Source organism: Myxocyprinus asiaticus, chromosome 47 (genome assembly GCF_019703515.2).
Source record: "Myxocyprinus asiaticus isolate MX2 ecotype Aquarium Trade chromosome 47, UBuf_Myxa_2, whole genome shotgun sequence".
NCBI lineage: Eukaryota > Metazoa > Chordata > Actinopteri > Cypriniformes > Catostomidae > Myxocyprinus > Myxocyprinus asiaticus.
The window spans coordinates 11,149,544-11,210,491 of record NC_059390.1 but is presented as its reverse complement, the minus strand read 5'-3'; the positions used below and the strand labels follow the sequence as shown (position 1 = coordinate 11,210,491).

General features: G+C 37.6%; 4 protein-coding genes and 1 non-coding gene across 8 annotated transcripts in view; 3 read left to right on the top strand and 2 right to left on the bottom strand.

Moving 5' to 3' along the window:
- The first annotated feature begins 626 nt into the window (after positions 1 to 626).
- Positions 627 to 28,218, top strand: LOC127436383 (serine/threonine-protein kinase B-raf-like). Of its 2 annotated transcripts, XM_051690481.1 has the most exons (20): positions 627 to 824; positions 4,699 to 4,800; positions 5,405 to 5,668; positions 7,218 to 7,321; positions 7,490 to 7,592; positions 8,996 to 9,144; positions 11,506 to 11,619; positions 13,362 to 13,521; positions 14,194 to 14,233; positions 18,691 to 18,810; positions 20,516 to 20,649; positions 20,777 to 20,894; positions 20,981 to 21,065; positions 21,387 to 21,563; positions 21,758 to 21,804; positions 22,569 to 22,687; positions 23,719 to 23,850; positions 24,079 to 24,213; positions 24,564 to 24,717; positions 25,100 to 28,218. In XM_051690481.1, the coding sequence occupies exons 1-20, from the start codon at positions 657 to 659 to the stop codon at positions 25,120 to 25,122; spliced, it is 2,448 nt and encodes an 815-aa protein (XP_051546441.1). In that variant the 5' UTR covers positions 627 to 656; the 3' UTR covers positions 25,123 to 28,218. The 2 variants fall into 2 exon arrangements, with proteins under 2 accessions (XP_051546441.1, XP_051546442.1); XM_051690482.1 differs by lacking the exon at positions 18,691 to 18,810.
- Positions 28,219 to 32,954: 4,736 nt separating this feature from the next.
- LOC127436388 (uridylate-specific endoribonuclease C-like) lies at positions 32,955 to 40,148 on the top strand. The gene is made up of 7 exons (XM_051690492.1): positions 32,955 to 33,090; positions 35,398 to 35,497; positions 35,684 to 35,795; positions 35,978 to 36,099; positions 37,677 to 37,789; positions 38,115 to 38,268; positions 38,751 to 40,148. The coding sequence occupies exons 1-7, from the start codon at positions 33,080 to 33,082 to the stop codon at positions 39,009 to 39,011; spliced, it is 873 nt and encodes a 290-aa protein (XP_051546452.1). The 5' UTR covers positions 32,955 to 33,079; the 3' UTR covers positions 39,012 to 40,148.
- LOC127436389 (troponin T, cardiac muscle isoforms-like) lies at positions 39,214 to 42,315 on the bottom strand. Its single transcript, XM_051690493.1, has one exon. It carries the CDS (start codon positions 41,256 to 41,258, stop codon positions 40,425 to 40,427), a length of 834 nt encoding a protein of 277 aa, XP_051546453.1. The 5' UTR covers positions 41,259 to 42,315; the 3' UTR covers positions 39,214 to 40,424.
- Positions 42,316 to 44,592: 2,277 nt separating this feature from the next.
- Positions 44,593 to 44,680, top strand: trnay-gua (transfer RNA tyrosine (anticodon GUA)). The gene is given in 2 exon segments: positions 44,593 to 44,629; positions 44,645 to 44,680. It is a non-coding gene; the product is annotated as a tRNA-Tyr (tRNA).
- A 2,291-nt stretch (positions 44,681 to 46,971) lies between these two features.
- The window catches only part of LOC127436384 (cryptochrome-1-like), a 19,248-nt gene continuing 5,271 nt past the window's right edge, over positions 46,972 to 60,948 (bottom strand). The window contains exons 2-14 of one of the 3 annotated variants that reach the window (XM_051690483.1): positions 54,279 to 54,387; positions 53,719 to 53,861; positions 53,263 to 53,447; positions 52,939 to 53,027; positions 52,633 to 52,773; positions 51,983 to 52,294; positions 51,367 to 51,518; positions 50,811 to 51,013; positions 48,845 to 48,952; positions 48,568 to 48,666; positions 48,221 to 48,289; positions 47,806 to 47,916; positions 46,972 to 47,701 (exon numbers count right to left, since the gene is read on the bottom strand). In XM_051690483.1, coding sequence (XP_051546443.1) covers positions 47,813 to 47,916; positions 48,221 to 48,289; positions 48,568 to 48,666; positions 48,845 to 48,952; positions 50,811 to 51,013; positions 51,367 to 51,518; positions 51,983 to 52,294; positions 52,633 to 52,773; positions 52,939 to 53,027; positions 53,263 to 53,447; positions 53,719 to 53,861; positions 54,279 to 54,387 — 1,714 coding nt within the window. In that variant the 3' untranslated portion in view covers positions 46,972 to 47,701; positions 47,806 to 47,812. The remainder of the gene's footprint in view (positions 47,702 to 47,805; positions 47,917 to 48,220; positions 48,290 to 48,567; positions 48,667 to 48,844; positions 48,953 to 50,810; positions 51,014 to 51,366; positions 51,519 to 51,982; positions 52,295 to 52,632; positions 52,774 to 52,938; positions 53,028 to 53,262; positions 53,448 to 53,718; positions 53,862 to 54,278; positions 54,388 to 60,948) is intronic. The other 2 variants (XM_051690484.1, XM_051690485.1) reach the window with 2 other exon arrangements.

Below are 60,948 nucleotides of genomic sequence, written 5' to 3'. Positions count from 1 at the left end.
TTTAACGCAAGTCCGTTCTCTGCGTTTTTAGCATTGAGAAACACCCAATGACTGTTTCCAAACAGGTTTCTCAAACTTTTTTCCCAAACCTGTTTTTCATTGGTTGGAAAGCACATAGTCCCGCCCCTAACTCACGCCATTGGTTGATCCAATGTTGCTACGTTGGGATGCTGAAACATGTTAAAAGCACCCCAATGTTTACTTTTTCAGCATAATCAACCGCATTCAGATGTATTATTGTTGTCTTTGCATGTTAATAGAAAAATATGTTAACATCCATAAAATTACATGCTTCACCTATAGGTATAGAAAGAAAGAAAAAAAAGCTTCCTGGACCTGAAAATAATTTTTCCCTTTCACTCGACTTAATTGAAAGTTACATCCAATTTCTGTGATCTAATATGTATTGGAATAAAATCACTATTATATGGGAACATTACTACTGACTAAGCAGACAAAGTACATATGCAATGAGTTATTAATTTTTGTAATATATACAATGGCGTTCTCAAGGTTGCAACTTAATCTTAGTGAATTGGTCGCTGTCCAGTCTCCCCATTTACCCCTTTACGGGTTTGCATTGGGTGAATCTGTCTCCCCCTCCTGTCTCGTTCTCTTTCCTCTATTATTTTCCACTCAGTTTCTCGCGGTTTAAAATGGCGGCGTTGAGCAGCGCCGAGTCCCCACCGGCCGTCTTCAACGGAGACATCATGAACCGCAATCCGGCGCGGGACCCGGGACTGGACGATCTGGGTGCGGGGCTCGAAGCCGCCTGTCCCGGAGGAGCGGCGATGCCCGAATGTCAACAAGACATTCCCGAGGAGGTACAATGGGGAAGTCGGGGTTGAAGGAGAGGGCTCGGCTGTTGAGCGGAGCTGGGCTGGATGGAGATCTTTTAGAAACACCGGCTGTAATGCGGATCGTGGGGGATGCAGTGCATTGCAGGGGGCGAGATGATGCACAAATATATAGTCGAGCAAATGCGGATACATATGCATATTCGCAAGGTGCATTTCCGAATGACGCCATTTATAATTCTCTCCCGTTTTCAATGCAGTTCTCTGAGCCTATGTTTATCAGAAGGCCTGTCCGTTTTTCATTGGCTTTATTGGTTTCATTTAGCTCAGGCAGGCCAACTCGATAGCTCGATAACGAGCAAACTACAGATCAAACCACGTTGCATTGTTTTATATCCTTTGTGTCACTAGCTGGCGCGAGCTGTGAATCTGCTTTCAAATGCATTTGAATTTAAATCTCCTGTGATGTCATTGTGCTCGTGCACGATCCCTGCGTTGCACCGAAAATAAATTCGCTATATATATATATATATATATATATATATATATATATATATATATATATATATATATATATATATACTTAAAGGTTTTGACACCCAGCAAGGTGCCTGTGTGCACAAATCACCTGTTCTACTATAACGGGCCTTTTCTGTTACAGAAACACACTGTATTTATCTATGCATCTATTAATCTCATTTAATTAAAAGAGTTTACACCGTCACGGAGCAGGCCACAGACGTGTTAATTTAGGAAACAGCTCACCTGTTTTGCTGGTAGACTAGTAGGATTAAAGAGTAGATTGTGCAAGTTATCATTATAGGAATGCTTAGTGGTCATTAGATTAATTTTACTGGTGGCTGCTCTTACAGTGTTATACTGTCTTATTATGCACCAGGCTGATTTTGCTTGTGCTTCTCATAATATTAATTGTATATTTATGTTAAATTAGGTAGTTTTTTTTTTCTTCATGTTTTTCATGCACTTTTGGTGAATATTGGTGTATGGTTTGATAATGAAACACAGTCCATAAAACTCATTCCCTTTGATTTATTGTATTGTCAGCTATATATATTTGTTTGATGTCAGGGATTGTAAGCATGACTGTTTTAAGCAATGCATTGTGTATTTAAGGTATACATTTTATCAGCATGTGTTCTCTGGGATTAGAACCCACATCCCTGTTGTTGCTAGTTTTGCTACAGGAACACTGCAGTATGAAGACTAAGGAGAAGTTATGGATAGCTGCAAGTATTTCACATGCATTGTGCTAATTTAAACTGTCTTGTTTTGTTGCATCATGTTGAAAACATGCGGTCTATTACTGCATGGGGTTTGCATTAAAAGTGAGGCCTCTAATAAATATATGTTAAAGAAACTGTCAGGAGAGAGTCGCAACAGTTTCACCCTTGTCACGGGTACCTTTTGAACAGGATGCTGTAAATCCTTGCACTAATTTGACTAGAAAAGCCAGTTTATCTGTGCCGTTGATTAAAATCAAGTGCCAGCTTGATTTTCGGAATGTAGGGTTTTTAATCAGAACTTAAGTTAGATGCACTTAAAATGCTATTTCAAGATGGCCGTAGAGGCATTCCAAGTTTCTTGTCAGTCTCCTGGAAAATTATTTCTCTCAATAGTGATTATAATGAACTGTACCTGTAAAGTTTTGCAGCATCAAATTGTATTTACTTGGCTGGGACTTTTCCAGTGAACTTCGAGAATGATTAGCCTACATTTTATGATGCTTCTTGAATTGCATAGCAAAATTGAAAAATGTTTATTGGCTTTTTGGATCAAGTGCATTGCTTGTGCATTTGCACGAACGAATGCTTGCAGCAGAAATGCATTGCAAAATAGGCTGTGAGCCACCCAGCATTTAGACTAATTTTGTCCAGTCATTTGAGTTCTGTTGACATCGTCAGGTTTATATAGTTGCGTACTGAGATGCTAGTTAACATCTGAAGTCTGTAGTATTGGAATGATTGAAATTGCAGTTGCGAACAGTCATCATCTCAGGCCCGGCAGAAGTTTTAAAAGTGTTTCTGGCATGAACTGAAATGAAAAATGTAAAAAACATTTCAACAGCCCTAAAAAAATTTTATCATCTCCTGAAAGACAATATCTGAAAGACGATTATTTCAATCTGAATTTTTTTTATCAGAATTTATTATGCAGAAACTACATAGAAACTGTACTTACAGAAACTAAACTATAAGTAAGCTGTTTGTAGGTCAGTTCGCCTGAAAATTGTTAACACGGTGGCTTGGTGACACTGTCAAAACAGCTTTGTTTGAGCATCCGACCAGCCTGACATAGCATCATTGCAACCAATGGTGTGAGTTTGTGGCTGAACTATCTGTTTGTTCAATGGAAGACTGTAGTGACCTCCTGATTGGGAGTGACTTTTTTTGCAATTCTGTTTTTCGATGCAAGTGTCGCAGAAATTTTACACTTCACCTTTAGTATTGGAGTTGCACAAGTGGTGGGAAAATTGGAAGATTTTTTTAAGGTTGCAGAAATGGCACTTATTTTAAATTGTACATTAGGTTAATGGATCCAGCTAAGTTTGTTTTAAAGCTGATACATTTTCAGATATTTTCATCTGGGCTGAGAAACTAAATTTGAATTTTTACCTTAAATATTACCAAAATATGAATTCATTTGAAATGTTTAAAGTCATCAGATTTTTTAAATTGATGTTGTTTCCTTAGTCCACAAGAGTGCATATATACATATATATAAACCATACAGCACTTTGTTAAATTATTGCAAATAACATTCTTGGCTGTTAAAAAAAGAGCGTACCATTTTAAACATATCTGCATAGAAAAAAACAAGTTTTAGTTGTTTCATATTCACAAATGTTAAGTAAAAAGTAAAACGAGGGGGGAAACCACTTCAATAGACAGTTCTATGTTAACATGGTGTTACCCTAGACTCAAGCAAGCTTAATAAAAATGGCAGTACAACTGTGTTTTTCCTTCCTCACAGTTGTATTTATGGTAGTAATCTTCCCAGATTGCAGTGCAATTTAGCTGAATTCGGTGGTAAATGGAGCACAACAAAATGGAACATGGAAATGGAACAGAACGTGATTTTGAGACACACATTTCCAAATTGAACTCCTTTCCTGACAAAGTGTTTAAAAAACCCCATTGCTTAATCTGACAAACGCTGACAAGGGAGAAGGACGCAACAGCCAAAGACCTCTACCTAAGGGGTTGTTCACACCAAACGCTTTTGCAACCATCCAGTTTACCAATTGTTTTCTGTGTAAACACACGCTAGATGAACGTCTTTGATTGTTTCACTGCGTTTTGTTGTTTATTAAGTGTCCCGTGCAGGAGCACTGTTTTATAGATGCCATGTCAAGTTAAGAAGAACTTCTTCAACCTTTAAAATGTGGTTTGAGACACCTGCTTTCTGTTAAACTGTATTTGCTGCGCTGCATCTAGCCTTCTGTAGCAGCGCAAGAATGCAATTGTGCTGGAGTTATCGTCAGTGCTTGGCACACATCCAAAATTTTAATGCACAGTTTTAGTTTTCAAATGTGTCCCCACCCCCCCCCCTTAAATTCAATGAATATTCGCAATATTGTCAGAGCTAGATCTAAAAGGCCAAGTCTATATTTTGCATATGTTTGTATGCAGTAACTTTTACACATTTTCTTTGGGCAGGGCCAGAGACAGGGCATACAGTGTTAGTTTTTACAGCTTGGTGAAGAAGACAACTATCAATCACTGTTTATCAGATTTAGCGCAAGCATGGGTCCCTCACTATGCTGTGGTGCAGTTCAAATGTCTCTGCTCAAATGCTTGCCCAATCAAAGGAGTGTTATCGAAAAAAGGAAGCTAGGGAAATTTTGGTTTGCTAACGCCTAAATAATTTATTTTCTTTGCAGATATGGAACATCAAACAGATGATTAAGCTAACTCAAGAGCACATAGAAGCCCTTTTAGATAAGTTTGGGGGAGAACACAATCCACCATCTATATACCTGGAGGTGAGTTGGCTAGAGAAAGAGCTGCTCTCATTAGTTGTGGTGTAACATGTTTAATAAGGCTTTGGCAATGAAAATATGGTGTGTTTTAAAATTTCAAAGGTACCTGATGTTATAAATAGAGAATATCATAAATGATAAGTGACCAGAAATTGACACCATGGCATGGCTCTTGGCATAAACATTTGTAGTAGGCTTGGATGCAGACACTTTTCTCAAGGTTTTTGTTTTGTTTTTGTTTTGCTCCTGTTTAGCTTTCAGACCGAAATTTATTGCAACATAGTTAGTTGCAGTCGCTCTGTGATTATCATCAGTGTAATCAAGATTCTGGCAAATGAGCTCACTAGTGTTTGAAATTTTAGAGCAATTGCATATGCTTTTATCTTGCTTTGAATTCAAAGGACGAAGAGATCTGATGAAGCCTTCTTTTTGAGCAATATCCAACACACCCAGTGTAAAATTGCCCCTCTTGTGTATGCTATAACAGCTAATAATGCATTTCTGCATACATAACCTCAAATCTGTATCATTTCTGAACATTCAAAACAGATGATCATTTACGTGAAACGTGTTTATAAAGTATTGATGATTGATTTATATGTCACAGGCCTATGAGGAATACACAAGTAAGCTGGATGCATTACAACAGCGGGAACAGCAGCTTTTGGAGGCCATAGGGAATGGGACAGATTTTTGCTCCTCGCCAACCCCCACCCTGATGGATGTGAAGGGGCAGTGCTTCCAGAGCATTCCCTCTGCTCCAAACAACTTGGCTGTCCTGCAGACCCCCACTGACGCAACACGAGGCAATCCCCGCTCACCCCAAAAACCCATTGTAAGGGTTTTCCTGCCCAACAAACAGAGGACGGTGGTGAGTTGAAGTTTGTTGTTACTAGTTGCAGGATACTTGGTCCTGTTTTGCTTTTACATGTACAAAAAGCTGTTGTTTGAGCTGCAGTATTCAGCATTTCCACGGTCAAGAAAAACCTGGAAATATCAGGGAATTTTTTAAATTGCGATTTCAAGGCCTGTGGAAAGGTCAGTGATACAATCCTAAAAATCATGGAAAAGTCATGGACATTTCTACAAAGAAAAAAATTTGCTGGAACACCATAGGGATTTCTGATATGTGAACAAATCGTTCTTCTGAGTCAATGAATAGGCCAAAACAGTTCACAATTTGGACTGAATGATTCTTGAGTGAATTGGTCTGAATCAAAAAGACTTTTAAAAATCAGTATCCTGCAATCCCAAATGACTGGAAACGTCATGGAAAGGTCATGATATTTCATTGGTCAAAAACGGTGGGAATCTTGATTATTTCTAGGTAGGTGGATCAAAAATTATAGGGGCAAACTAGTTGTTTGTCGGATCACAAGTCATTTGCTCGTGAATCAAACTACACTGGTCAAGCTATGTTTGTTGTTGAATGCAAGCAGAATAGACCCTTTTCACACTTGCGGGTTTTGGAAAGTGGAAGTAAACGATTGCAGGTTAAACTTCGATAGCTGTAAATGGGAGACCACGCCAAATATAATTTTTATTAATTTTTATCAAATGCTTACCCATTTGCTCTAACAACAAAAGAAAAACGGCACTATCATGTTTCCACTACTTTTCAAATAAATAAAAAAAAAAAATGAGAGCGATGGATTACGATAGTCAGAAGAGAGAAGATGGCAAATTTACTGTCACTTTCTCACATCTGTGGTAACTCGTTTTCTAAAGCTAATTCCAGGGTAATATAATACAAAGTATAATGTTATACATTTACACAAAAAATAATCAAAAAAATAGCAAATTAAAGTTGTTGTTTTTTACGCTGCTAAATAAGATGGAAATGCGTCATCACAGCCTGTAAAAAGGGTCCATTGGAACTCAATAGAAAGATGTGTTGTCAATGCATTGTCTTTGTATAATTCATAACACTCAGTCTTTCTCTTTCATCATGTTTAAATAAGACTGCAAGCTCACAACTTGACTTAAACATAATTTATTTTGCTTATTTGCGCCATAGATTTAGTATTTTGAGTATTTTTGTGTTCTGTGAAAGAATGCAGACAAGTGGTTCTGAACAAGAACTGGTTCTCGATTCCCAGCCTGACTGTCATGATGTTTTGACGATACTTCACAGTAGTTTTCAGACAGGGCTTCAGAAATAACTTTTTGGAAGAGATTTCCGTTCCGACCAGATTGTAGAACTGTTGGAGACTAAGTGAAATGAGCAAATCTAGGTGACCCCCTTTACTTTGATTCAGCGTGTCTCTGTTGGGTTTTCAAAGCGAAGCTGTGATGTAAATAGAAACCAAGAAATCAAATGAGCCCAGACATAACCCCAGACAAGGAAGTCTCAGACTTTCTGTAAGGAGTGAGGAGAGTTACATTTGTGTAAGTGGTGGTCTCATCTGTGTGTGTCTCAGGTCCCAGCTCGTTGTGGGATGACTGTGAGAGACTCGTTGAAGAAGGCTCTGATGATGCGAGGGTTGATCCCAGAATGCTGCGCGGTCTACAGGATTCAGGATGGGTAATAACTGTCGTAATGCACACAATTACTAGTGCGACTAATGCTAATGAGTAATAAGCCCACCCAGGACACATAACAATGTCTTCTTTAAATGTATACCATAAAGTTAATGCCATTGTTACTGCAAACTGTATTTCACAGTTATTTACACTGTCCCACCCACAATAGGGAGAAGAAGCCCATTGGCTGGGACACAGACATTTCCTGGTTGACGGGAGAGGAGCTTCATGTTGAGGTTTTAGAGAATGTGCCACTGACGACCCATAATTTTGTGAGTATGATGAAACTGACCACAAATTTAGCTCAAAATGAATCAGAAATGACCAAAAAAGTATGTAGTAAGAGCCAACGGTTTTGCCAGTTTTATTCAGGACGACAGGACACACCACAGGTGTGGTCATTAGGACTGGGTAAAAATAGAAGTTTTCCGATGCATCGCAATCTTCATTCTTAAATCCCAAGATTGATCTTTTACTCAGTGCGCAGCCCTCTTCTACAATAAGAGGAAATCACTTGTATTTGTAACCAAATTTTGTGCTATGCAACTAAAAACCTAGCCACTGGCTGGTAAATGTTCAGATTTCACCCACCAGTGATTGTGTAGTATAGTGGAGAAGTTCAGCACCGAGATCTTTTCGTTGTTGAGAGTAAAAGTTTAATGTTAATGTGTCCAAAAACAAAATCCACGCAATCCATTTGTCCTTTCAGTTCTTTACAGTCGGTTAACAAAAACAACAAAATAAGCATTTAATTCTATTCACACATTGTAGCCCTGATGAGGTAAAGCCTTTCGAGTCCACTCTCATTAATATGCGCTCATTTACAGAAGCTCTTTACAGAACAGCCGGATTTCTTAAACAGACAGTACCGTTTTTTAGCACCTGTTCAACAAACACATGTAAATACTTAACATGTAAATGGTAAAAATTATGCTTGTAAACAATAAACATGTAAGTAAATATAATATATGCAATATAATATCATATTTATTGATGGAAAACATTTTTATTGATGGAATACATTTTTAAAAAGCTAAAACGTGACCAAAATGATGAAAAACTAATACAATATAATTAGTAAAATTTATATTTTCTTAATGTACCTAGTTAGAAGGTCCCCTGTATAATTAACAGCATTAGCTGGGAGAGAATTTCTTTTATATGTAAGCAAAATGGACATTATAACTGAAATATTCCCATATGAAGCAAAATCTGAATTGGAATTGTGTAATCTGTATCAATACCCAGCCCTAGTGGTCATTTTTATTTTGGATTGTAATTATCTGAAAAGATTTAGCAAATCTTTAGTGACTTAAAGTGACAGTTCACCTAAAAATTAAATTCTGTCATTATTTACTCACCCTTATGTCATTCAACCTGTATGAGTTGGAAAGTTCTAAAGGAAGTGTTAGACAGAATGTTAGCCTCAGTTGCCATTTACTCTAATTATATGGAAAAAAGTATGCAGTGAAAGCGACTGAGACTAACATAATGCCTCACATCTCCTTTTTTGTTTCACTGAAGATAGAAAGTCATAATTGTTTGGAACTTTTTGGGGGGACTATCTGACTTTTTGGGTGGAAACTGATTTTTCTGTAAAAAAATATCTTGGAGATATCAAAACGTTCATGTCCTTGATCTGAACCATGACCGCTGTTATGATGGCTGCTGGCAGGTGCGAAAGACTTTCTTCACGCTGGCCTTCTGTGATTTCTGCCGGAAGCTGCTGTTTCAGGGATTCCGCTGTCAGACTTGTGGCTACAAGTTCCACCAGCGCTGCAGTACAGAGGTCCCACTCATGTGTGTCAACTACGATCAGCTGGAGTGAGTCTACATGGGTGATTTGATCAAATTCTGTATTGTATTACCTCATTGTCACACAAGGGTGAAAGTTCACTCACATACATAAGATAAGATAAAACTATTCTTTTTTTTTTTAACAATTAGGATTAATTGCCCCATATTAATTGAGTGATATTTGAAATATTTTGCGTATTGTGTGTATATGTATGTGTGTGTGTGTGTATGTGATATATATATATATATATATACACACACAGTGTGTATATATATATAATATATATATATACACACACCGATCAGCCACAACATTAAAACCACATGCCAAATATTGTGTAGGTCCCCCTTGTGCCGCCAAAACAGCGCCAACCCACATCTCAGAAAAGCATTCTGAGATGACATTCTTCTCACCACAGTTGTACAGAGCGGTTATCTGAGTTACCGTAGACTTTGTCAGTTCGAACCAGTCTGGCCATTCTCTGTTGACCTCTCTCATCAACAAGGCATTTCCATCCGCAGAACTGCCGCTCACTGGATGCTTTTTGTTTTTGGCACCATTCGGAGTACATATTAGAGACTATAGTGGGTGAAAAATACTCAAACCAGCCTGTCTGGCACCAACAATCATCCATGTGACTATCTAATCAGCCAATCGTGTGGCTGCAGTGCATAAAATAATTCAGATACGGATCAGGAGCTTCAGTTAATGTTCACATCAACCATCAGAATGGGGAAAAAATTTGATTTCAGTGTTTTGGACCGTGGCATGATTGTTGGTGCCAGATGGGCTGGTTTGAGTATTTCTGTAACTGCTGATCTCCTGGGATTTTCACACACAACAGCTGGCGCTGTTTTGGCAGCACGAGGGGGACCTACACAATATTAGGCAGGTGGTTTTAATGTTGTGGCTGATCGGTGTGTGTGTGAGTGTGTGTGAGTGTGTGTGAGTGTGTGTGAGTGTGTGTGTGTGTGTGTGTGTGTGTGTGTGTGTGTGTGTGTGTGTGTGTATATATATATATATATATATATATATATATATATATATTTAATTACCACAGATCTGTTGAATGCTTGCTTCTGATTGATTGACGGACGTTCTAAGGTGTGCAATTATTTTCCAGTAAATGCACGTTATGAAGTAGTTCCAGGTCTTGACCGCATAACAGTCCCATATCACTTCGGCAAATTTTTCCAGTTACCGGAAAAGAGCCGTACACGCTACCACAGCAAAATAACCAACTAAAACAAACACAGTGGTTAAGTAAATTGGATAAGAACGACAAAAATTGTCTATAATATCCTAAAATTACAGTTTAAAATTTCCCTTGTGCTCCTCTCTCTCCCTTTCACTCATGTCTCACCCACACCAACACTCTCTCACACACACACACACACACACACATACATACAGTGGAGACTCGAATCACGACTTGATCAATACAACAGTTTCTATATAATCTGAAGTAACTTTTAATATCTGTGGAAAGCCACTGTGGATCCCACTCCCTCTTTCTCTCCCTCTCTCTCTCTCTCTCTCTCTCTCTCTCATATCCATATTCTCACACACGGACACACACATACTCATGTGCTGGACACATAGCCATGATGTCAGCGGACCCCCGTAACTTTAGAAAACAGCTGTGTAGCAACGCCAAAGCTATATACAAGAATGGCGACGCTGAGAAGTATACTAAAACGTACATCTTGGCGATTTTGAAGTGATGTTTTTGCTGACAAGAGCCACAAACACAGGTGATACAACACGCAATCTCTCTGTTTTCGTACTTTCTCTTTCGCTCATGCACACACACACATGCACAAACACACTACCTTGTTAATCCAGTTGAAGTGCAAGTCTCCGTTGCTTGTTCTAAAGCAAATTTTTCGATCTAGCAACAGAGGCTCGGGCTGTATCAAAACAACACACTGAATCGGTCATGGAAGAAAGTAGTTAGATTAGGGGACTAGTGATTTAGGGACATAAACCAGAAAATGTCTTGAGATAAAACCCTGAACGATGTCTTAAGGTGTAGTAATTGTGGTATAAGCTGAATAATTGACTCTGGCCCATTTAATTATTGAAAAATAATGCACACCCGAGGTGTAATGGCCATTTCGCTATCCATTTAAATGTGCACTATCAATTAAACGGCTGTCTATTTTGTTAATATGCCAGTCAAATACAAAATTGCCTAATATCGGGCGATTAATTTATGAATTGGTCTATCACTAATTCTGTGTGTTTCCCAAATGTCTGTGTAAAAGTTTTTCAAATTATTTTTTGGAATAAATGTTTTATGCTCTGGGTAATGATCAAGCATTATTGATTTTCTACTGATTTAAATATTTTACTCATTTTTTTAACTATTCTATTTTACTGTTCAGTTTACTGTTGGCATCAAAATTTCTGGTGCATCACCCCATTACCCAGGAGGAGTTGTCATCAGAGGGCACGACCCCTGTGTCAGAGATGTGCCCCTCCCTCCCTCCATCCACTGGGTAAGACTCTGGACTAGGGGTGTAATGATTCACTCGTTTTCTTGATGCATCGATTACAATTCCTGCCAATTCATTTGCATCGATCTTAAAATATGAATTTTGAATAAAGAAACGTTAGTGTTAAAACTGCAAAAAATCAAATCAACCCGCTCTCTGTTCTGTCCTTAAATCGTATTGATTCTTTTTGCGAGTAGCTTTCAGAGACTTTCGAGCACCCTATTTTGATCTCTCCGCCTGATGGCCACTGACTATCACATGTGGCATAGCACTCTTCTCTAGAGTCAAACAGGCTCAAACTGTTTTACTGAAATATAAAGCTTTAATTGTGGGAAAACTTATTTTCTGTAAGATAAAATAGTGCCATTTTACTGGTATAATTGTTTAGTTGAGGACTTGGCATGCTGAAAACATTTAAGTTGAAGTTGATTTGCTGAGTGCTTGAGTTGAGTACTTGTTGTAGTTAAGTACTTTTCTCTTTCCTTTGGAACTGAATGTAGTCAGATAATGTTACATTAATGTTGTAATATTTGGATTAGTTCACTGATTCAGGATCCCCACAGTCACAGAAAACCTGAAAATCTCATGTAATTTAAAATTGTGATATCCAAGCCTGGAAAAGTCATGCAAATTAATAAAATCTTAAAATTCACAGACTTTTATACTGAAATAGGGAATACGGAAGAACTTTTCTAGTTCTGCTCAGCTCTAAAATATTTTGTTGGTGCGTTGCACACTTTGTTGTATTACAAGTTGCTTTTTAACAGGTTTTTAATGTGTTTTCAAGCTACTTTTGGTGCAATAAATAATCTTAAGTAGTTTGTCTTGCTTTTTCATGTTTAAAGGGATAGTTCACCCAAAAATGAAAATTCTCTCATGATTTACTCCCCCTCCTGGCATCCCAGATGTATATGGCTTACTTTCTCCAGTTGAACACAAGTGAAGATTTTTAGAAGAATATTTAAGCACTGTATTTCCTTACAATGCAAGTGAATGGGTGCCAAAATTGTTAAGCTCCAAAATCCACATAAAGGGAGCACAAAAGTAATCCTGTGGAAAGTCCTTTTTTATCATAAATTCTCAAATTGGCCTGGTTGCTATGGAGGGCAGAGTCACATGGGGTAACCTCCTCATGGACGCCATATTGTGATTCTTGCTCTTGGTGGGGCGCGTGGTGAGTTGTGCGTGGATGCCGCGGAGAATAGCGTGAAGCCTCCACACGCGCTATGTCTTCGTGGTAATGCGCTCAACAAGCCACGTGATAAGATGCGCAGATTGACGGTCTCAGATGCGGAGGCAACTGAGATTCGTCCTCCGCCACCTGTATTGAGGTGAGTCATTACGCCACCACGAGGACTTAGAGCGCATTGGGAATTGGGCATTCCAAATTGGGGAGAAAAATTTAAATACTATAAATGCATAAAAAAATGACAGTCTAATCATTAATCAAATCGAATTTCATTGTCTATTGACTTGAATTGAATAATTCTGAATTTGCATAAAATTCCTTTGGAATTGAATCCAAAACCAATGAAATGTGAATCGAATCGATTCGCTTTCAACCCAAAGATTCACACCCCTGCACTGGACTCCCCTGTTGTTCACATATTAGTGTACTGTACATTGTCCCAAATCTGGTATTTCTAAGAATTTGGACAAGACTTGTCCCACTTTAATAGTCTGCAGATTTATTTACTGCATTATTTTATGGAAATTGACTCGGCTCCTGTCTGTGTTTCATGCAGGTCTCTGTGCCATCCTACTGTGTCCCCATCCAAATCCATTCCTATCCCACAGCCCTTCAGACCCGGAGAGGAGGACCACCGCAACCAGTTTGGCCAGAGGGATCGCTCTTCCTCCGCCCCTAACGTGCATCTCAACACCATTGAACCGGTCAACATCGATGTGAGGACTGAAAGATGCACACATAGTTACAAGCATTTATTCTGTTCTATAAAGCTCTAAATGGGTAACTGACATAAAATATCCATGATTTTAGGTTAAAATTTGTATGAATGCATAAGAAAAGGTGTATATTTTAGGTGCTCTGACTGGTCACCATTTCTTTTAGAGCATTACTTCACCCGTAAATGAAAATTCTGTCATTATTTATTCACCCTAATGTTGTTCAAAACCCATATGACTTTCTTTCTTCAGTGGAAAACAAAATAAGATGGTATGCAGAATTTAGGGGACTGACATCCTCAGTCAACATTCACTTTCATCAAAAAAAAAAAAAAAAAACTGCAATTAAAGTGAATTGTGAATGAGGCTAACATTCTGCCTAACAACTGTTTTTGTTTTTCATGAAAGAAGGTAAGCCATACATGTTTGAAATGACTTGAGGGTGAGTAAATGGTGGCTGAATGAAGTTTTTCCAAGTTATTTTAACTTAATCTTAATATTAAGGTTAATACTTAGTCTTAATAAGCATTTCATGTCAACTACCCAAAAGTGTCATACTGGACATAGACAATAGTTACAAGGGTCTTTGAAACCTTTTAAACAGTTTTGGTAATATTATGGATAAACTAATGGAAACAGTAGTCCCTGTTAATCTGTGTCATTCTGGTGCAGGATTTGATTCGTGATCAAGGCTTACCAAGGTCAGATGGAGGTAAGGGATCTTGCAAACGTAAAACAAACTCTCAGACACATAGGGTTAAAATGGCTTTCCTCATCCCATGTCTTTGTGCTATCTCTGTGTCATTGGCTTGAAGTTTGGGATAGCTGTTCCATTTCACTCAGTCTGCCTGTCAAGCTGACAACCCAATAGACCGTTCTCTTCCCCCGTCTGCTTTGTGAATTGCTTCTGCCCATTTCTTTATCAATAGCAGCCTGCTCTAAACTACTAATTCCTGATCAACGCTTATAACACCTGTCCTTTCTGTTTGAGCGGTGCTCTAAAAACAGTCCTGGAACTATACAACTCAGTTTAAAGGGATAGTTCACTCAAAAATAAAAATTCTGTCATTATTTACTTACCCTTGTGTTGTTTCAAACCTGTAAGACTTTGTCTTTTGTTGAAATGCAAAAGGAGATTTTATGCTAAATGGGTTTTGGAGCTATTAAAATTAACAAAAAAAGCACCATGAAAGTCTCAAAATTAGTCCATGCAACTTTTGTCGTATATTCACTTAATCATATCATAGCTTAGTGCCACGATTTTCAAACTGGGAGGCGTGCCTCCCCAGGGGGGCGCCAGAGCATGTCAGGGGAGGCATGGAGATTGATGATAATTTCACCAAGTAAAATAAAAAGATACTAGGTGAAATTACAATAAAAATGTATTGTATACAATAAAATACAATCAAAATTGATTGTGAAGATAAATTAAAATTATTGGCATAACGGACCATAGTCCTGCTTAATAGATCGTAGCTCTATGGCGTTATAATATTGTTAATGTCGAAAGCACAACATGCATATCATGCGAAAGCGCATCCATGTATCGGTTGCGCCTTCGCAAATCTCTCCGCTCTGACTCGGGCAACTCTCGCTCAAAACTGGACGTGCGGACGTGCGCTCTCAAATAAACTACGCTGCTCTACATTTGCAAACCTATTATAAAGCCACACAGCTCTGCCTGTTCATTCATATTCTGCTTCTGCAGACGTGTTATATCAAGGGAGAAACGATACTGGAGTTTGAGTTATCAACTCATCATTTGGCAGGTAACTTTAAAAACTTTTATTTTTTATTTTTTAGAAAATGCAGCAAATTCGTATTGTAAGAATTATATTCTGATGCTCGCTGATAATGTAAGTGATGTGAGCAAATAAAACTGTCAATTAAACATCTGTTGCAATTGACGACATCTGTCACCTCAGAAGTTGCACAAGTTAATCTAGACGCAAAAAATCCAAAAACTGAAGTCATTATTCACTGAAAATCTTGGCCTAAGCCATAGCTCTCAAATCTCTGTCGCGCATTTAAAAATGTGATGTGTGAAGACGCGTCGCACCAGGTTTGACATTGATGTTGATGGCAAATGTTATTGGTTCTCATGTGTCTCGTAACCAAATGCAACATGCCAAGTTTGAATACATAGAAGTGCAATTTCAGAGCCACGGCTGAGGACAAGATTTTCAGTGAATAACAACTGAAATTAATGTCTTATACTCACACAAAACTATCATATGACTTCACAACACTTGGTATGTAGTGTACAAGTTGAATAGATTAGGGGTTTTCAAACCAGGGTCCCGCAAGGAGGTGCTAGGAGATTTTGCAGAAAATGTCAGACAAAAAAAGTGTAAAATATGTTAAGTAAAAAAACAATAACAGAATTTGACATTATTACCTTTTCATTCTGTATTCTAAAGACTGGTCGGAAATCATATAATTGATCGTGATTATTCTATTGACAGACATTGCTTTTAACAGTAATAAATACATTTCTGATTATAATTTCATATTATTACTTTTTTCATATGAATTTCTCAGTGTTCGTCTCTTCTTCCTTGCCATGTTCGTACTGTCAATGATAGTTTGTACTTGTGCATCTGTTTAGAGTTTCTCCTCGCCACTGTTGCCTTTAGCTTGCTCACACTGACAGTGTAAAAAACTGTCAACAGAATGCAAAGTAAATATTTTCCAGATAATATTTTAATTTATTTTTTGGGGTATATTTTAATGTATTTTATATATATATATCAGCCACAACATTAAAACCACCTGCCTAATATTGTGTAGGTCCCACTCGTGCCGCCAAAACAGCGCCAACCCGCATCTCAGAAAAGCATTCTGAGATGACATTCTTCTCACCACAATTGCACAGATTGGTTATCTGAATTACCGTAGACTTTCTGTTCAAACCAGTCTGGCCATTCTCTGTTGGCCTCTCTCATCAACAAGGCATTTCCGTCCACAGATCTGCCACTCACTGGGTGTTTTTTGTTTTTGGCACGAATTGGACTTTTGTGTGTGAAAATCCCAGGAGATCAGCAGTTACAGAAATACTCAAAACAGCCCATCTGGCACCAACAATCATCCATGCGATTATCTAATCAGTAAGTCGTGTGGCAGCAGTAAAGTGCATAAAATCATACAGATACGGGTCAGAAGCTTCAGTTAATGTGCACATCAACCATCAGAATGGGGAAAAAATTTGATTTCAGTGTTTTGGAGCGTGGCATGATTGTTGGTGCCAGATGAGCTGGTTTGAGTATTTCTGTAACTGCTGATCTCCTGGGATTTTCACACACAACAGTCTCTAGAATTTACTCCGAATGGTGCCAAAAACAAAAAACATCCAGTGAGCGGCAGTTCTGCAGATGGAAATGCCTTGTTGATGAGAGAGGTCAACAGAGAATGGCCAGACTGGTTCGAACTGACAAAGTCTACGGTAACTCAGCTCTGTACAATTGTGGTGAGAAGAATAGCATCTCAGAACGATACCCCTCCCCCTCCAAAAAAAAAAACAGCACCCACAAATGTTTCTCTCAAACTTATTCAAGGATTCAACATACAGTAAATGTCTTTTAAATCATAAATGATCTATATAAGGTAATTAAACATTAGAACTGCATTTATTCTGTTTGATTGTAATGAGAAAAACTAATATGAACTCAAGTAATTTATATTTGTATATCACTTTTCACAAGCTTCAAATAGGGCTGCAACTAACGATTATTTTAATAATTGAATAATCTAACTATTATTAGAATTATTATTTGACTTTTCGGGCGATTATTGCAACAATAAATCATTAGCTCTTAACCGACTATTCAGCTTGTGCCCCGACTTAAAAGGTTGTTTGGAGAATTTAAGATCTACTCTCTAAAAGCAAGTCTAAATATGCTACTTCTCAGGTGAATACATCTTTTTTTTTTTTTTTTAAGGATTTTTAGATATTTTAAAATATTTGTATTTTTAATATTATATTCAACATTCTCAGATAACAATTTTTTCTTCTGCAGTATAGCTGCTAAAGTAAATGTACATTGTTTTAAAGGAGTTTTAGATATTTATATTGGAAAACAAGCCAAAACAAATCAAAAACGTATTTTGTTGCATTTGTGTATAATGAGGCGAAGACTTCCCTCTCTCACCTTTTTGTTCTCTTCAATCCATCTTTAACTCACAAAAAAACAAACTCTCTCTTATTAATAAAGCTGTGTATTGCCAATTTTTTTCATGATAAGATATGCACAGTGACATATATTATGATTCAATAAGTCGCGAGCCATCACGTTATAATCTAGATGCAGCAAGCGCGCACTCGAGGGACAAGCGACCCCATGTGTGCCTCAGCAGGGTGCAGTTTAAATCTCTCCCCCTTAGATCGGGATGCTTCGCGCAACTCATTGAAGAGGCACTGACCGCACAGAGAAATGCCAGTTTCAGAGTTTGTAGTTATTTACATGACCTGCTTCCTTATTGTTTGAACTTTAATAAAGCTATAACGCATTAAATATAACTGCATTAAAAATGTAAAGCCGGGGTGTTTCCTTTAAAGACGCTAGACATGTAAGTTTTGCTTAAAAAAAAAAAAAAATTAAATAAAGCCAATTTTTTATTTTGCAAACAATATGTAGTCTTTATTATATCACACTAATATTTTTCTTACTATAAATATACATGATCCTACATGGATATACAGCTGCCTTTATATTTTAGGAATAGGTTCCTTTGCATGAAGATAATCATATTTTAGGGTCCTTGGCATCAAAAGATTTGAAATCCCCTGGTATAGACCACTTTCATGGTGCTTTTTTGTCATTTTTGGAGCTTGACAGCCCCTGTCCCCATCCCCTTTGTCTATAAAAGAGCAACAGGAACATTCTGCCTAACATCTCTTAATATTCCACGGAAGAAAGAAAGTCTTGCAGGTTTGGAACAAATTGAGGGTGAGTAAATTATAGCTGGATTTTCATTGTTGGCTGAAATGTTCCTTTAAAGGATAGACGGAATACCATAACAAAGAAAAACTGGCTCTATATCATCTAAACTTCACTTGATAATCTCTAAACAACCTTTTGAGAGTAGACACAGGATTTTGGTAGAGGGAGACAGGAAGTGAACCTGAGCTTCAGGGCCAGTGATCCTGTGTCTGTCTCTCTCCCCCTGCAGCCCCCTCGCAACACCCAGCCCGCTGCTTGAGGAAGAACCGAACAAGGACCTCAAGCCCCCTTCTGTCCTCTCACCCCAATGACATTGTCTTTGATTTTGAGCCTGAGCCAGTGTTCAGAGGTAGCTAGGCCTGTGTGCATCGCTGTGTCCCACACCTTGTCTCGTCCTCTGCTTGTTTGTCTGTCTGTCTATCATCTTGTGTATTTTGTTGATGTGGTTCACTCATTTTTTTTTAAAAGTTTTCTGACTTTCTCTGCCACGTCTCACACAATTGCTTTCACTGACATTTGCTACACTCACTTTGCCTTGAAGTTAACACTATATTTTAACAAATTTAGTTGGTGTGGCAAAAACGGCACATGTTACTCCTTTCCAAAGGGCAGGTCTGGCTCTGTCCTCTTCTTTTAAACAGAGATCCTTTTATGCTATTGCATTTTGTTGCCGGTCTCCTCATCTCCAGGGCCCATCTTAGGCCCGAAATATGCTTAATACGCTAGGGCTGCACGATTATGACAAAAAATATGAATTTTTGATTATTTCCCTTGATGGCACATTTGCGATTTACCGTCATTATAATTTATTTGCATAAATAAATTATGCAAAGAATGGGAGCCTGTCTGTGATTTGGTTACAATGCTCCAACTGCAAAAAACATTGCAAATAGAACAATTTGATGCAAGTTAAGTAAGCCTAAATGGAATGTTGTCACTTCACAATTAGTTCATTGTGGCAGCTATAATTATAAACGCAATTTTTTTTTTTTTTAAATTCAACTAATTGTGCAGAAAGCACAATTCGCAACTCTTTGCAAGTACATTAACATAAACGCATGCTCGATTTCATGTGTTGTTGTGATCTGAAAAGAGTCAGGCCTGAAAACGTCTTGGAAACTAGCCAAAAAAACCTTCTGGTCAGCCCTAAAATATTTCATCAATATTAATATATTTCACAAATGCTCTTTGTGCGTAGCATCTCTTTATAGTGGCATATCCAGTAATCACGAACGACTGGAAAATCTGTTGAACCTTGAATAAAATTTTTTTTTTTTTTTTTAAATGCAATGCAGTGCAATGCAGTGGTAGAAGTACATGTTGAATTTTAAGTGTTTCCACAAGGGGCAGTGCAGCAGAAAACTCCACTCCAATTAAATGTAATAGTTCAGTTTAGTTAGCATAAACTCTTCTACTGTCGGTCAACTACTATTATTGCGTTATTAACAGTTTGAAGAGAATCTTGTTCAGAGAATTTAAGCTTGATAAACTATTGACTTGTTTAAAGCTAGCTACCGGAATAATAACACATCCTATTTAACCACGCAACATTCAATGTTAACTCCATCGCCCCCTAGAGGACTGAGGTTTTAACGCCACTAACTCAAAAACACATTGTGTACAGCAGCACACTTGTAATGCGGAGGTCAAGCATTCATGTTTGCATATGCGTAGCACTTGTGTAGAATGTATTTCTTTTCTTACTGATCTGTGCGTCATGGGTTAATTTTAGAATGCTGGTAACTCAGTGAAAGATAGTTTTGGTGATACTATTAGATTTTGAATCCTTGGCTACTTGGGAAAGGAATGGGATCTGGCTCAGGATTTTATGTTATTCTCCATTTGCAGCATGCATCACTCACAGCCCCCCGTTTCACACTGTATCCTTGTATTATCTCCCCTATGTGACTTTATACTTTAAGATTTTATTCCTTTTCTCTCTCTCCTTTCTCTTTTTCCTCTGTCGCTTTCCTTCTTTTTTTTCTTTTTTTTTGCTTCTATATATGTCTTGTTAAAGTCATTTTAATTTGTTTCTCAACCTCTCCAAATGCCAGGCTCCACAACAGGCCTGTCGGCCACACCTCCTGCCTCCCTTCCTGGTTCCCTGACCAATGTGAAGTTGTCGAAATCACCGTGCCAACCGAGGGAGCGGAAGCCATCGTCTTCATCTGAGGACCGCAATAAAATGGTGAGGAGCTTTAGCGGTCACTGTAGGCTTGACCAAGAATCTCTCTGACCTCAGTGGATCTTATAGTCCAGGTCCGAGGTCATTGTGTAGAATTAAATTTGAAATAGTTTTCTCTTTTGCTTGAAAGAAAACTCTGGGTCGACGGGACTCAAGCGACGATTGGGAGATCTCAGAGGGTCAGATCACCCTGGGTCAGCGGATAGGGTCTGGTTCCTTTGGAACAGTCTACAAGGGAAAGTGGCATGGTGGGTCTTGCAAAAATTTTATCTGAATGTCTTCAGATTAGATTGCAATACTGTTTACAAAGAGTGTGTCTTCCTCTTCCTCATAGGTGATGTGGCGGTAAAGATGTTGAATGTCACAGCTCCCACTCCACAACAACTACAGGCCTTTAAGAATGAAGTGGGTGTCCTCAGGTATGATAAGCCCAGAACTGCTGGCTGCTTATAAACTGCTCGTAAATTCTGTTTCTTCTTCTTTTTTTTTTCTTCTTCTTTTTTTTTTTAAGTGGCTGATACCATTTATCAATGCAGTAACCCATTCTGGAATATAAAAAAAAATATATATATATGTTTTAAATTTTATATGTTATTTATTTATTGTTTATAATGTTTATTTCCATTTGTGGAAAGTGCTCTATTACTATTTTGGAGATGTAGTGCTTCAAATTTTACACCACATTTATGGAAAATAAAAATGTCATAACATAATCATACATTTCTTTTTGTCTTCTGCAGGAAAACCCGCCATGTGAATATCCTGCTTTTCATGGGCTACACCACCAAACCCCAGCTGGCTATTGTTACACAGTGGTGTGAAGGCTCAAGTCTCTACCACCACCTGCACATCATCGAGACCAAGTTTGAGATGATCAAGCTGATTGACATCGCCCGCCAAACAGCTCAGGGCATGGAGTGAGTCACTGAATCAGCGAATGCATGTCCTCCAGGCAGCAATGTGTGTTTGTTATGTACAGATGAGAAACTCCTAATGTTTACGAAGAAAAATGTGCACAGAAAGACTGAAATGAACTGCTAACTCAGCAATAAACAGTTAAAGCTGCAATGTATGACTTAATATATTTGAATCATTTAAATTTTTTCCACAGCTATCTGCATGCCAAGTCCATCATCCATAGAGATCTGAAGAGCAACAGTATCCTTTGAACTGCAAACTGGTCGGCTGCAAAAAATTATCTGGTTTGAATTAGTGGTAGACCGATAGTGGATTTTGTCGAAGGTGGTAGAAAAGGCTGCAAACCGATTTATCGGCCGATGGTTTTAAAAAAAAAAATCTGTTCATTGAATGTAAGAAGTTTTCATTTACTAACTTACTTCCTTAGTAACATAATTTACTATTATGGACATGGAGGCTAGTGTAAAATTAATAAAATCCCAAATGCAGTTTATTGTGCAACTAACATCCCAATAATGACTAGATGAAAATTAGGATTTGGTGCATAATGCAGGACTTTTAAATATAAACAAGCCCAAAATACACCAGGGACTCTTATTTTTAAATGACAGACTTGGCTCCATTTAAAAAGAAAAACTATTGTCAACAATCAGCATAGATTTTTGCTGATAACTGATAGTTCAAAAATGCAACTATCGACACTGATTAATCGGGAGAACAGATATATCAGTCTACCTCTAATTTAAATTAATTCATTTAAGTGATTCATGCCAATTAGCGTTTTTTAAATTTGATTATTTTAGGCAAAGGACTAGGACCAGGGTCAAGCCGTGAGAATATGTTCTTTTTACCAGCTATTTTTACTCATAGAGCAGCATGGTATATTTTTATTTATTTGTAACCGATTCAAGTAAACATTGAACAGTATATGAAATTCCCAATAATGTACGGTAAGTGTTCGCAGATGCTCTTTTAGAATTTCTGCCTTAACACCACCTTCAAAGATATCTTCTTGCACGAGGACCTGACAGTAAAGATTGGTGATTTCGGTCTGGCTACAGTGAAGTCCCGCTGGAGTGGCTCACACCAATTTGAGCAGCTTTCTGGCTCGATCTTGTGGATGGTGCGTATCATGGGCAGTAAAGGTCTTTACCTCTGTTTGTCAGTGCAGTTGTCTTCTGTCTGATTCTATTTAAAATTGGGCTTTGGCTTGCAAGATTCATTGCTCTGCATTGACACTTGGGATGATGTAGCCTTGTAGTTAAAGATCTGGGGTGGTAACAGAAAGGTTTTGGGTTCAAACCCCAAAAGGGCTGATCCATGAACTATTACCATTGTGCCCTTAAGCAAAGCACTTAAAGGGATAGTTCACCCAAAAATAAAAATTATCTCAACATTTACTTACCCTCATGCCATCCTAGATGTGTATGACTTTCTTCTGTTGAACGCAAGCAAAGATTTGATGAATATCTCAGCTCTGTAGGTTCATACAATGCAAGTGAATGGGTACCAAAGGTTTGACGCTCCAAAAAGCACATAAAGCCATCATAAAAGTAATCTGTATGACTCCAGTTTTTAAATCTATATCTTCAGAAGTGTTATGATAGGTGTGGGTGAGAAACAGATCCATATTTAGTCAATTCTTTCTAGAAATTCTTCTCCATGCCCAGTAGGGGGCATATGCATGCTGAATGTGAATCACCAAAAACACAAGAAGTAGAATGTGAAAGTGGAAGTTAAAGTGGAGATTGATTGAGCAGGGAGGAGAATTTATAGTAAAAAATGGACTTAAATATTGATCTGTTTCTCACCCACACCTATCATATTGCTTCTGAAGACATTGATTTAACCACTGGAGTCTTATGGATTACTTTATGCTGACTTATGTGATTTTGAATCTTCAAAATGTGATCTGCAAAATGTCGGCACCCATTCACTTACATTGTATGAACTGAAAGAGCTGAGAAATACTTCTAAAAACTTCATTTGAGTTCAGCAGATGAAGGGAAGTCATACACACCTGGGATGGCAAAAAGTGAGTAAATGATAAGAGAATTTTCATTTTTGGGTGAATTATTCTCAACTCAAAGTGAAAGCATCAGCTAAATGGCAAGTTATTGCTTGCATTTTGACTGACACATTGGTCTTTTCCAGGCTCCGGAGGTGATCAGACTGCAGGATAAAAACCCTTATAGTTTCCAGTCAGATGTCTACGCATTTGGCATAGTGTTATATGAGCTTATGTCAGGGGCTCTGCCTTACTCAAACATCAACAACAGAGACCAGGTGAGCGATTCATCCTTTTTTGAGGAGTTGGGGATTTCCTGCTTGTAATATCAAAAGATGAACAGGTTGAAATATTGGTCCAATGATTGTTGTTTGCCCCTTTGAATAGTATCTTTAGCCATTTTCTGCCTATTAACATTTTCGAATGTGAATGTTATGTATGTCTACTGTGCTGCAGCAAATGTACAGAAATGGAAGAAATCAATTAATAAATCACTCCCACTCCAGATTATCTTTATGGTTGGCCGGAGTTACCTGTCCCCCGACCTGAGCAAAGTGCGCAGTAATTGCCCCAAGGCCATGAAAAGACTTATGGCAGATTGTCTGAAGAAGAAGAGAGAGGAAAGACCACTTTTCCCTCAGGTATTGTTATGAACACCTGTCAGACCTCTGGTTTCTCCATACAGTACACAGAGAAATGTGTTATGCCAGCAATCTCTCAATGGCATGTAGTTTTATGTAGAGGTACATCACCACAAGATGGCATCAGAGATGGCATCACAACTTTTGGGGTGACTTAGTTTTAATTTGGCTGATTCTAACCCATTTTATGAACTTTGATTTATCTGCTGTATTCGTGTGAGCATACTGTATATTGAATCTGGCTTTCAAAGTGTCAACACAGCACTGTAGTGTGGTAATATATTACGTTAAAATTGCTGTCCATTCATTTTTTTTTGTTTTTTTTTGTTTACATTTTTGCTTTTTGCCAGATCCTGGCCTCCATTGAATTATTGGCACGCTCTCTGCCCAAGATCCACCGCAGCGCCTCTGAGCCATCCTTGAACCGCGCTGGCTTCCAGACGGAGGATTTCAGCTTGTACGCCTGCGCTTCCCCCAAAACGCCCATTCAAGCTGGTGGCTATGGCAAGTACACACGCAAACAAACATTGTCTTTTGGCAGATTGATCAAATAATGGGTAAAAAAAATAAAAAAAAAAGTATTACAGTAAAAATGTACAGTTGAACGTTTTAAGTTAATTTAACATTCTGGAAATGGAAGGTCAAATTGAGCGCATTGCATCGTGAGATACAGTGCTCATTGCTATGTGCTCTGTTGTGCACTACACGTTTTGCCAAATCTTGTAGGGATATTTTGTGCATAATGAAAAATGTTCACACTTTGCATATTGTACATACTATATCTGGCAGAAAAAAGCAGCATGCTAGTGTGCTATTCCGAATGTTTCCATTTTTTTAAATTGCTAAAAGACTGATCTGAATCACTTCTTTATTTCTCTCCTTTTAGGTGAATTTTCAGCATTTAAATAGTGCTGCACATCCTCAAACTCCCTCCCTTGTCACTTTTTATGACGTCTCGTGTTCCTACGGTGGGTTCATCCATAAACGCAGAAAAGGACTTGTTTCAAAGAATGTGCTGTTTTCTTCCTCTTTACCCGAAGAGCTACGGCCTCAATGGAATTGCTTTTTTTTTAAAGGACTCTGCAAAGTGTCATTGCTGATTTCACAAAAATGTCATAAACAGAAAATAGGACAGCTCAAAGCAGCATTAAATACGAATGACTGATATGCGAAACAAAACCATGGTTACTGGGAGCGGAGGCAAAAACAAAAATCGTTTGTAGTGGGGAAAAATTCTTACCCTGAAAAAAAGGAGGCGCGAGTTTGGGTTTTGCTGCCTGTGAAGAGGAAAGACTGAAATAGCACAGTGATTTTGGGAGCATAAGCCCCGCTTTTGCTCTGCCCCTTGAGGGGAAGAACACACAGCACTGGCTAACCAGAAAACATGGTCCATGTTTGGACCAGTGGCAAGTGATGGAAAAAAATCCTTCATTGGACGACATAAAGGGGAGGACGTCAGCTCGCAGCCAGTCGTGGAGAAGTGCTGAATGTCAGGCGATAACTTGAATGATATTAAGAAATGTTTCTTCCTCTTACAGTGAATTTATTACCAGTGATGTTGCCTATGGCTGGAGTTGCTAATAATACACGTTTCTCTGTCTTTTGGCCTTTTGTTTTCTCCTGGGTCTTAAGTTGTAGATAGACTGACTCGGGATGTTTCTTTCTACAGATATGGTTTGTGAGCAAGGGTAAATGAAGCAAGCATAGAAAGGTCACTGACCTCTTGACCAGCTATTCTAGAATTGAACATTAGGAGATTTTCTAAATTCCTGTAGAATTTTTTTTTTTTTTTTTTTTCAACAAGGCAATCTCCAAGGAATCTAGTAGCTTTTTAATTTTATATAACTATATCAGAGAAACCAGATTAATCGATAAATGCACCACACAAAGAACCCCGGGTAAATATACTGTATTTAGCCTCTGTTTAGAAGTGCATTTCTGGGGTGGATAAAAAATACTTGAAAGCTGTTTCTGTGTTCCTAAAGGATGCCTTGTGGTAGCTCAAGTTAATTTTCTGAATAAGGCACTCTTCATTAGAGCTGTCAAAGGTAATATTATTTGACTCTGAAGTTGCTTGTAGAACAAAAACCCAATGTATAAAGCAAACACGATGCCTTATGAATTTCAGGTGTGGGCGAAGTATTTCTGTACTTGTATTTCACTGCAAGTTTCAAGTTTATGCTTTACTGTTGTTATGAGAAGCCATTCCTTTGAGGCCCAAATGGTTAAATGAAGTTATTTTTGTTCCATTCGGAAATCCCAATGGACCTTGCATCACTGGCGTTCATTCTGATACATTCGTTCACGGGTCATGGCTTTTTTTTATCGTTGTTTTCGTGTTACAGACAGGCAGGCCTGCAAAGTTACATTAATTTATATTGCTTTAATTTTATTACTTTTTGTTTAGTGTTTCAAAACCTTTGGAGTGGTGTGTGTATATATGCAGTATATATATATATTTTCTCTCACTCGTTCTGTGATCGCTGAAATGGACATTTCAAGCAGTGTGTCTGCACTTTGTAAAAATGACTGATTCAGATAAGCAATTTGCCTTTTTAAAGACTAATATATTTTGTCATATTAAGAGGATGAAGCATGGATTAAAGGATTCCAAAACGAAAAGCTAGGTAGGGCCATGGGACACTAAAAACCAAAGCTTGATCCAACATCCTTACGCCATCTCCGTCCACCTTCGCTATTGCTGGACAACTGGATCTTCAACCAAATTGTTTCACCCTATGATTTCCATAGACCTCCTGAGCTCCCGTCCAACTCGCATAGTATCGAAACACTGACGCTTTGTTTTTACGTGAACAAAGTGGTCTAAAGCTTTGGGCCGTGGTGACTCTAGCACTGTGTAGCCCTAAAGTTCTCCTGGACACTCTAGACGTTGGACATGCCCTCGTTTGGAATAAATCAGTGCTTTTTTGTTACTTTGGCCTCTTTGTATTGAAACCTGCTCTTGCGTCAGTGGCTCCGCTGCCACGGCCTCCTTTTTCTTGTATGAAACTAAAAAATACAAATACACAAAATGCTCGATAATACACAGATTACCGAGGCTCTGCACTTGATCCGCCATTTGCGCTCCGTTACAAAAGCAAAGACACGCTTCTTGCTTCTATTCAGAAGGATTTAATTATTTATTTTGTTTCTTTTCAATTATTTTTATAAGAAATTTCAAGGGTTATGCTCTGTGAATCGGTTATTTGTTTAACACGCCACTTACACTTGCCCTTAAGAGGAGTGCAAGTTTCAGCTTCATGACCCTGTTGGTTGTGGCAGTGGTCACTGTCCTGACATGTACAGGATAGACATTTAAATGGAGTTGGAGTGCCCCGTATGTTGTGGGCTAAACAGTTCTCAAATTAAGCTGGCAAACCTAACATGGGTTGCGTATAGAGATGTATTTTAAGAGTGCTGTATTTATTTTCTATGGGAATGTAACTGAAGAAGGTCTGTATTTCGTAGGATTGCACCTTGTCTCTGGACTACTTGGGGACCTGCTTTGAGATCTCTCTCTCTCTGTGTATCCTCTAAACCAATTTTCCTCCAATCTTTTCTTTTGTTTTTCATAAATTAGTTTCATCCAAACCCCTTTTTATTCGTTTTGCTTTTTAAGTCCCTAACTGGTCCTTCAACAGAAAACAAAACCTCCATGTCACATTCCTTTCTGTTGCCTTGCCTGCACTTTAAACCCCAGTGTAAGTACTTTCAAGTGAGAACTGTCATACAGATGTTTTGGGAGACTCTTTTCACCTGTAAATAGCTGTACAAAGAAAGTACTGTCCGTTTGCTAGGAGGCATGGAGCTAAAAACAATGAAATGACTTCAAATGTTTCAACTTAAGAAATAAAGGTTAAGAAAAGACATTTTGATAGATGAAATTCTGAGAAAATATTTCTGTGTAAAAATATTTAAAACTGTATTATATAAAAGGAAAAAGAGCTTAATGTATTTGATGTGAATATGAAAAACTGATATATTAAAGACATGCATGAAAACTGTGTCAACATTTCTACTGCATTTATTTTCTTTTTAGTTTAAATTCAGTGAGAAGCATTGCTTTTAAAGGCACTTTGGAAGCTGATTTATCCTTTAATACAGGGTGACATTATTTGTACAATTACACAGAATTGTTGTTGTGTTTTATTTTTATTTTTTATTTTTATTTTTTTGTAGCACTATTCTGTAAAAGCACTATTCTTCTTCAATGGTTGTGATGAGGAGTTGCCTTTAACTGGTTCTCTCAGTAACGCCCCTTTTTAACGCTTGACCCCTGCAAATTGTTTGTGACGGTCTTCAAGAAGAGATGCTTTGTCATTTCTCACACGCTCTGAAGCCTGTTTGGATCTTTAAGAAAAAGAAAAGTGTGGTCAAAAGAACATTTTAAAGGTGTGGTATTACAATTGGTAGTTATTGGACACTGCTTGTTGCTACATCTGTGGGTGAGTAACAAGTCTAAATATATTTGCAGAAATGTTATAATTTCTTGTTAATTTTACAGTTTTATGGCAAGTGTTTGAACCTACAAAGCCATTATTGCAAGAAACAACATATACTGTGCAAATATAATATACAGTATAATAAATGTACGTTTATTTATCCGAAGGCTGTTATTTCAGTGAGACCCTTCTCTTAAAGGGATAGTTCACCCAAAAATTTAAAGTTCTCTCATGATTCACTCACCCTCCTGGAATCTCAGATGTGACTTTCTTTCTTCTGCAGAACACAAATGAAGATTTTTAGAATAATATTTCAGCTCTGTAGGTCCATACAATGCAAGTGAATGGGTGCCAAAATGTCGATGCTCCAAAAAGCACATTAAGGCATCATAAAAGTACTCCATACGACTGCAGTGTTTTAATTCATGTCTTCAAAAGTGATATGATCACTGTGGGTGAGAAACAGATCAATATTTAAGTCAATTTTCGCTTTAAATTCTTCTTCCTGCACCATAGGGGGCATTATGCATGAAGAATGTGACACAAAAAACACAAGAAGAAAAATGTGAAAGTTAATGTGGACACTGACTGAGCAGAGAGGAAAATTTATAATAAAAAAGGACTTAAATATTTATCTGTTTCTTACCCACACCTCTCATATCGCTTCTGAAGACATTGATTTAACCACTGGAGTCTTATAGATTACTTTTATGCTGACATACAGTATGTGATTTTTGGAGCTTCAAAATTTTGGTACTCATTCATTTACATTATATTGACCAAAACAGTTGAGAAATCCTCCTAAAAATCTTCATTTGAGTTCAGCAGATGGCATGATGGTGAGTAAATGATGAGAGAATTTTAATTTTTTGGTGAACCATCCCTTTAAGGTTGAAAGTAAAACATGATTTGAGCTCTCATCTTTTCAGGATTTGTTACTGGATCCTGCATATCTCCATCTAATGAATGTAGCATGTCCAGTTTTATCACTCTGCCAAGACGGAAAGGGAGACACAATGAAAGAGGTATCATTACAAGAACAATAGATAGATAGAAAGTTAGCATAAATGTATCACTGTATCTTTAAAGGAAAAGTTTTATATGCATAAAGAGTTAACAAAAGATTTAAGGATGCATGTTTTATTAAAATGAGTTTGGCTGCTATTTTATGTCAGTTTCAGAGCACTCCTTGGCTAATGCACAGCGGCGTCAGAGTATGCAACTGCAACGGACCCTGCATGTACTAGACCAGCAGTATCAGCGGGAGCTAGCCGGGGTGCGAGGTGCACAGCAAGAGTTGAGAAGATCCCTGGACCGCCTCAGACATCAAATTGCAACCAAAAGATCTGCTGCTCTTCCCTTTCCTCCAACCTCCACAAATGTGTCCTCCTCAAGCCAACCCAAGCGGGCTCTCCAGCAGTCCTGCTGCCCCAATCATATTGTGTGCTCCAGCTGCAACCTCCGTTTGAGGTTGGCTGACTCACTGACTCATCGTTTCACCCCCAGCCTTTGGACCATGTACTGCTGCCCCCTGACCACTTTAAATTCTGGCGAACCCCAACTCAAAGTCTATTGTATGCCTAGCTTTGTAAAGCAACGTAATCTTTCAATCTCAGACAACTCTCTCAGGTACTTGCCCTTTATGTAATTCATATCTTTATGAACTGTGCTGTATGACATGATGACTAATTAAGATGAGAGGTCCTCCAACATTCAAGGGATAGTTCACCCAAAAATGAAAATTCTGTCATCATTTACTCACCCTCATGTTGTTCCAAAGCCTGCATGAGAGTCAAGTGTTTGAATGAATGTTTTTACAGGGGACAGTAACTTGACAGCTAGGCTGAAAAATGGTGCACAAACACAATAAGACTTTGGCAAGTGTCAGTAGGCTATTTTATAACCCCTGAAGAAGCGAATTGTTCCAACTAAAGGCTTTGTTTGCACTTTTAGTGCTGCACACATTCCAGTGCCCTAGGAGGTGTTCCTACGGCCTGAGCCATGCCCGCACTTAGAATACAGTATATCTTTTGGTCAAATATTGGATAATTATTTTGGTTTGGCAGGTCATGGCACCTAACTGTTGAGCCTGTGAATTACACTATATTATGTCTGTTTTTAAGTTTGTTACAGCCATTTTTTTATTATTATTTTGGGGGGAAAAGCATGGATATAAAAAAATATCACTTTCTTTTTATAAATAAAATAGCAGACAGAAATTTCACAACAAATGCATTTCATGAGAAAACAAAGTTACTATGTTTTCAAAGAAATGTATCTTAAGAATTTGTCAGATTTTATACAGTGAAATGCATTGTAATATTGTTATTGCATAGTTAGTTACATGTCAATAAACTATATTTTTAAATAGTGCATTCTCGATTTAATAACCTGATCATCCAACTTTTTTATTTTTCATGAGGAACTGGACATCCATACCCTACCCTACTTTATTCCATTGCTCTATAAAAAAATTATTATTATTTTTTTTTTATCTTTAATCAAAACAAGACCTTTGGACAGCACCACCATCATAATGTGGTTTGGTGCATATGATAAATTACTATTCAAATGAATTGTTAACTTCATGGATATATTATCTAATATGCACCTCTCATGTGCGCAAATAAATATTCTTAAACGGACAAGAAAACTATTCGTTTGCGTGCCTTTTTATATAGATTTGGAACAATCAGCCTGTTATGCTACATTTTCAGAAAAAGAAACAAAACATGCATCCTTGCAGAAACAGTGCATGTTTGTGTATATATACTGTACATACACTGTAGATAATGTATGTGATATATGTTTGTACATACTGTACTATATGGGGCAAAAGTTTTAGGCGCTTTTGAAAAATGTTGCATAGTGAGGATGTCTTCAAAAATAATGCCATAAATAGTTTTCATTCATCAATTAATGTCATACAAAGTCCAGTTAACATAAAAAAAAAAGCTAAATAAATATTTGGTGACAACTTTTGCCTTCAAAACAGCAGCAATTCTTCTAGGTACACATGGACACAGTTTTTCTTGGTCATTGGCAGATAGGATGTTCCAAGCTTCTTGAAGAATTTGCCACAGTTCTTCTATTTAGGCTGTCTCAATAAAATTGTTCAGCCATGATGTCAATTTGTAGATGAACCCGGAAGTCTAATTCACCATGGGTTCCTTTGGGGTTTTATAATGGGGGTTTTTCATCTTATGAGTACAGTAAGATCTGTGGTAAACATTACTTCACGATACCTGGGCGTTTTGTTCTACAACATATATTACACACATAACCCAAACGTGAAATTTCAAGCCACCGTGGGATTAAAAAAATATATATATATATATGGTTAAAATTCACGTTTGATGTATGAAAGTGTGTAATATTTGTTGTAGAACAAAACGTCCACGTATCGTCAAGTAATGTTTACCACAGACCTTATTTTATTAATAAATTTAAAACTCCCATTATAAACTCTATAGGGGTCATACCATCTGTTGTAGGGCTCCTTGTTGTTTTTATGTTCAATTCTATTTGCAAATGGAAAGCTGAAATCTAAAATGTATATTTCCTACTGATACACTAAAAGCAGAATATATAATATAACCGTTAAGACATTTTTTTTGTGGAAAATATATTGCACCCTAAGACTTTTTCACAGTACTATATAGGCTATATTGCAATATCAATATCATATATTATAACAGTCTGACTACATGTCAAACGCTTCCTGGCTTTGTCATCACACGCCTGCGAACAACATGGTGTTCATGGTTTGAACTTATGCCAAAGTCTTTACAGCAAGTCAGTCCTCTGTTGGCCATCTTTGGAACACTCTCGGGAGGCTATTTCCGGTCATGCCAGTGCAGCTCCAACCTACTTGAATGGAGGAACACCGGAATCTCAAAAACGGTTGGTCAAGATTACGATCAAAGAACATATTTCAAATAAGAAATAACACTTGATAATATTGGAATCATAAATTGTTCTTCTTTACCTCATATTACGTTAAAACACGCAATTATCCAGGCTTGTATAGCTAATGCGCATGCGTGTTAGCGAGTTGATTTGAAAGGGCGATGTCTGTATCTAAAAGGTGATTGGCTCTTTTACTTGTAAGGCGGGACTTCATTTCTACATCTGTTGACAGTTGAGCGCTAGAGCTTCTTGGTTGGGCGTTCCAATTTCTCCCATTCATTTAAATAGAAGTGATCCGTCTCTGCTAAATATTCTCTGATTTATTCCCCGCCTATTATGGAAAATAACCAATCCTAGAGGAGAAGCTTTAACGCTCTACACTTTTATTGGTCTCATTTCTCTATCAATCACAGAGTTTGCTAACTAGCGTAAACGCATCCGTAAAAACCTGCTTTTCACTTCTAGAGTGACTGAACGTGTTTCTTTGAATCGACAGAGTGGATTAACCACCGGATATGGCCAGAGGGTATGAAAAATAATTGCAACAAGTTATTTCACACATCACACTTAAGATATGTTTTTTTTTTTTTTTTTATGATGCAGATGTTTCATAGTTTTGTCATGACTCAAGATCAGCTGGCACAAAACGTAACACTGGATAATTGCATGCATGATTATGACTAAGAATAGTCTTTATTATGGTTTTAAAATTATAATGACTATCCTTTCGACTAACTAAAATGTAAATGTGGTCAATTGTGCTTTTAGAAAAGTTGTTTTCTTTTTCCCTCTTTATCAACATCCGGTGCGTATTAGAAAGGCAGACTTTATGATAATTTTTAAATCGTTAAGTTAATAAACTGATATCGGGCACATGTATCTGCCTACTTAAATTCATAAATGTTAGATACTTCATATTTGTTTGCAAGGTGTTTGTAGTCTTTGTTGTAAGCTTTCATCTTTGTTTGAGGTGAAGGCGATGACGTCATATTTACAAACATCCTCTTTCCAAGAATCCCAATGTGTTTGTTTATTTTGTTAGGAAAATTCCATATACATAAAAAGAAGTGGGCTCAATGTAAACCAAATTTTGCACATTTTATAAATGACTTTAAATTATATGTAAATCTCTTGGAACAAACAAAAAACAAAAAAGCACTGAAAACATGTAATGCTCTGAAAGCATTGAAATTTATGTAATTTTCTTCCTTTATTTATTTTCTCTCTCTCTGGCAGCTAGTGTTAATTTGATTATGTGGATATGTAATACCTTTTGTTCTTGTGGCATTGAATCAATAAAGCATTAAAAAAAAAAAAAAAAAGAATCCCAATGTGAGGAACCGCTGCTGTAACTCACTATGTGTCTCTCAGCACTGGGAATGTGTCTGAATGTGTACTGTACCCAGTCATGTATATACTGTAGGCAGAAAGAGATGAAAATGAGCTTACTGTAATAGTAGTAATAGTCATAGTGGTAGTAAATGTAACTAATAGTATTTTGGTTGAAACATGTACAGAGATATTTGCAAAGTCAGCATGTTTGATTTTGGAAATATTGAAATTGAGGAACTTAAGGAGGAACAACAGGAAATAAAAGGGCGTCACACAACCAACCTTGGGTTTACAAAGCAAACGAGCACAGCATTGTTTTGTGTGGCTCTGTTTTCTTTGTGAACATGTTACTTGGTATATACTGTATAAAATAACACATTCAAACAAACAATATAATACAGCTGCTGTAATACAACCTGGACTATAGCTAAGTTCTAAACATTTAAAGGAGTAGTTCACCCAAAATAGAAAATTCTCTCATTATTTATTCACCCTCATGCCATCCCAGATGTGTATGACTTTCTTGCTTCTTGAACACAAATGAAGATTTTTAGGAGAATATGTCAGATCTGTAGGTCCATACAATGCAAGTGAATGGTGATCAGAACTCTGAAGCTCCAAAAAGCACAAAAAGGCAGCATACAAGTAATCCATAAGACTCCAGTGGTTAAAACTGAAGTACAGTAAGTTTTTCTGTGTTAAAATACTTTCTCCTATCCCATCTTAATATGCAGAGACAGCTATTAATAGGCCATTCATAGATTAATTTTCTCAAAAACTGTAAGCACCATCTATCTGTGGCATTTTGAAAATTGCTCTGTTTGTTTGAGCGACCCATTTAACCCGGGACTATTTATTTGTTTGACCAAATGGACGGGGGGCATATTCAGAAAACTGTTTTGTAAAGAAAGTTTATTTTTTGCAATTCCGTTTGGTTGCACTAGTGGCACAGAAATTACACACTTCAGTTTTAAATCCATGTCTTCAAAAGCGATATGATAGGTTTAGGTGCAAAGCAGATCGATATTTAAGTCCTTTTTTACTATAAATCTCCACTTTCAAGTTCACTTACATATTCTTCTTCTTTTGTTTTTTATTGATTCACATTCCAAGTGTATATTGCTAACTACTGGTTGGGGCTGGTCAAAGGTGGAGATTTATAGGAAAAAATTACTCAAATATTTATATTTTTCTCACCCACACCTATCATATTGCTTCTGAAGACATGAATTTAACCACTGGATTCAAATGGATTACTTTTATGCTGACTTTATGTGATTCTATGGAGTTTCAAAGTTCTGGTCACCATTCACTTGCATTGTATGGACCTACAGAGCTGAAATATTCTTCTAAAAATCATAATTTGTGTTCTGCAGAAGAAAGAAAGTCATACACATCTGGGATTGTATGAGGATGAGTAAATGATGAGAGAATTTTCATTTTTGGGTGAACTAACCCTTTAACTATTACTTTGTCTATTAAGCTACTTTTTCTATTGCAGTTCAGACATCAATAAGGAGCTCTCAGAGGTACTGAATGAGCTGTGGAGGTTAGATGTGAACCGCATGAAACCTGGAGTTGACTATAAAATCAACCTACAGGTAGGAGGTCAGAGGATAAGACAAATTTCTGCATAGATATTGTATTTATGTTTTTCGAAATATCTACATAATAAATAGTGATGTTTTGCATGTATATACTGTACATCTGATCAAGCTTTTTTGTGGCAGTGTTGTTTTATATGAATTGAAGGGACCATTATTTATTGTACATTTGTTTTCGTACAGGGGAAAGCTGGCTTTGTTGCTCAGGGCAGTAATAATGCCAGGGACAGTGCTAGAGCTCCTCTGTTCTCTTATGTCAACGAAGACAAGCTCAAAAGCATTGATACCTATGCCTGTAAGATGTTTTCTTTCATAACATATAAAATATTCATAAGCGCTCTTGTTTACAGTTTTGCAACAATCTAGTTATATTCACAGATCTTTCTGAAATTAATAATTAGACACATTGGATATTTGTAGACTCGTCCATTTTATTTTTGTGATTCAATAAAGTTTACATGTCTGTGTTGTCCTCAGACTTCCTAAATCTGCTGGACAATTATGAGATGGTTACAGGAGTGGCTGAGCAGGTGACAAAAGAGGAAATTCAGGAGAACCATCTTTTCCTGAATGCCATTCTGAAGACTGAGGTCATGAAGGTATCTTATCGAATTCCCCACTGGTCCTGTGTTTGTCATTTATGTTATATTAATTTGTGTCACATCTGGCGTACTGTAAGATGTATCAATGTCATGTTTGGACATGCTGAAATTCTGTAACATTATTGTTCAGTGATAGGGAATTGTTAGTTGTTACCTGGAAAATTGAGAGATATCATTCCTGATCAGTTTTGGGAAGTAGCACTACTGCCATCCCAGATGTGTATGACTTTCTTTGTTCTACAGAACACAAACGAAGATTTTTAGAAGAATGTCTCAGCTCCGTAGGTCCTCACAAAGCAAGTAAGTTGCGACCAGAACTTTGAAGCTCCAAAAAGCACATAAAGGCTGCATAAAAGTAATCCATAACACTCTAGTGGTTTAATCCATGACTTCTGAAGTGATCTAAATGGGTTTGGGTGGTAATAAACCAAATCATAACTCCTTTTTCACTATAAATCTTTCCATTTCAGTCTCGGCGCGATCATGATTTCAAGCTCGATTACACTTCTTAGTGCTTGATGCATGCCACGATGGGAGAAAAGTGTCTGCCGTTGTTCCTCGCAGGCTACTCAGCCTTACAGGCTCCATATGGTTAGGATTAAGGATGGGGGTTGGGTTAGGGCTGCCTGCCAGGAACAAACCCAGGCACCTTTGTACAATGGGCTTGACACTTGCGCAGAGTGCTAGATGATGCTAGGAAGTGTAATCGAGCTTGAAGTCATGATAACCAATGAGACTGCTGATGTCAAGATTTATAGTGAAAAAGGAGTTAGATTTTGGTCTGTTCTATCCAAAACTGATTGGATCGCTTCACAAGACATGGATTAAACCACAGAAGTTGTATAGGTTACTTTTATGCTGCATTTATGTGCTTTTCTGAGCTTCAAAGTTTTAGTCACCATTCACTTGCATTGTATGGACCTAGAATGTTGAAATATTGGTAGTGTAGCATGACTAAATGTGCATAGTAGTTGCATAGTAGTTGTTGTGCGCTCTTTGTTCAGTGCACACTATCTAGTTTACTTTTGTAGTGAATAATAACTAGTGGTGTGGTAATGCACTTATTGAATTGCACACTACCTTTTGTATTAATTTTGTAATGTTTACCACCTAGTATGTAAATTTGTAGTATACATAATCACCAGTGTACTTCTCCTAATGCCAACTAATTTTGCAGTGTGCACTACCTAGTGCACTAGTTTTACTAAAGATCTTACTCATTTTAACTGTGAATTTATGTTACATTTTGATTCATAATAACTTCCGAGCATTGGTTGAACCAGCTCAGACCGACATACTGCAATGTCAAATTTCATTTGCCATTCTTTATTATTCCAGTTGTAATGTGAAACACTTCCTTAGCAGAGTGCAAATGGCAATATTGAGATAAGATCTGGCATGCTTCAATAACAGATTTGCAAGAAGAGAATTGTATGACAGAGGTGGTGGATCAGGCAGGAGACAGTAACAACGAAGTGTTGTGACAGTGCAGACACCATTACAAACATTATCTTGTAAGTGGAGACAAATATTGCAGACTATCAATCCTATTCTGACAAGTTCTTTCTTTTCAGTGTGCACACAAGTATTTAGTACGCAAAGGTCGAGCCCAGTCGGACCCAGCTCTGTTTAAGAGGCAGCTCTATGACATCTGGTTCAAACTCTATCACAGAGACAGAAGTGGAGGGTAAGATATGAAGCTCTGTTGAACAGATTTGCATATACAGTAGAGTATCTCAGTCATCTCCTAAAAGTTGCTACTTCCTAGTATGGCACACTTTGGCCTAACAAAGATATATGCCTAGTAATGTGAAATAGTGTAAGTGTGTAACAGTTTTCATGAGACATATTGTGAGTTACTTTTTCGCATGGCCAGTAGAGGACACTCAATTGATTTGAAAGGTTTCTCCATCTTGGAAACTAAGAGTGTAACATAGAGTACGTTAACATTTAACAGCTCAACATCTATAGATACATAGAGGTTTATACTGTATATTGTCTCTCCTCTGCAGTGAAGATTCCTGTGGATTTGAGCATGTGTTTGTTGGCGAAACCAAGCATGGTACAGAGATCATGGGCCTCCATAACTGGGTCCAGTTTTACCACCAGGAGAAAAACAAACATGTGGACTACAAGGGATACAAGGCCAGAGATAATAAGGATACGGTATTTGAATGAAAATTATTTTATCCACAGATTTTGTTCGGGTGTCTGTCAACAGATTTATTGTGATAGAAATCACATCCTTATATAGTGTATAGTTTCCTTCAGCACTTATTTTTCTTTTTTAATGGGTCGATTGTGGCATTCAGTGGTCAGATATTTTTATATAATGACTGCTAAACTGCATAGTTGACCATTGTTTGAGGCAACTGATTTCCTTCATATTTGATAAGTAGACATGTAATAAGTAGGTTTATTAATATAATAATGCAAGGCTCCACATTTTGCGTTGGGGCCCTTTCAGGGTTTATTTTGCAGTAATGACCAGCAGGCTAAATTATCCCCTACATCTCAACTCTCAATTTTAAGAAACAGTTTTGTAACAATTTAAGTATGTACATAACCAGATATTGTAAATGTGAAGAAGATGTAGTATTGTGTGGATTACATACTAATATAGGATCTCTAACTTTTATTTGTCACAGCCAGATGAGGATGATCACGTGTTAAACCTGCAGTTCAGCTGTAATGGCCTGGTGAAGCCAGTGGGCAGCTGTTTCATTGGCGTCAGCCCAGAGTTCGAGGTGGCCCTCTTTACTATAGTCTTCTTTTTTTCAGCTGAACGTATGACCAGCGTTAAGGTGAAGGTGGATGAGTACATGCTAGAGATTGTGGTGTACAGATTTGGGCACTCCATCGGAACATCATACCCCAAAATGATCAGCAGCAACAACCGGGACCTCTAGATCTCACAGCAAGGTCACGTCTTATACGGTTAGAAGAAAATGGGTTATGTTTGACAAATTGGGTTCAATTATCCAAACTACCACTATTGCTAATGGTTGCTTATGAAGTTGAAAATCCTAAACCCTTGAAATCTTAGTTTTAAAATATATTTTTCATTTCAGTTATGTCATATCACAAATGATTCATTCCAAACTTGTGATAATATGCTGAGCATTGCATTTTCTATTCTATAATCTAGTCTGTACCTCTATCAAATGATTTACATGATTAGATGGTTATATGCAAAAAAACAAACTTGACATCTGACACTGCAGAGATGGCATATCTGTTTGCACTTAGGTCCTTTCTAAGCTAGTTTAAATATTGCTCATAAATGGTATTAAATGTGTAAAATGCATTAAATGCACTAAGGTTACAATTCATTTCAAATAATACAAACATTTCTTGTAGATTAATATTTTTATATAATATGCTGGCACAATTTAATTTACTAATTGATAAGCATGGTCATACACCAAAATTTAAATGCTGCAACGCTTCAGAAATCATGTACTCCACTCTTATAATACATAGTTAAATGTAGTTAATAATAACCAGAAATCAAAATCACTCTTCTGCTTATTTCGGCTTTCTTAAGACTTATAGAAGACAGCTAAGTTACACTTCTGTTACTTGGGGTTTTATATTACAAAATATAACTTAGCTTTTGTATGATGACAACCTCATAGTAAGAACATAGTTATTATGAGGAATGTACCAAAAAAAAGCCTCAATGGGGTTGTAATACTTGTGTTTTTGTATTGTGGCAAATACCTAATGTGCCTTTATGATTGTTAGAATAAAGACACATAATAATGTCTTAATAATGTCTTCATGTATTTTTTTTTTTATTGATATGTTGAATTCCAGAACATAATACACATTCTAAAATTATTTTCTTATTATTTTTTTACCAGAACATTTATGGATTATAAATGAGCAAAGATACATATTTTTCAAAATCACATCATTGCTTTAATTATCATATTTTATTTAAAATATATTTAATGTCTTGTGAGATATTTGTAGTACATGGGGTGAAAGAACAATTGTCCCCAAAAAATTACATTAATACATTAAAATATATAGCAAAACTATCTTATTGCAGTTCTGCTTGATGATATGAAATCTAATAAGTGGTCGAAGCTTGTAAAAGTTCATAGTATCATGAGATCAAGTCAAGTTGAAACGCATCAAAGCATTAACACAACAAAAGCCATTGCACGTTTGACGCAGAGCTAAATGAATAAACCGAGTGTATTGTTACGAAAGGTATTTGTAAACAAAAGAAAAAGAATGTCCTGGAAATTTCAACCAGAGTCTTGAAATTGTGATTCCAACAAACATTTTTCTGTTCTTTTAATCCAAGAAAATTATTTGCAAGACTTCCTGGAGCTCTTGGTTGCCTTGATTCCCCTTTGATGGTCACTAATACGGTTACGCAGGACAATGATGCCGTACTTCTGCCTCTTTAGCTTCTCTGTCAGCTTGAACTTCTCTGCGTAAAGTTGATTGAGCCACTTCCACAGATTGAGGGCTTTCTCTCCCAGCTTCTCCTGGTTGAGATGGTCAATGTTGAGGGGCTTGCGACGCTCAATAAGAGCTTTGGTCTTCTTCTCGCGTTCTGTCAGCCTCTTGCCTTTCTTCTGATCCACCTTCTGCATGTACCCACCATAGCCCTTGTTCGAGAGGATCTTCTTCTTTCTGGCATCCTCTTCAGCGCGCAGTTTGGCTGCCTCCTCCTCGCGCCGTGCCCTCTCCTCAGCCAGGTACGCCTGCCTCTCTCGGTCTCGCTTGGTTCTGATGCGTTGGTGTTCGGCACGATCGGCCCGACGGCGTTCAATGCGGTTCTTCAAAGCCATGAGCTCATCCTCCTCCTTCTGCCTGGTGCTGAAGTGCAGCTCAATGAGACTCTGCAGTTCATTGAAGTCCTTCTCCACTCTCTTACGGTGGAGATCATCAAAGTCCACCTTCTCTCCATCTGGCAGCTTTGGCGCTGAAATATTTGGAACAAACATCTTAGGCTTAGGCTTGGGTTCCTCCTCTACTTCCTGCTCATCTTCCTCCTCTTTCCTGTTCTCTTGTGTTTCCTCTTCCTGCTCTTCCTCCTCAGCTTCTCCTTCTTCTTCGGCCTCCTCCTCTTCCTCTTCGTTCATGTCCTCTTGTTCCTCCTCATAGTCCTCCACAAACTCCTCGGTATCACACATGGTGCTACTTCTGAGTTTTTGATTTTGTTTTTGTGAAGAGGGGGTCACTGATGAACAATTTCACTCTATGCCTAGCTGACTGTTCAACTGGTGGGAAAGGCAAGAGACTAATGCGTGCGAGCGCTTCCATGGAAGCCTCATGGCTTTATAGGGTCTGCCCTGACCATGTGACTTTTGCCAAATTAGTCTGTAGGCTCTGGAGTAAGGTTTTTGGACAGATGCATCAAGAATCTATTTCCTTGCAGGGTCTTGTCTTGTCCTACCAGGAGCCCTTTACCCAGACCCAGACCCTGACCTCTGACCTCTGACTCACCCAACCGAAAGCCTTTGTGGTGTGAGGTAGAGTGCCTATTTCAGACTCAAAACAGATGCGCATGCACACGTGTGCATTCGGTAAGGATCCTGCTTCACACCATGTTTGATTAGATTAACCATGGATTATTATTTAGGCAGTGATCACATTTTTTTCTTTTAGTTATAACATTCTATCCTTTGCTTTGTATAGAAATAGTATAGTGACATAAGCGCACAAATATTGCAATTTCAAAAAATGTCAGTGTCTTTGTTATTAGAATAGATATTTCACATGAACTGGATTGTAGTTGTTTGCAAAAAGAGGGATTAGTAGGCTGATGGATCTCTCATTTATTCCAAATCTGATTGAAATCCCATAATGATATCAGTACTATTACATAAATACTATTTTATTCTTTATTACCCTACCCCTGTGACAATGTAAATTGAATCTGATAATGGTAGACAGAGAGATCACAGACAAAGGCAGTCAAGTGTTCAGTGGCATCTGTACAAATGCTATTTCTATACTAAGAATTCTCTTTAACTTTTCAGCTGGCTCTACGGTACTTTGGGAAAAGAAATGGAGTCATGCTGGTTTTATTTGATGTATAATGTGAAGATCTGTGAATAGGTATTTAAATAAACTTTGAACACGAGCAAATTGGTTTATATAACAAATTAGGAACGAACTGTTCTTTAAAAAAAAAGTTATAATGAACAAATGATTTAAAAAAATACAAATACATTAATAATTTTTTTTTTTTTTTTTTTTTTTGCTGAGACCTTGCTGAACACGATGCCTTTTAACCCTTAAATGCATGGGTGTTTCGCCAAAATTGAATGCATGATCGGGTCTTTAGTGGCCTGGCACTTACATCTATCACAAATGGATATACAAAATGCCCAAATAGTGTCTAATTTTCAAAACATTAAGACAATTACAAAATAATAGAATAGAATATATTCTGATATATTTTTATGTTTTATTTATCATATAAGAGATGATGCAACAAATAAAGGACAGGATTCATTACTACCATGATGAAATTTCATGAGACGCAACTGGCTGTCAAACACTTATGTGTAGCTTATGTGTTATGTATAGATCAATACGTTGCACGTACTGTATGTATTTTTTCAGGCACTAATTAAGTCTAAATGCACAACATAATTTCAGTAGTGCACACAAATGACAATAGTCATATCATACTGTTCATGTGTTACACTTGCTATAGTTTACTGCCAAGTTGGTTCTTCTTCGTTAAATAGCAATGTCAAATGTAAATCAAGTCAGTCACTGAAACATCAGCGCCACCTTGAGGAAGAAATAGCATATATAAACTGTATGTGTACACACATGGAATACTGATAATTCACCATTGTCACACAGAAAAGCAACGCGCAGTGCTGTGAAAAAGTATTTGCCCCCATCCTGATTTCTTTTGTTTTGTGTATATCTCATACTCAATTGTTTCAAAAACTCAAACAAAATCTAACATAAAACAAAGACAATCTGAATAAACACAAAATACAGTTTTTAAATTATAATGTTATTTATTGAAGCCAAAAAAAAAATAGTTATCCAATACCAACTGGGCCTGTGTGAAAAAGTATTTGCCCCCTTAGTTACTAAATCCCCAAATCTATGAAACTGCATTCATAATGGGATTCAGCTGGACTAGACACGCCCAGGCCTGATTACTGCCAGCCCTGTTCAATCAAATCAACACCTAAATAGAACTTTTTCAGCAGTATGAGACTGGTTAAAAGGTCTCACCCAGGATAATTGAACAAAGAATAAAGAGGGATAATTGTCTTCCTTTTAGGAAAGTTAAAAGCATTTCTTTGATTTTAAGTGGTCTTTATGGGCCCACTGTAGCCTTGGACCGGGGTAGAGACTGGACGAATTCCAAATGGCATTTTTGTGCCTTTGAAAGGTACTGAAGGGAGTGGACTCCACTTGAAAGGACGCTCCAAACCAACGGCGTAGCCAGGAAATTACTTTTGGGTGGGCCGCAATAAAAATTGATGGGCCAAATTATTATTTTTTTTAACCACAATTTCTTTAACAACAGATGTGGCATATTCAAACAGTTGCAAATCAGACTGTATGCATTTTTTAACTATTTGATAAATATATATTTGAAGTCAAGAGTAATCTCTAATATTCTGGGTGGGCCTGGGTCTAATTGCCCATCTTTGGCTATGCCACTGCTCCAAACTAAAGCAAGATAATCGATCTTCACGAAGGGCCCTTCCACTGCCATGCTCCCTTCAGAGTACCCATTGTAAGGGATCCGTCCTTTGGACTGAGTAGGGCGTAGGGATGATCACTTTCGATTGGCCTTCGACCTGCCTGCGTGTAATTTGTGAGTGACAGGTGGAGGTCTTATTTAAAGCAAACTCCTGATTGGGCAGACACAGCAAGGGACAGCTGCATCTATCAATAGGAGCACAGGGTTTGAGTTGATTGACAAGGGTCCAAAATAACTCCCAGTAGCAATTTCTTAAATACGGTACATCGATATTTTAATAAGTTTTTTTGGGAAAAGGGAAAATGTATACTATAATCTTACTATTTGTATGCTACATTTATAATTTGTAATTATGACCACCAAGCCTCGATTTACACTTGCAGCTCTTACTGTCTGATTTATTGTAGTGAATCTGTAAGTAGTGCTTAATTGTGAAATATAGGCTTTATCCTAATATATTTTTTGTCTGTGTTGACACCTAGGCCTAATTCTTTAGGGTTTGCTCTTATTCCTCTCTGTGTTCCTTTGTATTCCTTCACTAAGTACAATTTCTTAATATCCTAGCATTAAGTTCTTCATTTGATTCAGGGTTTAGAGACTTGACTGGTGCGTTTCAATATAAGATTATTAATGAATTAGAGCACAGACTAATAATTATTTATGCGGCCGAACTTCAACATAAAATATTGAAATTATTTACTACAGTACATGCAATAGATATTACGATATATAAACAGAATTATTGCAGGATTAATAACTTTAACGGTCGGTGGGTTCATGTACCTTCGATAGCTCAGTTGGTAGAGCGGAGGACTGTAGAGGTTGATCACTGTAATCCTTAGGTCGCTGGTTCGAATCCGGCTCGAAGGAAACATTTTCAGCCCGTGATGAATTTATCTTCTTAACTGTTATGTGCATTCTCGTTTTGTAATTTTAGCTACAACTTTACATATATTACTTGTGTTGCTTTGGTATAGAAAGGCATCTATCATGAACGTTAATGATGCTTTGAATTACTTTAGTATGTTAGATTAATACCACCCTCGTGCGTTACCTAAGAGAACTGTTTTGTTCATTTAAAAATATTTAATATTAAGAATGTGTTATTATAAACGATTAGCTGAATCCTTCCTTCTTTGTTTAGGGTATCCAGGGAGAGAGTTGGGGCTACCGATAAAAATAATAATAATAATTAAACACTGCTTTTTAATGTAATATACGAACGTAAATAAAAGCATTTGGGTCCTTGCTCTTTTGCGCCGCTGAAATGAGAAGCTTGAATAAAATGGACAAACAGCGCTCTCATGTGGACTTCAAACAATGTATGCATCAACTTTTGGACAAACAATTTTCTTGCTTATTTCCCTTCTTTTATCATTTTATGCAGAGGTTTTATTTCCACCAAAACTTTTGCGTCGTTATTATTTATATCAGTGAAGACATGGCAGTGCAGATTAATGTATTATGTATTTCTAACGCAATATTCATTTCATAACGTGACAGATGTGTAGGAGCCTCTGTTGTCCCTAATTGACAAATCAGTTGTTTATGGGCGCATGTGCATGTATGTCTGTGACCATTTTTAAACATGCAGAAAAAAAGAAAATAAATAAAATCATCAGCCATTAATTATTGGCGTTCATTAAAATAGTACTTACATCGTATGACGTCACTTCTTATGCAATCTGGAGGCGTGGTCAAACAGGCAGCGTTTTATGGAACTGAATGACTAGTAATATCTGCATGAATTATTTCTTCTTTCAGTTATAATCTTGTACATCTTATTTAGTCACTGGAGTACTGTGAAAGATCCTCAGCAGGCTCTGACAGAAGGTTTTTCTTAAAAGCAAAGTTTCGCGCGTTTCGCTGTCCTTAGGTAAGCAATCAGTGTTTCAATGTTTCTCATAAGCAAATATGTGACAAAATGGCAGTTTCTTCATTGAATGCCCGAAAACGTTGTCATGTAGTCTTATGGCGTTTATAGCAGGCCTAAAAAGTGTTTGGACACTTCTTCCACACTTATATGTGTGAATGTCATCGCATTAGATAACATCAAATCCATGGAGCTACACTTACAGTAACTGTGCTTGGACACCTGGGTGAACTTGAGGGAAACTGACTTCATACATCCACAAAAAAAAAAAAAAAAAAAAAAAAACACACATCTTAACAAGCTGGTTAAAAGTAATAATAATAAATTAAAAATGTCTAAGAAAAATGTCGTGTCATTTGATAGCAAAATATAAAATGCAATCTAATGCACTGAAATTCATACACCAGGATGTGGCTTATAGTTCACCCCAAAATACAAATTCTCTCATCATTTACTCACCCTTATGCCATTCCAGATGTGTGTGACTTTCTTTCTTCAGCTGAACACAAACTAAGGTTTTTAGGAGAATATCTCAGCTCTGTAGTTACATACAGTGCAAGTGAATGGTGACCAGAACTTTGTAGCTCCAGAAATCACATAAAGGAAACAGAGAAGTAATCTATAAAACTCCAGAGGTTAAATCCATATCTTCAGAAGTGATATAATAGGTGTGGGTGAGAAAAAGATCAAAATGTACTATCTCCACTTTCTCTTTTACATCTGTAAGTCACATGTGGTGCAGGTTTAGTTTCACTTTCGAGTTAAAAAAAAAAAAAGACTTAAAAATTGTTCTTTTTCTTTCCAACACTTATTATATTGCTTCTGAAGATTCACTGGAGTCTTATGGGTTACATTTATGTTTCCTTTATTTGATTTTTGGAGCTACAAAGATCTGATCACCATTTGATTGCATTGTATGGACCTACAGAGTTTAGATATTTTTCTAAAAGTGATTGAATTAAATGATGGGAGAATTTTCATTTTTGGGCAAACTATCCCTTTAAATCCATACCTTCAGAAGCAAGATGATGCTGAAAGAAATTCTATTGCAACCACTCAATAAAATCCCCCCCCCCAAAAAAAGTGTACATTTAATTTTAGAAATTATGTATGTCTCATTTGTCAGCAACAAGTTATATTATGCATGTATGATTTTATTGGCCAACCTGCTATCACTATTGGTCATTAAAAAACACATATTGGCCAACCACTTGTGAATACTATATTCAATTATTTCTTGCATTTGAGACAAAACTGCATTCATTAGGTGAATGAGCAGGACAGCATGTACATTTACACTTTATTAAACAAGCACAACATGGGAAAATGAGAAACATGGAGGTGAATTATAGTTTGATACAGTTTACAGTAATGTTCTGAGGACAGGGGGACACCCAGATAGAGAAAAGAAAGATAGGTCACAGAGAGGACCACCAACGGGGACATTTATCAGGGAACAGAGAAGGATTAAGAGAAAAATGACAGTCTGGAAAGAGAAAATAGGAGAGGTATCACAAACAGCTGAGAGAAAGAGCGAACAAAGGAGAGATTAAAATAATAATAATTCTTTATATCAAAAATATATCAGTGGGTCTATGACTACATGAAATAGAGAAAGCACATACAATATTAAATATGTACATGTTGTATGTGTGTATTCATCAAATCCTTATATACACAAAAATTTAGCCCCAAACAGTTCAAACATGAACGCAACGTTGACAGAACATTGCAGCAGTGTATATCACAGAGCCGCAACGCAATTCCAAAGTTGTCTGTATGTTGGCGACCGCTTGGGTGAAGTCCCTGTAATAACGTAAAGTCTGAATGTTTAGCAGTGCACGCTGTGTGGATGTGCTTATAGAGAGAATCATGCACTCCCTTTTATCGCTCCCTAGAATGGGATTGTGGTTGCTCTTCCAAAAAACTGCAAAATGTAACAACTTGAAAAGGTGAGAACAATTATCACGGCCTTTGTGAAGTCATGGAAGCCGATACGCATGGGCCTCTTCCCGTTTCTGGAACGCACATAAAAACACAGGAAAACAAATTAGAATTTTAGGCTTCATAAGGTATGATAACCTAGCTAATGTTTATGCATATATGGACAACAATGACAAACCTGGAGTTTAAGAGCTGCTCTGCCTCAGAACTTTTGAACCTGTGGCAGGACCAGACTCTTCGATGTGCCGTTTTCCAGACGGCAGGAGGGTACTGCTGTGTAACCCTCGTCCTGGAAAAGAGATAATGGCAGCTATAACATTTACATGATATTAGATTTGTCATTGGTTAAATGGATAGTTCACCCACATGTCGTCCCAAACCCGTATCACTTTCTTTCTCAGTTATACACAAAAGAAGTATATGCAATGACAGTCTGTGATGTCAATGATGGCGTCCAGTTACAGCTGTGGCATTCTGTGAGATAACTCCTTTTGTGTACCACAGAAGAAAGTCACATAGGTTTGGAGGGTGAGTAAATGATGATCTAATTCTCATTTTTGGTGAACTATCCCTTCAAATGTTGTGGTCTTTACCTGGCTGTATAGCAGGACCAGGTATCTGCTGTGAGTCATGCCTGTAGCACATAATGCTACTACTGTTGCCTGCATGATAAACAGATGATTTATGAACTCTTTATGTCATATAATAATTATAATATCTATCTATCTATCTATCTATCTACCTACCTACCTATCTATCTATATATACAGTGTACAACTGATATATATATATATATATATATATATATATATATATATATATATATATATATGTGGGTTTATGATGGGTTCAAATTACTCTTTTTACATGTTTACTGTGAAAAATATTTGAATTTTTGCAGATATAGATATTGATGTGTCATTGACAGTATTGTTTGCACCTTGTAGTTGTGTGCTGCTGCTTGGCTGGTGGTCTCCTTGAGGGTAAACCATCGTCCTGCTGTGCCATTCACCTTGAGAGGTGGGTGGCATCTGATAGCCTGAAGTAAATACACAAAACTAATGTTGATCTTGTACTCCAAATTTAAAAAAAAAAAATTATCTGGGGAATATGCTTTGGTCAATTGAATTTTGTTTGCGACTATCTGGTATGCCATCTTGACGAGAATAAACCAGTCAAACTAATGAAACCAAGGAAGAGTTTGAGAGTGTGCAAACCTGAAGATGCAGTGGCTTCCTTGGTCACATCTCCAGTTTGGAATCCCATTAAGTTTGTGGAATTCTCGCCATTTCCATTGGGATTGGATGGCACCATTGCCAGCAGTCCTATAAAGAATGAGGCCTCAGTCAGAGCAGCACACTAACTCGTTCATGGATCTATTTCCCTAGTACAGTTGTGCTCAAAAGTTTGCATACCCTTGGAGAATTGGTAATATATGTACCATTTTTAAAGAAAACATGAGTGAGCAGGCAAAACACATTTCTTTTATTTCTTATGGGATCCATATTCAACTGTAGGTTATAACAGAATGGCACAATCATAAAACAAAACATGGCAACAAAGAAAAAAATGAAATGACCTGTTCAAAAGTCTGCATACCCTTAGTTCTTAATACTGTGTATTGCCCCCTTTAGTATCAATGACAGCGTGCAGTCTTTTGTAATAGTTGTCTATGAGGCCCCAAATTCTTGCAGGTGGTATAGCTGCCCATTCATCTTGGCAAAATGCCTACAGGTCATGCAAAGTCTTTGGTCATCTTCCATGAACCGCACGTTTGAGATCTCTCCAGAGTGGCTCGATGATATTAAGGTCAGGAGACTGTGATGGCCACTCCAGAACCTTCACCTTTTTCTGCTGTAACCACTGGAGGGTCAACTTGGCCTTGTGCTTAGGGTCATTGTCGTGCTGGAAAGTCCAAGAGCGTCCCATGCGCAGCTTTCGTGCAGAAGAATGCAAATTGTCTGCCAGTATTTTCTGATAACATGCTGCATTCATCTTGCCATCAATTTTCACAAGATTCCCCGTGCCTTTAGAGCTCACACACCCCCAAAACATCAGTGAGCCACCACCATGCTTTACAGTGGGGATGGTATTCTTTTCACTATAGGCCTTGTTGACCCCTCTCCAAACATAGCACTTATGGTTGTGACCATACAGCTCTATTTTGGTCTCGTTACTCCAAATTACAGTGTGCCAGAAGCTGTGAGGCGTGTCAAGGTGTTGTCGGGCATATTGTAACCGGGCTTTTTTGTGGCATTGGTGCAGTAATGTTCTGGCAACTCGACCATGCAAATCATTTTTGTTCAAGGATCATCGTATTGTGCTCCTTGAAACAACCATCCCGTCTTTTTCCAGAGCAGCCTGTATTTCTCCTGAGGTTACCTGTGGGTTTTTCATTGTATCCTGAACAATTCTTCTGGCAGTTGTGGCTGAAATCTTTCTTGGTCTACCTGACCTTGGCTTGGTATCAAGAGATCCCTGAATTTTCCACTTATTAATAAGTGAATGAACAGTACTGACTGGCATTTTCAAGGCTTTGGATATCTTTTTATATCCTTTTCCATCTTTATAAAGTTCCATTACCTTGTTACGCAGGTCTTTTGACAGTTCTTTTCTGCTCCCCATGGCTCAGTATCTAGCCTGCTCAGTGCATCCACGTGAGAGCTAACAAACTCACTGACTATTTATACACAGACACTAATTGCAATTTAAAAAGCCACAGGTGTGGGAAATTAACCTTTAATTGCCATTTAAACCTGTGTGTTTCACCTTGTGTGTCTGTAACAAGGTCAAACATTCAAGGATATGTAAACTTTTTTGATCAGGGTCATTTGGGTGATTTCTGTTATCATTATGATTTAAAAAAGAGCCAAACAACTATGTGATAATAAATGGCTTCATATGATCACTATCCTTAAATAAAAGACAGTTTATTTGCATGATCAGTCATATTTTCAAAATCAATGCCAACATTTCTGCCAGGATATGCAAACTCCTGAGCACAATGGTATTTCATACATTTAATCACATTCAGTTTTAGCAACTGCTTTCAAAAATTAAAAGTCTCAAAAAACCCACAACAACCCTTCATGTCCAAAAGCCACTAAGTTCATAAGGGTTCCCATTTTCACATTAGCATTAATGTTTTTATAAGATGCTAGAATTCAGCAGTTATTGTCTTACCCAGGCCACGGTAGCAGGACAGTTGCTGGTAGATCTGTTTCATGCGCTCTATGTTGAGACGGCTCGCCTCAGCGTGATGAACCATGGGCTTGGGATAGTGTACACCAATTATACATTTAGCTGCTTTCTGGACGCTCTCTGGAGCATTCCAAGGGTCATAGATATACTTGGCTGGGAACCCCCTTAACACTGGCAAATATCGCCTTCAAGAAAAAAAGGAGATTAAATTAGATCAGAAATGAAAACATCAGATTTATTTGTTGCTTTATATTTAGCAATAAATACAGAAGAGACCCATGGTTAAGCCTAAAGACCTATTCACAGCAGGTATGGATTTTTAAGAATTTAAAACAAGATTTTAAAATGACAATGATCTTAATTTTTTATTTTCAAAGGATGGGTCCATTTATAAAGTGTTTTGAATGCCAAAAAATCTCACCGACCTTTCAGAGTATTCTGAAAATTTGGCACTGGACTTGGTGTCAGTAGTTTAGGTGCAAATTTTTTTTTGCATTTCTGTTGTTGTTTAGTCACATCAGACTTGGCCCTTACTCACCGTATGTAGTCTCCGTTGGGGTCGGTGCGGCGGCCGAAGCCAACAGGACAGTAGCAGTGGAAGAACTGCTGGAAGAAGGAGCTGCAGGAGAGCCACATCCAGCTTCCTGCATTCACACTCCAATCTGCATCCAGCAACAACTCCTCAAAGACCTGTGATGCATGCGAATGCCATTAGTGAAAATGAACAATTCAGGTGTTATGGACATTAATAAGGGATTCTAGGAGCATATATACTGTATATACACACCGATCAGCATAACATTAAAACCACCTGCCTAATATTGTGTAGGTCCCACTTGTGCCACCAAAACAGAGCGAGGGGGACCTACTCAATATTAGTCAGGTGGTTTTAATGTTGTGGCTGTATATATATATATATATATATATATATATATATATATATATATACATATGTATATATACATATATATATGTAATGGTGTTACTATGATCCAAAGAATATTTGTTAATCAGATTTGTAAAAAGTATTGATATTTAATGGTTTTTATACTTTATACTGGTATTTAATTGACCTCTAATGATGTACAGATTTCTAAATTTTTCGACTGTCATCTTTAAGTAAGCATGTCCAAAAAAAAAAATAGCCTTTATACCTTCATGCCCTCCTCCCAGCTGATCCACAGATCTCCGCGGGTAAGGAAACAAGCAACTGCATGTCGTGCCAGGTGGTGAATCCAGCCCTCTTGCCTCAGCTGGGTCATGATGGCATCGATCCAGGGGAAACCCGTCCTGCCCTCTGCCCACTTGGCCAAAGCTTCTGGGTTTTTGTCCCACGGGATCTGCACGCAAATGGGGTTACCTTCCATCTTGTCGAAGCATGGGTTGTTGGTGGCAGCTGTGTAGAAGAATTCACGCCAAAGTAACTGGCCGTAGAGTGACAGAGGAGGTGAGCTGTTCCTTTTGACCTGCGGAATGTGGAAAAGACAGTGAAATAAACTCTTGATACTCAGAAAAGTGAAATTAATCACACTGCTGGTTAAAGATCTGGTCCTGAAACCATAAGGTTCCAAGGTCAAATCCTGCAATGGGCAATCCTTGAGCTATCACCATTGTACCCTTAAGCATGACACTTCATCCCAACTTGCTCCAGTGGGAATGTTCTTGAAACACCAATCGTGATGCACCAATTGCTGTGGTGAAGCGATAAATATTCTATTTGATTCTATTCATATTTTACTGAGTCTGTTCAACATAAACAATATCATGCTGAAGAATGTAACATACACGATGATGAAAAGCTCACCTTCCTGTACAGGTCTGTGAGTTTGAAATAGAAGAGCCGACAGGAGAGGCAGCCGAATCTTAAATATGGACTGAGGCCAGTTGGACTTGCCAACAGGGAATTGGCATTCATTCTTGGACGCTCAAAGTTAGCCACCCAAGCCTAAAAGAGAACACTTTTTTGATTAGTGTTTGCTATGAAATTATAAACGCTTCATTATTATACCAAAGTGAGAGAAGCAAATAGAATTCTGTACTGTAACATCAACTACCTGTATGTAGACATGTGAAGATAGTATAAGAGACAGTTAATAACTTATACTCTAACCTTCCTCTCCAGATGCCTCTCTAGACGAGTGAGGGCCTCTGTTTCTCCCCCAGGCCACACCGCTGAGGACAAACCCTCTGTGTCAAAGCCTGTTTTTAAACATAAAGACACTTTTAACTGGTAGTGAATTGTCATGGAGAGTTTGGCATGATTTTATGCAGTAAAATAGTGGCTAACATGGCAAAACATGGTTTCTATTGTGGTACTCTATGTTCTATTTAGTTAAAGAAGGTTATCAATATCTAAGAAAATAAACGTGTGTATGCCATATTTTAAATCTCGAGGAACAAGCTCGAGGTTGTTTTTGACATTTAGGTGACTAACCAAGCTCTTCCAAAGAAGGAACCCCAAACTTCTCATCGTGGTCATCGGAGACCGGTGTGTTGCAGGACCCCATGACCTCTGCTGTGATGGTCTCTGCCGGGGTTTCCACCGCCTCCATCCTGCTGATGAGGGTCTGGAAGCGCTTGTATGTGAGTGGAGACTGGCCTCCATTTAGCTCTATGATCCTGAGACAACAATTCACAAGTAAGTAAGAAATAGATCTCAATAGAATGAAATGCAATAAATTAAACAGGGCAAAAAGAAATGAAAGTCACAATAAAATTAAGAAAAGGTACAAGGGAAGTTGATATATTTACAGTTTTTTTTTTTATTTTTTTTTTTTAATCAATATCAAGATTCCAGGTTCAAATGTACAGTATATGAATGTTTACTGGGAATAAACATGTTAGGTCCTGTAACTGGTCTCTCAATTAATATGAGCTTAGAAGTACATACTTGTCCAGATCGTAGAGCGTATGCGAGATGCGTACTATCACCTCCACGCCTGCCTCATTGGCCAGCTTCTTAATGGCTGCATCTCGCTCCTTCCCAAATGGCTCTGAGTCATACTCGTAAGACATACGAGTAATGTTCCACTCCTGGATTTGTTACAATATCATACCATTAGAGGGCAACAAATGTTCACTCATGGAAACTATCCTAGCCTATTTAGAGAACACACAGTACTGCAAAAGAGTGCCAAGTCACGACTCATGTTGTTCCAAATCTGTATGAGTTTGTGAGTGTAAGGGTCTAACAGCCTCTGTCCCCATTCACTTTCATTGTATGGGAAAAAAGATGCGATGTAAGTGAATGGAGACTGAGGTTGACATTCCACCCCTACCTCTACATATCCTTTTGTGTTCAGAACAAAATGAGGGTGAGTAAAATAATTAACTATCCCTTTAAATGTTTTTCTGTTGCAATATTATTACTTTATAATTGAAGAAATCTATCTGTTGAAATTCTGTCAATAGTAACTGCATTGTGGTAAATTATGGCAATGTGAGCTGTACCTTGAACAGCCTGGGGAAGACATCGGTGGGCTGGCCACGGATAACAAAGAGTCGTGAGTTGAGTTTGCGGAGGTTGGCGTCCAAGTCTTCCAAACACTGCAGTAAAAACCTGAGCACAAGAGAGATAAAGAGAGATAAAATGTTGACACACATATACTGAAAAATAATATCATAAGCAATCTAATGACAAGCAAGTGCTACTTACAAAAACAAAGCTACTGCCGTGTGCAATATAGACTATTATTTTTAATTGAAAACATTTCAGACAGGGCAGGATACTGAACAAGGATAGTGTAAAAATAGTAACCACTGACAGAATAATGGCTATAACAGACAATTTCATGCTGAACCACCAAGTTTTCATCCAATTCTCTAATTATTACTCAATTACTACATTAAAATCTCTTTGATTTAATTTCTGAGCACTTTTTTTAGCACTTTTAATTATTTTAATGTAATATTTTTTGTAATGATAGATGATTTTCTTACGTCCCTGCATTGGACAATAGAGGCAAAATACAGAGAAAATGGAACACTAGTGCCAGCTTGACACCATTACCAAGATCGCGACTCTTCATTATAAACAGCAGTGCTTTCAATGAATGAGAGCTGTGCTAATTGAACATTCTTACATATTTTATTACGCACAGGGCTGCCATTGGCACAGAATGCCACCTTTAGATAGCTGTCATTTTATGCATGAGTAGAAGACTCTGCTCTCATTAACACCTACAACACACCACGTGCTATTCAGACTCTCAAGTCTGAAGAGATGCAGCTGAACTAGATGAACTAGAAGAAAATGTGAGTTGTGCTTTCTCGTGCAAATCCCAGCCACAATGCTAGGGTGTTGTAGGTAGTTGCCAGGGCATTGCTACTGTATGTGGTTGGCTGCAATGTTATTCAGAGTGGTTTTGTAGCACTAGGTTGCTAGGGTGTTCTGCGCACTTCCATGCACTACGTCATGCACATTATCTTGAGGGATATTAAGATGGAGCAGCTGAATGACCTCCTTGCTTCAAGAGAGTTTTATTTGCAGTATTGGAGCAATTGTACCTCGTTTTATTAAAAGCTTCCAGGAGACACCGCAGAATAAGTGTAATATCTCATATAATAAGTGCTGAAATGGCTGCAATGCCCATACGCCACCAGCCTCTGCATACCTGGGAGCTCCTGCTCTCAAATCTCTTCTGGCGGATTGTGAAGACCAACTTTAATGACCAGCTGTGGGTTAACCACTTCCAAATGTCAAGGGCTATGTTTGAAGAATTGTGCATCTTGCATTCTCATAACACGTGCACAAATGGTCAAAACAAGTTATCATTTTGCAAATAAACTGTTTCAATCACCTTAATGTGCATTTTAACTAATGCACAACTATACAAAATCCACCTCCGCCATTAAATTTTATGCGAATTTTGAGTTATTCGCATATCAAGCGTTTCCATTCAGGATTTCTTAAGCGTAATTTCAAAATGCGCATACAGATAGTTAGATGGAAACCCAGCTTGAGAGTGAGTGAGTAATCCGAGGCAATTCCTTGAGGAAGTATGTTGTTTAACCAATTAAGTTCATACCAACATCTACTGTTGTCAATTCAGTCTGATCTGTCAATCAGTCCAACTAATTCATTAAAAAGAACCGCACTGCACAAGAGATTAATTTGTGAAATTGGACAGCACATTGTGTTGTATATTAGTTTTTGCCTGCAGTCAGTGAGGGCAATGCAATAGAATGCTGTGCTTACTATTTATTGTCAATCTATTATTTCATGGCATCCCAGTATTTCTCTCTCAACACATACAATTTACAGGTTCACCATGTTCAGCTTGTCTGTCTGTCTGTCTCTATTTATACTGCAGATTCAGTTCCTAAATAGTGGTGCCGGAAACACTGCTGTGTACTTATGGATGATGTCTTCAAAATAAATTATTTTGACAAAACAAACATTGCATATCTCATAAAACTCACATTCTGAGCAAAAACATGAATTTCTGTTAAAGTATAGTTCCTTAAAAAGGAAAATTCTGTCATAATTTGCACATCCTCATGTTGTTTCAAACACTTTCTATTAGTGGTCGACCGATATGGGTTTTTTAATGGCCGATGCCGAGAGCAGAGTGGCCGATAGGCCGATATATTGCCGATATATCACACAATTTAATACAGTAAATAGCATAAACATAAAATTGCTAAGAAAAATGAATAAACTCTTATTTAGCAATATATTTACTAAATTTCACACAAAACTTTAACTTTGTTAAAAAGAATCTAAAAAAAATAATAGTGTATTTTAAATGGTAGATAGCAGTTTCTTCTGATTTCTGATTGGTCATAAAATTGTAGCAATTTCTTTGCGCATGAAGGAATTGTTAATATATTAGGAAGAAGGAAATAACAGTACACACAGTCAAAAAATACAGAATCAAACCAACTGTACGTACAGTACACAGTGAATATAGCATTTACTCATAGTGCACGTTAAGCGCTTTTACTTAGAAGTTGCACTCATGTGCTCATGCAGATCCAGCGTGAGCAGCAATCTCCTGACAGTTTAAACGGCCTGGATCGCCTGCTTGGATTGTCATGGACTGACCGTCATGATTTGTGAATCAGAGGAACTTTTAATCCTGAAGTTTTGATTCTGGCTGATAGAATACGCAATTCAGAGGAAGATATTAGATGAGCGCTCGACGGGAAGAAAATGTTGAATTACATCTGTTTTTGATTTGAAATTGATTTTTCTAAAATATAGCAAGCAGCGACAGCAGCTATGATCTGAAGAGCACTTGGCCATGATGCAGTGACCCACAAACCCTAGTTCTTGTTGTCTGTAGCATCTCACATAACCTCAAGTGCTGAGTAAGAGGAAAGCTCCAGCCTCTAGCTAACCTCTCCTCAACCCCAGACAACCTCAGGTGATATGCTGCTCAACGTCCTGGCCAACTCTACCTGATCTCAAGCAAAATCTCTCTAAAACTGTTATCACACAGTCTTGGTCAGAAAAAAAGAATCGTTCGTACAACATCTTTCCCTTTCAAGGATTCCAGTCTCGGTTTAAGAGCAAACCAGACATGAGATCTCAGTACTCATTGTTTGTTTAATTTTCAAAGATTCATAATCCATCTGAAATGTCATGATCTCCCTATCTAGACTATAAGCTAACCAGCAGATGCTAAAGGAAGGGCCTTGTGATCTGCAGTGTGACCTATGAAGCACTTCTTTAGGGTCAGATGGACAAACTCTGTTTGAGAATTATATGGTCTTTTGATCAACTTAGTCAAAACTAAACAAAAGACAAGAATAAAGAACTTTGCTTATCAGAACTGGATGAAATGAAATAGCAGACGTTCGAAAGAGTACAACATGTGCATTATGTGTGCTTTTCAGACAGTGTTTTAACACCAAATACTTTTTCCTAGTTTAACGTGCAGAGACAACTGTAAATAGTGAGCCATTCATAGGTTGTCAGTGGTGCTTTCAAAACAGTACATTGCACTCTTTGTTTGAGTGGTCCTGCAGGCCAACTTCTGCCTCAACCAATGGTGCGAGTTTGAGCGCGAGACTACACTGAAGAAACACCTAACTTTATGAATTAAACTCTGGAATGTAACTTTTGCTTCATCATTTGTGCCATGGACATAAATGGCATAAATATCGCCTGGCAGATAATAAAACAGAAGGGATTCCGACTTGTAAAAAGCATTCACGTTTTTGATGAACTCGTAATTACAATTCGAAATTACAAACTTGGAATTCTATGAAAGCTCCGACTTGACAGTCGTGACTTCATATAAATATGGCAGAAGCCTGAGCAGTTAAAAGGTACTTAATACATATTTCTGTTTGTTTGATATGCCATTTTATTACCTGGAGCATTTTCTTTGTCCTCAAACATTTTGCAACAACATTTATATGTGAATTAGTATAGTGATACATATTTTGTTGTTACCAACAACAAAGCAATTTTGGTATTATGAGTGTTGTCATAGAAACAAATAACTCCTGAGATCCCAGGACATGAACAGCTCAGAGTAGAACCTCCGAGTTGTCATTTTGTAATTACAGTAACTCAGACATGACGTGAACCCAACATTAGGCCAGCAAGCAACCACATAGCAATGATGCAACAACCCAGAAAACCCTAGCAACCATAATAACAATCACAATATCAGAGCCCTTGCAACCAATACCATCATGGCAGCAAATTTTGCAAATTCTGAATGGTGTAATTCAATCAATATTCAATATTCTTACAAATTATTTACATAGATCTCTCTGAGACATTCATTGGTATTGACTAGCCAACTATCAAATATCAATTCACAACAAAGCTGAAAAGACTAATTAGTCAATGTGAGACAGAAGCATTGTTATCGGTTTAGATAACCAAAATTTTGGCAAACATGATAAATTAGGAATACTGTTATTCAGCCCCATGTGAAAAGGTTTATTCTGTGTTTATGTGTGGGCTCCAGTGTTGCCAGGTAACACAGCCACTGGAGGGAACATCATTTGTTGGAGTAAAACCAGTCAGCTTATTGTGTCTAAATTTGTGCTTAAATGTAAACATGCAAGAATGAGTGAAAAAAAAAAATCACCCTCTTAACACACCCAGTGCAGCAAAACTCTATAATTTGATGCAAAAAAAAAAAAACAAAAAAACATTTTATCTCTTTGTGCTCCTCTTAAAGAGTGGCTACAAACTCACTGGCAAATGCTTACAAATTAGTCATGACATGTGGCAGTCTAACATTTGTCCCCTATATCCGTACTGCTGTACAATCCTGCCTGCATGTCCACACATGAAGCATCCTCCCTTACAAGCAATCAGTGATAATGTGTAAATCCCAGTCTAAGCCTTAGCCTCTCAGTCAGAGTGTTTGTCATTGACTCACTGCCGTACGATCAGAACCAAAGACAGTTGTCTCACAGTCAGCTGACCCAGTGACACAGTAACAGAACCCAGGTCAAATGCACAGATATTACATCACGCTGCTGTTTTCATCAGCTGCAGCATTGTAGTAATGATAGAGATAATAACGGCTCTGTTGCTTTCAGATGCTTTATATGGAGTTAGGATGAAAATAAGGTGTACTTCGAACTGCTCTGAGACCAGTGCAGACAGACAGCACGCTGGAGGTTAAGTCATTCATTAAATTGGGAGCAAGGGAGCATCCTCTAGCCAAGTGCATTCACTCCTAACATCTGACCAACAGTTCAGTTTCAAACTGCAGATGATTTTTGCACCAATCAACATGTTTGGCAGACATGGGAAAATGGTAATCAGTACTTAGATTCAGAATTTATAATGTATAATTTTATTTTAACATGGTTGGCAGTGATTGGATGATGCTGGCCATTACATTGAATCAGAATTAATTATGCTAATTTCTGATTGGCAAAATGCTTCAGCACTGGCTATCACTTTGTTTAACAGAAGAGGAAACGTTGAGATTTTGTTGCTAAAGTAGAAAAAAAAATTTTAACATAAAAGTCAAATCAAATAAATTTTATTTGTATAGTTTTTTTTTAGAAGAACAGAAAATCAGCTGTATTGTCTGTAACATCTCAAAAACATGAATAACCAACTCTCCTGGAAACATAAAAAAAATCTGACTTTCTATCGCTTGGTATTATTTAAAATTTCACAACTTAGTCCTGCTGTCCACATATGAGGACATACATTTTTAGGAAAACTATTTGTTTAAAATTTATTTTTTTTTTTGCATGTTTATTAGGGGCTACTAATTACAAATCAAAAAGGGAAATAGAAAAATGCACACAGCAGTCACGCTCGGGTCTCAGGAGGTTAATTTCAGTAGGCATTTCTGCCTTTAAACCCACCACAAATTGGCTCCATTCACTTACAAGTGTCTCACTGTAACCTAGATTTTTGCTTCTTTTTTATTATTATTTTTTGTGGTAATTAACATTATGCCACAAATGCTGTCGATTGAGCTTAACTTGTATTGAACCCGGAATATTCCTTTAAGTAGGTCACCACTGCTGAGCACATTACTAAGCATTTTGTAGTAGTCATTACGACTAGGGATGCACCGATACCACTTTTTCTCTTCCGATCCGATTCCGATATCGGAAATCTCAGTATCGGCCAATACCGATCCCGATCCGATACCAGTGATGTTTTTTTGCATAATCAGTTTAGAATATCTTTACATTATTGTGTGGAACTAATTGGGAGTACTCTTTAATATGTGAAGAAACACAAACCTCTAACTACACATTATTTCAATATAAATGTATAGCTTATTAAGAAAAACTTTATTGTTAACTAGTACACTGGATAATGTAGCAGCAAAATTAACAGTAAGTCCAGTAGAAGTAGAAAAGAAGCCATTTTTCTTTTTTTTTTTTGCAAAAAATGTTCTGGACTTTAAAGGATTCAGATCTCTTTTTTGTTAAATTTAGTTGTAAGATATCAGCTCACTTTTCATTCACAGTTATTTTTTGGTTATTTATTTTCTAACACACAGTATCAGATTTGGATCGGGTTCGTCGGACCGATACCCGATCCGTTTAAAAACGTCAGTATCGGAGCCAATACCGATCCAGGTCCGATACCGGATCTAATTATGACCTCCCTCTATAACATACTGACCCATTTCTGTTCACGACACAACAGAGACACTGGAGGGCGGATGAAGGT

Bases quoted from the DNA above. Each gene is read 5' to 3' on its own strand.
- LOC127436383 (XM_051690481.1), top strand. From the start codon at position 657: ATGGCGGCGTTGAGCAGCGCCGAGTCCCCACCGGCCGTCTTCAACGGA. The intron at 7,593-8,995 runs GTGAGTATGATG...GGCTGCTGGCAG, and splicing joins CACTGACGACCCATAATTTT to GTGCGAAAGACTTTCTTCAC. The intron at 21,066-21,386 runs GTATGATAAGCC...TGTCTTCTGCAG, and splicing joins AATGAAGTGGGTGTCCTCAG to GAAAACCCGCCATGTGAATA.
- LOC127436388 (XM_051690492.1), top strand. The intron at 35,498-35,683 runs GTAGGAGGTCAG...GTTTTCGTACAG, and splicing joins ACTATAAAATCAACCTACAG to GGGAAAGCTGGCTTTGTTGC. The intron at 35,796-35,977 runs GTAAGATGTTTT...TGTTGTCCTCAG, and splicing joins AAGCATTGATACCTATGCCT to ACTTCCTAAATCTGCTGGAC.
- LOC127436389 (XM_051690493.1), bottom strand. From the start codon at position 41,258: ATGTGTGATACCGAGGAGTTTGTGGAGGACTATGAGGAGGAACAAGAG.